Source organism: Lontra canadensis, unplaced genomic scaffold (assembly GCF_010015895.1).
Source record: "Lontra canadensis isolate GAN:19392208 unplaced genomic scaffold, GSC_riverotter_1.0 scaffold97, whole genome shotgun sequence".
Lineage (NCBI taxonomy): Eukaryota > Metazoa > Chordata > Mammalia > Carnivora > Mustelidae > Lontra > Lontra canadensis.
In genome coordinates, this window is record NW_022631091.1 from 300,819 (window position 1) to 372,907 (window position 72,089).

Below are 72,089 nucleotides of genomic sequence, written 5' to 3' on the forward strand. Positions count from 1 at the left end.
TATTGCCTCTTGTTCTTTTTTTTGTGGTGAGTTTTTCCGCCTTGTCATTTTGTCCAGATAAGAATATATGAAGGAGCAAATAAAATATTAAAAGGGTGGCAAAGACCCCAGGAAAATGTGCTTTAACCAAATCAGAAGAGACCCCAAATCATGGGAGGGAGAAAGGGGATAAAAAGAAGTTCAGAAAAAAAAAATTAAAAAAGGAAAACAAATAAAGAAAGAAATATAAAAAAGAAAAAAATATATATATATATTAGACTGGTGACTAGAACATGGTCACCCACTTAATTTTGGGAGTATTTTGGTCTCTTAGAAGAAACTACCTCCCAAAATTTTAAAGAATGAAAAACATATATAAGGGTAACCACAATGAAGGGATGGAATATGCCTATAAAGATGAAAAAAAAATTTTTCTTAAATTTCTAAAAAAGGAGTTGATAAAGTAAGTTGATTGGGAGAATAAAGAAAAAGAAAGTGGAGAGAATTTGCTCAGACTGGAGGCTAGAACAAGCCCGGAGCTAGATTTAGGGTATATTTTGATTAGAAGAAGTTGTACCCCAAATTTTTTAGAAGAAAAAGCCCTATGTGTATACAAAAAATAAAGTTAGATACAATGAATGATAAAATATGACTATAATAATGAAGGTCCAAAAAGATTATTTTTTTTATGAAAGGTATTGTTAAGATAAGCTAGTTAAAAAAAAAACGTTAAAAGAGGAAAGGGTAAAAGTTAAAAAAAATTAGCAGAAGAAAAAAATTAAAATAAAAAAAATTAATTAACTGCAAGACTAAAGAATCATGGGGAGAAAGCCATGAATTCCATGCTTTGCTTTCTCCTCCTCTGGAATTTCACTGTTCTCCTTGGTAATTGAACTTGGTCTTGGCTGGATGTTCCTGTTGATCTTCTGGGGGAGGGGCCTGTTGTAGTGATTCTCAAGTGTCTTTGCCTGAGGCAGAATTGCACTGCCCTTACCAGGGGCCAGGCTAAGTAATCTGTTCGGGTTCACTTTCGGGAGCTTTTGTTCCCTGAATGCTTTCTGTAGAGTTCTGGAGGACAGGAATGAAAATGGTGGCCTCCCAATCTCCAGCCCAGAGGAGCTGAGAGCTTGGGGCCCCACTTCTCAGCGTGCCCTCAGAGAAAAGAGCTCAATCACTCTTGTCTCCCTGGCCTCCAGCCGGGCTCCCAGCTCACCCAACATGTGACCAGTTCAAGGTAATCCCAACCTGAGAGCTCTGTCTCTGTAGCCGGTTTCCCTGCTCTAATACCTGTGAGCTCTGTGACACTCAGACACCCCTGATCCTTCTGTGACCCTGTGGGACCTGGGGCCACGCTGACCCCGCGTGGGCTTCACCCCGGTTTAGCCTCTGGAGCGATGTCCTGTGGTGGAGCAGACTTTTAAAAGTCCTGATTTTGTACTCTGTTGTTCTTCTACTTGCTGGGAGCCAGCCCCTCCCACCACAGTCTATCTTTCCATCTCTTTGGATTCACTTCTCCGCCAGTCCTACCTTTCAGAAAGTGGTTGATTTTCTGTTTCTAGAATTGTTGCTCTTCTTCTCTTTGATCTTCTGTTGGATTTGTAGGTGTTCACAATGGTTTGATAAGCTATCTAGCTGATCTCCTGCTACCTGATGTAATCTCAGTCTGCTACTTCGCCATCTTGACTCCTCCCCAATATCAAACTTTTGATGCCAGGACATCACCATCCCATTATGAGTAAAAGATAGAAAGAACAGTCTGGCCAGAGAGGGGGGTACAAATCCAGTGTGTAGCAGGTCTCAAAACATGTGGCAAAGAAAAACTACAGCAAATCTAAATGGCTAGATCCAATTGTCTGGAGTCTGAGTCAAGATGGCAGAGGAGTAGGAGACCTTAGTTTTGTCTGCTCTCAGGAATTCATCTAGATAGCTGTCAACTCATTCTGAACACTTGCAAATTCAACCAGAGATCTAAGAAAAGAATAGCTGCAACTCCACAAATGGAAAAGGGATGACTTTGTGCAAGGTGGTGAATCTGAGGTGATTTATGGGAAGATAGATAACAGAGGGAGAGAACCTCTGTCAGCCAGGTACTAGCAAGTGATAGAGCAGTGGAGCACAAAATCAGAACTTTTAGAAGTCTGCTCTGGTGAGGGATGTCACTCAGGTAGCTAAGCAGGGGAGTAAGATCCAAGCTGGGACAGTGTTGTCTCGTATCTCTCAGGGTTACAGAAAGACTGGGGGTGCCTGAGTGCAGCACAGCTCTCAGGTATCACAGCAGGGAAGCCAGTTGCAGGAGTGAGCCGAGGAGTGGGCTCCAGCTCAGGGTTGCCATAAACCATGATCCGTGGCACACTAGGGTCACTGCTTTTCACGCAGGGGCCCAACAACTGGGAAGACTCCTCTTCCTCCCTGGAAGGAGTGGCACAGGAGCTGCTGGAATCTTCTGGGTTTGGAGACTCCAAATGGGGCCATGTGCCAGAGATAGAAATGCTCGGTCACAGGCTGGGTGAGCTCAGGGCAGCAGCCAGAGACCAGGGAGACAGGAGTGGTTGACTGCTTTTCTCTGAGGGCTCACAGAGGAGTGGGGTCCTGAGCTTTCAGCTGTGGGGCTGGAGAATGGGAGGCCGCCATTTTTATTCTCATCCTCTAAAGCTGTGCAGAACGCCTTTAGGGAACAAAAGCCACAGAGAGTGACCCTAGAACAGATTACTTAGCCTGGACCCTGGCAGAGGTGGTGCAATTCTGCCTGGGGCAAAAACATTTGAGAATCAACCCAGTAGGCCCCTCCTTCAGAAGATCTGCAAGAACATCCAGCCAAGACCAAGTTCACTGACCACACAGAACTGCAAAACTCCAGTGCTAGGGGAAAATAGTATATAAAATTCATGCGTTCCCCCCCCCCCCGCCACTATTCTTTAGTCTTTTAACTTTATTTTTCCTCTTTCCTTTTCAAACAATTTCTAATTTTTTTTAAAGATTTTATTCATTTATTTGACAGACAGAGATCACAGGTAGGCAGGAGAAGCAGGTAGAGAGAGGAGGAAGCAGGCTCCCTGCCGAGCAGAGAGGCCAATGCAGGGCTTGATCCCAGGACCCCGGGATCATGACCTGAGCCAAAGGCAGAGGCCTAAACCCACTGAGCCACCCAGACACCCCCAATTTCTAATTTTATCAACTCTTTTTAAAAAATCTTTTTTAATTTTCATTTTTACAGTTACATTTTATAGTTTCATTGTATTTAATTTTATTTTTGTACATATATAAGTTTTTCTTTCTTTACAATTTTGGGATCTAGTTTTACAATAAACAGACCAAAATACACATAGGATCCAGTGCATTGCTCTATGCTGATCACCTCTCTGACTATATTCTCTCTTTAAAAAAAAATTTTTTTTTTTCCGTTTTGGATCTCTTCTTATTTGTTTTGTGTATATTTCTCTGGGGTTGTTGCTGCCATTTCACTATTTTATTCTTTTATTCATCTATTCTCTGGACAGAAAGATAAGGTGGAAAAACTCATCTCAAAAAGAGAGCAAGAGTACTGACAGTAGTGACTGCCAGTGACCTAATCAGTATGACTATAAGTAAGATGTTGGAACTGAAGTTCAGAATAATAATTACAAAAAAAATTATAAAGATAGTAGCTGGGCTTGAAAAAAGCATAGAAGACACTAGAGAACCCCTTTCTGGGGAAATAAAATAACTGAAATCTAATCAAGTCAAAATTTAAAAGGCTATCACTGAGATGCAAAAAAAAATGGAAGCTCTAACTGCTAGGTTAAATGAGACAGAAGAGAGAATTAGTGATATAGAAGACAAAACAATGGAGAATAAAGAAGATGAGAAAAAGAGAGGTAAACAGCTACTGGATCACAAAGGGAAAATGCCAGAGATAAGTAATACCATAGAGTAAAACAATATTAGAATTATTGGGATCCCAGAAAAAGAGGAAAGAGAGAGAGGAGCAGAAGGTATATAGGAGCAAATTTTAGCACAGAACTTTCCTAATCTGAGGAAGGAAGCAGGCATTCAAGTCTAGGAGGCACAGAGAACTCCCACTCAAAAATCAATAAAAATAAGTCAACAGAGAATAGTGAAATTTGCACATCTCAGAGACAAAGAGAAAATACTGAAAGAAGCTTAGAACAAGAGGTCTGTAACCTATAAGGGTAGAAACGTTAGATGCAGTAGACCTACCCAAAGAGACTTGGCAGGCCAGAGAGGACTGGCATGATATATTCAGGGTGCTAAATGAGAAAAATATGCAGCCAAGAATACTTTATCCAGCTAGGATGTCATTCAAAATAGGAGAATGATAAAGATCTTCCAGGACAAACAGAAACTAAAAGAATTTGTGATCATCAAACCAACCCAACAAGGAATATTAAAAGGGATCCTTTGAGCAAAGAGAGAGCCCAAAGTAACATAGACAAGAAAGGAGCAGAGACAATATACAGAAACAGTGACTGTACAGGTAATACAATGGCACTACATTTATATATTTCAATAGTTATTCTGAATGTAAATGGGCTAAATGCTCCAATCCAAAGACACAGGGTATCAATTGGATAAAAAAGCAAGACCCTTAGATATGCTGTCCGCAAGAGATTGATTTTACACCAAAGGACACCTCTAGATTTAAAGTGAGGAGGAGGAAAAGCTTTATCATGCTAATGGACATCAAAAGAAAGCTGGGGTGGAAATCCTTATATCAGACAAATTAGATTTTAAACCAAAGACTGTAATAAGAGACAAGAAAGGACACTATATCATAATTAAAGGGTCTATCCAACAATAAACCTGATAATTGTAAATATTTATTCCCCTAACATGGGAGCAGCTACTTATTTAAACCAATTAATAACAAAGTTAAAGAAACACATTGATAATAATAGGATAATAATAGGGGACTTTTCCATCCCCCTCACTGCAATGGACAGATCACCTAAACAGAAGATCAACAAGGAAACAAGGGCTTTGAATGACACACTAGACCAGATGGACTTAAAAGACATATTCAGAACATTCCACCCTAAAGCCACAGAATACACCTTCTTCTCAAGTGCATATGGAACATTCTCTAGAATAGATCACATACTGGGTCACAAATCAGGCCTCAACCAGTACCAAAAGACTGGGATAATTCCCTGCATATCTTTGGACCACAATGCTTTGAAACTGGAACTCAGTCACAAGAGGAAACTTGGAAAGAACTCAGTTCATGGAGGCTAAAGAGCATCTTACTAAACAATGAATGGGTCAACCCAGAAATTAAAGAAGAATTTAAAAAATTCATAGAAACAAATGAAAATGAAACACAACTGTCCAAAACCTTTGGGATGCAGAAAAGATGATCCTAAGAGGGAAGTATATAGCAATACCAAGACTTTCTGAAGAAACAAGAAAGCTCTCCAATACACAACCTAACCCTATACCTAAAGGAGCTGGAGAAAGAACAGCAAATAAAGCCTAAACCCAGCAGGAGACGAGATTCATAAAGATTAGAGCAGAAATCAATGAAATAGAAACCAAAGAGCAGTAGAACAGAACAATAAATCTAGGAGCTGGTCCTTTGAAAGGATTAATAAGATTGATAAATCCTTGGCCAGACTTATCAAAAAGAAAAGAGAAAGGACCCAAATAAATAAAATCATGAATGAAAGAGGAGAGATCACAACCAACACCAAGGAAATATATTAGTAGCAACTATATGTCAACAAATTAGGCAATTTAGAAAAAAATGGATGCATTCCTAAAGAGTATAAGTTACCAAAACTGAACCAGGAAGAAACAAAAAATCTGCACAGGCCCATAAGCATCAAGGAAACTGAAGCAGTAATCAAAAACCTCCCAACAAACAAGAGTCCAGGCTGGATGACTTCCCAGGGGAATTCTACCAAACATTTGAAGAATTAATATCTACTCTTCTGAAATTGTTTCAAAAGTTAGAAATGGAAGGAAAACTTCCAAACTCTTTCTATGAGGCCAGCATTACCTTGATCCCCAAATCAAAATCTCAACCAAAATGGAGAATTACAGACCAATATCCCTGATGAATATGGATGCAAAAATTTTCACTAAACTTCTAGCCAATAAGATCCAACAGTACATTAAAAGGATTACTCACCACAACCAACTGGGATTTATTCCTAGGCTGCAAGAGTGGTTCAACATCTGCAAATCAATCAATGTGATAGACTACATAAGTAAAAGAAAGGACCAGATGATCCTCTCAATATATGCAGAAAAAGCATTAAGCAAAGTACAGTGTCTTTTCTTGGTTAAAACTCTTCACAGTGTAAGGATAGAGGGAACGTACCTGAATATCATAAAAAGCCATACACGAAAACCCACAGCAAATATCATTCTTAATGGGGGGAAAACTGAGAGCTTTTCACCTAATGTCAGGAACATGGGAGGGATGTCCACTATCACCACTGCTGTTCAACATAGTACTAGAAGTCCTAGTCTCAGTAATCAGACAACAGAAAGAAATAAAAGGCATCTGAGTCAGCAAATAAGAATTCTCACACTTTGTAGATGAAATGATATTCTATGCGGAAAACCCAAAAGACTCCACTCCAAAATATCTGGAACTCATACAAGAATTCAGTAAAGTGGGAGGTTATAAAATCAACACACAGAAATCTGTTGCATTTCTATACACCAACAATGACACAGAAGAAAGAGAATTTAAGGAGTCCATTCCATTTACAATTGCACCCAAAGCCATGAGATACCTAGGAATAAACCTAACCAAAGATACAAAGGATCTGTACTCAGAAATCTACTCATGAAATACTCATGAAAGAAATTGAGGAAGACACAAAGAAATGGACAAAGATTCCATGCTCATGGATTAGAAGAACAAATATTATTAAAAGGTCTACCCTACCTAGAGTAGTATAGATTGTACATTCAATGCAATCCCTATCAAAATATCATCAACTTTTTTCAGAGTGGAACAAATAATCCTAAAATTTGTATGGAACCAGAAAAGGGCCCGAATAGTCAAAGGAATATTGAAAGGGAAAAACAAAGTTGGTAGCATCATAATTCTGGACTTCAAACTGTATTACAAAGCTGTAATCATCAAGACAGTATAGTAATGATACAAAAACAGACACATAGGTCAAGGGAACAGAATACAGAACCTAAAAATGGACCCTCAACTCTATTGGTCAGCTAATCTTGGACAAAGTAGGAAAGACTATCCAATAGAGAAAAGACAGTCTCTTCAACAAATGGTGTTGGGAAAATTGGACAGCCACATGCAGAAGAATGAAGCTGGACCATTTCATAATACCACACACAAAAATAGACTCAAAATGGATGAAAGACCTAATGTGAGACAGGAATCCATCAAAATCCTAGAGAAGAACATAGGCAGCAACCTCTGTGACTGTGGCCACAGCAACTTCTTGCTAGACATGTCTCCAAAGGCAAGGGAAACAAAGGCAAAAATGAGCTATTGGGACTTCATCAAGATAAAAAGCTTTTGCACAGCAAAGGAAACAGTCAACAAAACCAAAGACAACTGACAGAATGGGAGAAGATATTTGCAAGTGTCTTATCAGATAGAGGGCTAGTATCCAAAATCTACAAAGAACTTATCAAACTCAACACACAAGAACAAATAATCCTATCAAGAAATGGGCAGAAGACATGAACAGACATTTCTCCAAAGACATCCAAATGGCCAACAGACACATGAAAAAGTGCTGAACATCACATGGCATCAGGGAAATACAAATCAAAACCACAATGAGATACCACCTCACACCAGTCAGAACGGCTAAAATTAACAAGTCAAGAAATGACAGATGTTGGCCAGGATGCCGAGAAAGGGGAACCCTCCTACACTGTTGGTGGGACTACAGGCTGGTGCAACCACTCTGGAAAACTTTTTCCTCAAAAAGTTGAAAATAGAACTACGCTAAGACCCAGCAATTTCTCTAGTGAGTATTTACCCCAGAGATACAAATGCAGTGATTCAAAGTATCACCTACAGTCCAATGCCCACAATAACTAAACTATGGAAAGAGCTGAAATGTCCATGGAAAGATGAATGGATAAAGAAGATGTGGTATATATAGACAATGGAATACTACTTGCCATCAAAGAAAATGAAATTTGCTATTTGCAATGATGTGGATAGAACTAGAGAGTATTATGTTACTCAAAATGTGTCAATCAGAGAAATACAATTATCATATGATCACACTCATATTTGGAATTTAAGAAAAAAAAACAGAGGATCATAGGGGAAGAGTGGAAAAAATAAAATAAGACAAAATCAGAGAGGGAGACAAGCCATAAGAGACTTTAACCATAAAAAACAAACTGAGGGTTGCTGGAGGGGGTGGGTGGGTGGATGGGATAACTGGGTGATGAGCATTAAGGAGGGCACATGTTGTAATGAGCACTGGGTATTATATAAGACTAATAAGTCACTGACTTCTACCTATGAAACCAATAATACATTATATGTTAATTAATTGAATTTAAATTTTAAAAATTAAAAGAATAAATCCACTTGCCCATATCCAAAAACTTTGAAGAGTGACCCGCACATTCTGTGTGTGTGTGTGTGTGTGTGTGTGTGTTACAGGCAACTGTGATGATGACCTTTTCATGTATTAGCCCATGGGCCTTGTGCAGAATCCTCATGAATCATCAAGAAACACATTCCAGGAAACTATCTCATCTACTAATTCTGGTGGGAATAATGTAATAAACCTGGGAAAAAGAAATGAACAGCGAAAACATAGCCTAATATTTAAAAGATTCAGGAATTCAAGATAAAGTGACAATCTTGAGATAATGTAGCAAATATTTCCTTTTAGAAAAGGTCCCTTACCCCAAAGGAGAAAACTTTAAAAAACCTCCAATCCACGTTCTCTGCAAGTTTCTAGAAGACGAGGTCATGAAAAGGGATTTTTTTGTAAAGTAGGCTTTTACTTATTAGTATGGAAAAGTGGACTATCCCGAAAGGAAAATGGGTGAAAGACAAAAACAGTCATTCCATAATAAAGAGAAAATTGCCAATAAACAAGAAAACACATTTACCCTCACTACTGACAGAAATGTGGGTAAGACAGCCATGAGTTATCCTCTTTTGCTAGTCGGCTTTGCTAAGCTGTGTGTGTGGGCAATGCACACGTGTGTGTGAGAAGAAGGGAGAGGTCCATGTGTGACAAGGATATGGAAAAGCTATACTCTGGTAGTGTGTTGGTGGAATTAATTTGTAACACATTCTAAAGGACAATTTGAAGTATTTCAAATTTGAAGTATTTGAAGTATTTCCACAGCTACTGTGGAAAACCGTGGGTCCTCCAAAAATTAAACACAGAATTACCATAGGATCCAGTAATTTCACTTCTGGGTAAATATCCCAGAGAATTCAAAGCAGTGTCTTGAAGAGATATTTGCGCACTCACTTTCATGGCAGCATTATTCACAAACAGTATTTGGTTGGATATTGTTTAGTCAAAAGAGGAAACAACTCAAGAGTCTACTGGATGAATGGATACACAAAATGTGATATATTCATATAATGGAATAAAATTCAGCCTTAAAAAGGAAAGGAAATGATGACATTTGTGACAACATGGATAGACCTTGAGGACATAATGCTAAGTAAAATAAGCCAGTCACAAAAAGACACTCTGTGCACACACATGAGGTGCCTAGGGTTGTCAAATTTACGGAGACAAAGAGAAGGGTGGGCGCCAGGCAGTGGGGGGGGGGGGGAAGGAGAACGCGGAGTTCACATTTGGTTTGAGTTTCCATTTGGCAAGCTGGAAAGAATTCAGGAGATGGATGGTGGTGGTTAAACAGCAGTGGGAATGTACTCCATGCCTCTGAACTTAGAAATGGTGAAAATGGTAAGCATTTTGTGTATTTTACCGCAATTTAAGAAAACATGTCCAGTAAATACACCATGTGGACGTGACTTTTCTCCATGTAGGGCAGAAGAGTTCCAAGTGACCTGAGTGAGGGAAGGAGTTAGGTGGTCTTGCACATGTTTGACTCCTGTCTGGGTATTTTGCACTCACCCTTGATTTCAGCAGAAGTCCCTCTGGCTCCCAAATGAGGTCAGACCTCTCTGTGATCCTTGCGCCTCCCTCTGGGCTGCCTATGTTAATCACTTCTCTGTTCAAGATACCGGGCTAGGTGAGCGTGTTGGGTGACAATGTTGTACCCTGGGACTGTAACTCCTTGCTGAATGTTGTTTCTTCTGCTACAACCTGAACTCCATGACCTAAGAATAACATCTCCTGTTCCATGTGGAATCTCCATGCCCAGGACAGAACTTGCACACAGCAGACACTTAAAAAGTGTGAGTCAAATAAACACAATGGTGAATGCCAGTGAAATGTCTATTATTGTTTCACCCTGAAGATTTTAATACTTTTTTTCTTGTGCATCATGATTGACAGATGTTTTTCAAAAATTCCTGGAGACTATTGAAAGTAGCAGTCCTCACACCACAGGCTGTTAAAATTATTCATGGCAAATTCCATTTAGCCACCTTTGGTACTGCCAGAATCCTTAATGTGCATCTCTTATAGGTTCTGGTATTTTTAAGCACTGGCTTTGCTGTATTTCTTCTAGGCTTCCCAGGACCTAAATAAACAGCAAATGACTATTGATGTCCTTCCAGATGTTTTGTTTATAATAACCCTCTCCAAGGAGAGAAAAAGGCTCAAATCTTGGATTTCATGATAGCTAAAGGTAGTTAATTTAGATTCATCCCTAGAGAGTACTTATGAAGTCTGGGGTTCACCAAAGGTCTCTAAGTTAGGCAGAAATGATGTTTCTCCCTGTGTATTTCTTTCACTTTATTCTTATAGCTACTCCATCAGATCCCACTGGGATGACAGTTTACTCTCCCCCCACAGAGCAGCCCTGCAATGTATCAAGTATTTAAGGGAGTTTATCTTATTGTGGCTTTCATCCCACAGTCAGATGTCACAATATTTATTGGTTTAGTTCATCAAAGCAGGCCATTTAAAACTTTGTTGGCTAATGCTTGCTTTTATAATAGTTTCTAAGGTTAGGGAGAAACATTCTTATCCCCTCATTTAATCTTGCTGATGTGGTTAGGTTGCAACATATCCAAGTGATAGTTCCCTTCTATTATAAATACTATAAGCTTTGTTTTTTAAAAGCATGTCAAAAAATCAGATGTTATTCAAAGTAACATTTTCATGTAATTATTACCAGATTTTTATTGTCATCATCCGGTCTGAATGAATAAAAACAAATAGTCCATTTAATCTTACTGCTTTCAAACTTCTAAGGATTATTGGGTCAAATGAATTAACATTGTTTCCTAGCATGTCAAAAGAGCTTGAAATTTCAATGACCAAAGAAACCTTGAGGAGCCCCATGTGTTTCTGTTTCCAGATTGACATTAAGTTACTACAGTTTGTTTTTATAGAACAGGAACTGGTAAGGTCTTCCCTTGGCTACCATCTGGCTCGATTAGTAGCTAACTCATATTTTATCCTGGTTAGGAAAGTACATTTTCCTTAAAAAAATGGAATGGTAGCTAATTGCCATTATTACAGGATCAAATATGGTCAAGAAAGATTCACAGTTAGGTATAAGTACAGACAGCTACAAAGTATATAACTTGAGAAATAGTGCTTTAGGGATTTAAAACTCCACATGATGAATTATAACGGAAAGGTAAATTTTATAAGTGATAGAGATATTGAACTCAAAATGAAATCTTTTTCTTTTGCAATGCATTCTATTTTTCTGAGCATAAATAAGTAATGAACAAGAAGACTTCCACTTCGGACTGTTTGGACTAGAGAGTTAGAAAAGGAACCACAGAATAAACTTACGTAAGAAAAACGGAGATAAGCAGAAAAGCAGAAAATAATTAAATATAAAATGGAAATGAGGGGAAATGAACCATGAGAGACTATGGACTCTGAAAAACAACCTGAGGGTTTTGAAGGGGCGGGGGTTGGGAGGTTGGGGGAACCACGTGGTGGGTATTAGAGAGGGCACGTATTGCATGGGGCACTGGGTGTGGTGCAAAAACAATGAATACTGTTATGCTGAAAAGAAATTTAAAAAAAAGAGAGAGAAAAAATTCTGGAGGGAGAAAATTGCTTACCAAATCCCTTAAAAAAAAAAAAAAAGTAGAACAGGCAGACCCAAAACAAAATGCTCATCTTCTTTTCCTAACAACATGTTCATCCTTAATCTAAGTGGGTCATATGGAATAAAGTTCTAATAACAAACGTGGTGTTGCATTCCTATTAGGTCTACATAAAAGGAGACATATAAATTTAAAAAAATGGAAATAAAAACAAAGTAGAGGTCCACACTTATATATTTGTGTGTGTGTGTGTGAGAGAGAAAGAGAGAGAGAGAAACATAAAAACAAGGAAATGAGATAGACAAAATCTGGAATAGTTGTGGACAAAAGGGAGCCCTCACGCACTGTTGGTCGGAGTATAAATTGGTGAGGTCTCTGTGGAGGATAGAGTGGAGGTTTCCTTTAAAAGTTAAAAGGAGAACTACCAGGCTTTCCAGCAATTCCACTTCTAGATATTTATCTGAAGAAAACGAAAACACCAATTTAAAGAGATCTGTGCACCCGCTCTGTTCTTTGTAGCAGTGTTTACAACCACCATGGCACAGAGGCAACCTGTGTCCATTGATAGATGAGTGGATATAGAAGTTGTGGTTCACATACACACACGCACATGTGCACACACACACACACGCACACACACAGGGAAATCTTACTCAGCCATAAAAAGAATAAATCTTGTTATTTGTGACAACATAGAGGGTATTACACTAAGGGAAATCAGTCAGACAGAAAAAGACAAATACTGTACTTATAGTTACCTGTGGAATCTAAAAAACAAAACAAATGAGCAAACAAAACAAAAAAGAAACAGACTCAGATACAGAAAACAAAATATTGGTTACTAGAGTGGGGAGCGGTCAGGGTGGATGAAATCAGTGAAGGGGATTAAGAGGTACAAACAGTCAGTTATAAAATAAATAAATCAAGGGGATGTAACCTACAGCATAAGAAATATAGTCAATGATACTGTAATAACTTTGTGCAGTTATAAATGGTAATAATGAGACTTATTTGGGGACCATTTCATAATGTATAAAAAATGTTGAAACATTGTGATGTACACCTGAAACTAACCAGACATTAAATGTTAATTATACTTCAAAACAAGAAAAATCTCTCTCTTTTCTCTCTCTCTCTCCTTCACACACACACACACCCCAAACCTGGAATAGTTGTTGCCTTTGGTATGATGGAGGTGAACCAGGGAGTAATTAAGGAAGTAATTAAGGAAGGAAGGCTTTACAGATGACTCATATACCACATCTGTGCTTTTGTATGAATCAAATTTTGCCTAACAAATATATATATAATGTATTTATTTATTTGAGAGAGAGTGTGTGAGTGGCTGGGGAGGGACGGAGGAGAGAGAGAGAGAGGCAGAGAGAATCTCAAGCAGTTTCCCCACTGAGCAAGGAGCATGACGTGGGGCTCAATCTCACACCTGAGCTGAAATCAAGAGTTGGACGTTTAACCAACTGAGCCACCCAAGCTCCCCTTAACAAATATATTTTTTAAAAATACATGCATTACAGAAAATTGAGGAAATGCCAAAATTATGAAGTAGAAAATTAAAAATTACTCTTGCTTTCAATCACCACACTATTTCTCTTAACCATTTTGGGTGAAACTGCTTCAGACATGTCTTTTTTTTTCTTTCTGAAAGTACTTTTAATGTACTTGACGCTGTTTTTGTGAGTTAGGGTTATTTTGTGTATAAAAACTACCATATCACTCTCAAAGACACTGATGGTCTCAGGACCTCTAGAATTGCCCCTTGATATTTGCTCTCATGTGAAATCCGGCTGCTGAGGGTTTGATGAGTTTCTGGTTTGTTTTCTTTCGTATTGTTACAGGATAATTCTCCTTGCTATACTCACCTTAAATTCATCCCTTACCTTCAGGCCCCACATCAGATCAGTCTCTATGTTGTTTCTCTCCCTAAATCCCCTTCTCATCCACCCCCTTCTCATGGCCCATTGAGGGTCAGCCTGGGCTGCTCCTGACCTCCTGCTGCCTGTCCCGCCATTCACAGTTCTCTTCAGGACCACAATGGCAAGGGTCAAGGCCATGCACCTGATGCTCCCCCTAGCTTTCCCCCTCCTGCATATGCAGTACCTCAACCACACAGCACCTCCCAAACCTGCCACCGTCTCCACAGAGAACACTCTCCCTCCTCTGTATGGCAAAGCCTGCAGATTCCTAGAATTAGAGCTAGGTACCAACTCCCCAGGGAAAATTGTCCCCACTCAGCAAGCAGGACCCAGTGACTATGAGACCAGCGGCTTTCTTCCTGTCTGTTCCCAGGCTAGCTTTCCACACTGTGCTGTCATTGCTTCCTCCATGCCTGTGACAGCAAAACCCACATCCATCTTGTTCACCTTGTCCTGATGCCTAGCGTGATGCTGACATCATTAGTCAGTAGCCAGTATTTACTGAGTGGAGAAGGTCTAGCACACTCTGTTCTTTGGCTAGCGGTGTGGGAGAAATTGCACGCACACCCGTCTAGTGATGCAGCACCTACACGGTAGCTTGATGTGATCCAACTGTGGCCACTGTTACTTTGTGAGCTCCAGTGGCTCAGGGGCTGGGCTTTACTCTTCCTGGTGTCCCTGACCCTAGTAGTTCTGGCTGACGCAGATGTAGTCACTAATGATGACATTCCCCAAGTTTTCTGGGGGATGAGAGATGGCTTGGGAAATGTGCGCATGCAGGATATGAATATGGGCTTTTTCGGAATTCTTCTTTTTTCAAGATCTAAGATAATATCATTTCAGTATGGACAGAAAAATCTCAGTAAGAATGGCCGTCTACGAGAAGACCTTTGGACGGGTAAGTGGCGATGTCTGGAGCTGGCAGAGTTCTGGGTTACGACCATTGATGTGGGAGTCCTAGCTGGTGCCTGATGGTGGGAGCCAGGGTTGTTTAGGAGCCTCGGGGTACACAAGAACTTACATGATTGAAAGCCCGGGCACAGGGATGGAGAGGTTCCCAGAGCTCAGCCGGGTTGGTTTCCAGGACTGATGTTCTCTGCCCCCACACATCATTCAGTAGCAGAATCCTAAGATTCTGGGTCATAGAGTGCAGTTCTCCAGATGGGGGGCCAGGAGAGGAGACTGCTTAGTCAGTAGGTAGGGGAGAGGGGAGGAGAGGCAGCCCAAGGACAGGGGATCCTGAAGGTTTAGTCTCCGTTTTGCCAGGACTAGTCTTGATAGAAGGCAATCCTCCTGTGCTCTGCACTTGACGAAAAGCGTTCATGGTGTAGGATTTGTTGTGTTCTAGGCTTGGCAGGGATGGTATGAAATCATGCAGTCATATCATACACTGATTTTCATACATCAGTATCTTGCTCCACACCTTCCTGTCTTGAAGAAATTGTTGCTAGAGATGTCTAAATGTGGATGTGAGCCTCAGATCCATTTGTCTGATGACGTCAAGTAGAGTTGTTGCCACAAAGAGTCTTTGCCCAGTCACTTTTGATTCCAGAATTTAAAGGGGTCACTCAGGCTCACAGTTTCAGAGTTCTTGTTATAGATCTTATGCTAAGATTTACCAAAGAAAAGGGAAGCGTTTTATTCTTGGCATTTGCTCAGGGTAGTTCTCGGACATATCGTCTTACTCATTGAGACTTGTGTGAGAAAAATAAAGGTAATTTTATGTTTTTTTTAAAATATTAGCATGTGGGCTCAGGAAAAGCTGGAAACCGGCCTCTCTACTTAGCTGGCTCACAGGATTTTGCCTCCATGATGGTGGTTAATTTTGTGGGTCAGATTGACCGGGCCTTGGGATGCCCAAATTAAACATTATTTTTGAGTGTGTCTGCAAGGGTCTTTCTGGGTGACACTAGCATGTGAATCAGGGAACTCCGTAGACTGTCCCCTCCCCAGCATGGGTGAGCATCATCCAATCTGTCAATGGCCTGAAGAGAACAAAATGTGGAGGAAGGGAGCATTCCTCCTTTCCTTCATGCCGTCCTCTCTTTCCGCCTGCAGGAGCTCAGACATGTTGCCCGGGGAGGGACACCATCAGTTCCCCTGGTTCTCAGACCTGCAGGCTTGGACTGAATGAATGGCACTGGCTTTTCTGGGTCTCTTGTTTGCAAATAGATCGTGAGACTTCTCAGACTCTATAATGATGTGAGCCCATATTTCCTTTTATGTATAGATACAAACATACAAAATTGTACTGGTTTATCCTACATGCATACATCCTATTGGTTCTGTTCCTCTGCAGAACCCTGACTGATACATTTCTCTCTGTAAAACCATCTGACGAACCCTCAGCTCTGGCTAGGGGGCAACATTCTGGAATGTTCACCCATCTGCATCTACCAGCTGAGTTATAGGCTGATCAAGAGCCAGTTACATTTGTTCCTACCTCTGTTTTTTCTCATTGAACTTGCTATTATAATTACCTAATTTGATGACATTAAGTAACCTGATAAAACAGGAGTGTAAAAAATGAATTATATTTTTATTGTAATTTGATTAAAGTAAGTCAATGCTTTCCTGATACTCAATAAAAATGAGTCACTAAAAATGTCTAAATGTGAGCAAGTCAAATGTAAAAGTAAAAGTATAGTAAAACCCCTGGACTTTGCATTTTAGACCTAACATTTATCATCATTGGAGCCAATTGTTGGGTACTAAGTTATCAGTTCTTAGAAGATAAAGATTTTGAAGAGGTATGGGAGGAAGGACTACATTTGATAAAATGTTACAAGAAACTCACAAGTGACCTTTGAATAGTAGGAGTGTTAGTATGTTAAAAGTCTGTAATGGACGTTAAGGGAGTTACCAGACAGAGAGAGAAAAAGAAAAACACGTGAGCTTGCCCAGCAAGGATTGCAGTAGAGATTTTGTCCTTATCAGATGAACTTAATGGAACAAGTTACAGTTAAAGTGTGAATGGGAGAGCTGCCATTGTTGTTCCACACTGGGTTGTTGCTGTTTACATTACGTGTTGGAATGAATGTATGTTGAACCATACAGTCTTCATAAGCTTTTCAGCAGGTGTACGTTGAACACCTCTGTTCATGGTCAAGGCAGGATCAGAGGCCATGCATAGTGACAACTGATCTGTCTGTTTTCCTCTGTCTTTTTCCATGACTAGATCTACCCCCTCGTCTTGATTTATAAACAAAGCCTGGAAAACCTACAAAGAGAAGTGTTTTGTGGTTTATCTAGGAATAATACAGAAAATATTGCTGTTATTTTTGGTGAAGAAAATCAATTTTGTATAGTTTATTTCAACTTAAATAAAATGTGAACTTTCTTTAAAGTTCAAAAAAAAAAAATCCTGGACTTTGGATTCAGATTGTTTCAAAGTGTTCTGAGTGCTGGCTCAACTTTAAAGAAATCAGAATGCCAAATTATAAACAATGTGTTATAAGTGTGGTTTATGCAAGAAGAGCATGGGGAACTCCCATCAGGAGACCTACTTTTATTTATTTATTTATTTATTTATTTATTTTAAAAAGATTATTTATTTATTTGACAGAGAGAGAGAGAGAGAGATCACAAGTAGGCAGAGAGGCATGCAGAGAGAGAGAGAGAGAGGAGGAAGCAGCCTCCCTGCCTAGCAGAGAGCCCAATGTGGGACTCGATCCCAGGACCCTGAGATCATGACCTGAGCTGAAGGCAGAGGCTTAACACATGGAGCCACCCAGGTGCCCCAGGAGACCTACTTTTAAAGAAACACTATTCATTAAAGAAATATAAATATATTCTTTTTGATTTAGGCTAAATTAAATAAAATTTCTTTTTACTAAGTGGGCATTAGGTAATGGAGAGTCTACTAAGTGTATCTTGAATAATATGGATAGAGGGGTCTTCCAGCCCTCCATCTGCAAGTCACCTCTCAGAGTCTGCATGGCCAACCCCTTTCTTTTCTTGTGTGGGGGCCTGCTGGCATCACCATGCCCTGAGCACATCCAGAAGTCCCTGGTCCCAGAGGTGGCAGCCCAGCCCATCTCAGTGCTGTCAGGAGAAATCGACACAGAAGGCCATGTCCCCCAGAGGACTGAGCACAGCCCACACTCAAAGGTTCTCCATAAATGTGAGCAGTTCTTCCTTCCAAATCACTACCTTTCTATCTCCTTGCCTGTTTGCCTGCTTATAGAAAATGACGTTTAATTCCAGGCACACAGAAAGAGAAACTCACTCAGAGTCTAGAATATTAAGAGTATCGCCTTCTCTGTGCTCTTTTTTTTTTTTTTTTTATTACAATACTCCTTCTGGCTTCTAGAGGTGGAGTTCTATCCAGAGGTCACCAAATTTTCTCCATGAAGGGCTGGGTAGTCAATATTTTAAGATCTGTGGGCCAGAGAATATGAAACTATTCACTCTGTTGCTGTGATTATGAAACAGCTGTAGGCAGTCTAGAATGAATGGGCTTGGCTGTATGTTAATAAAACTTTACTTAGAAAACAAGCAGCAGTCTGGATTTGGCCTAGGGACGGTAGTTTGCTGAACCTAGTATCTATAGCAAGCATTCCGAACTGAATGAAAGATCAGGAAAATCTGGGAGACTGTATGCAGATTTTGGGTATGTATTTTTCTATACAGAGGAATCATAATTTTCTTCAGATTTCAAAAGCACTTTAATCAATAACTTTAAGAAACATTGCTCTAAAGAAATGGTCTCTTCTAAGCCCCCATGGCATTTAATTTTTAAAAATACTGTAATTTTCATGATCTGTTTTTGAAACTTTATTTTGAAAGAACTATAGAGTCAGAGAAAGTTGCAATGATCGTACAGAGAAGTCCTGGGTCCCCTTCACCTAGTTTCTCCCAGTGGTTACATCTTACATAATTACAGTATACTATTGAGACCAAGAAATTAATGTTGGTACAATATGTGAGTATAGCTCTCTGACATTTTATAACATGTGTAGACTTATGTAACCACTGCTGTAATCATTTTCCATCTCTGTAGATATTTTTCCTTTCATGAATGACCTTGTGAGATTGGCTTTTATCACTCTACATAATACCCCTGAGATCCATTCAAGTTGTGTGTCATTAATTTGTTCCTTTTTCTTACTGAATCGTATTCCTCAGTATGGATATACCATGGTTTGTTTAGCCATTCACTCACTGAGGAATGTTTTGGTTATTTCCAGATTTTGGCTATTTTACATAAAGCTGCCAAAATTGTGCATAAGATTTTGTATAGACATACATTCTTACCTCTAGGATAAACGGCCGGGTGTGCAATTGCTGGATCAAAGGGTAATTGCATATTTAACTTTTTAAGGAAGTGTCAAAGTGTTTTCCAGAGTTAATAATTTATTTTAAAAAATGGCATGAACATATGTCATGAACATGCGTAAGAAAACATAAAAATGTAAGAATTTATATCCAACAGAAATAAACCTTTCCTTGGGATGCCTGGGTGGCTCAGATGGTTAAGCATCTGCCTTAGGCTCAGGTCACAATCCCAGGGTTCTGGTATCAAGTCTCACATTGGACTTCTTGCTCAGCATGGAGCCTGCTTCTCCCTCTGCCTGCCACTTTCCATGCTTTATGCTCTGTCTCTGACAAATAAATAAATTCTTAAAAAAAAATCTCTCCTTATGCACTGTGCAGTCTGGGACTTCCTCTTCCTAGGTCAGTATTTCTGTATTATTATTCCAAGTGTCCTTCATTGTGGGGGTCTTTCCATAGAGTAGCTATCAATTGTTTTCAGTCCTTTTTAACTGATGAGTAGATATACCATAGTTTATTCGAGCATTCCTCATATTTAAAAACTGGTCATTTCCAATTTTGACTGCCATCAGGAAATGACGGAACAACTTTCTCTGAGATGCTTCTGTGTGCACACTTGTGTTTCTCAAAGACATACATTTCTGATATTATGGATGCTACCAAAGTGCCTTCTTAAAGGATGTATCAATCAATGTATAAGTGTCTTCATACCCACATCCACACTTGATATGGACTTTATTAATTTATATTAATTTTATTGATTCATCTGACTGCAGAATATTTTGTTGTTATTTGTATTTCCCTGGTTAACAACGAGGTTCCACATTTTTTCCTGATAACTTAATTAACCTTTTTATGTTACGTCTGTAAATAACTATTTGTACTCTTAAACAATTATTTTTTTCTCTTACTGTCTTTTTCTTATTGATTTTTTAGTAGCTCTTTATTTCTGTTGGATATTAACCTTTTGGAAATTTTATATATATATATATATATATATATATATATATATATATATAGTAACTATTTCTTCAAATCTGTCATTCGACTATTGAATTTGCTTTTGGGATGTGTGTGTGTGTGTGTGTGTGTGTGTGTGTGTTCATGTGATGTGTGTGAGTTACACAGCCAGCATCATTTAGTTTAGTCTTGTTTTGCATAGTCACATCAGTCAATCTTTTACTTTACGTCTCTTAGATCTTATTCTTGCCCAAGAAGTCCTTCTTATTTCAAATTATGGAAATACTCCTTTATATCTTTTCTAATGTTTCTGGTCTGAAAACTACTGGAACTAATGCCAGGTGTTTCACCTGGTACATTATACCTGGAATCTTAGATTAGAGCACCCATCTTTACAAATTGGACATGATTCAACATTATTTCATTCTCCTGGGGTTGGTATCACTACAATTCATTCTTAAATTTCTCCCGATTTCTGCCGATGTTACAAAATCTTGAAATTCTTTTTGTGTGTTTTAAGGTATCTCTTCCCCAAACTTCTTATTTCTTCTCTTGAGACATGCTGGAATCTACTCTAGGCATATTTGGGCACAATATGGTGGGTGGGCCTTAAGGTGTCTTGTCATCCCCTCTTAAGGTAACTGTGTAAGATGAGGTCGTTAAAACTCTTCAAATAAGGGAAAGTGTTTTTGTTTTACAGAAAGGAAGAGAAGCGCTGCTTCTTTTGGCCAAGGAAGTTCAGGGGACTTGGGGGCTCAAGATTTTCAGATTCATTTGTGTCCACTTACAGTTTCTATTTCATTTCTCAGGAGTCCACTCCTTCCCATCCATTCTGCAATTCACATTTCAGAGGCATGTCTAGGCTCTGAATTTAATCTGTGATATAATTCTTAACACATAAGTTCAAATTTTGAGACTGCTTTTCGGTGGTATCAGCCTTGCCTCTACAAAACTCAAGGTCTTGAAAGGCCATCATAAGGACCTCCCAATTTCTCTGGCAATGCCTCAACTTGACACTTGAAAGCCTAAAGTTTTTGTGTTCTGTTTTAAAATTTCTCCATTGGAGTCAGAAGCAATTGGCTCTATCCCAGAAATTCTGTGGCAACAGACTCCAGTGTGGTGATGAAATCCAGCAGTCCCTTGGCCTCCCAAAGTCTTGCTTTAAATAGGTTCTTCATTTCGGTCAGTCACAGCTTAAATTTAAGTAACTGTTTTGTGACTGAATGTCGTAGATAGATACTGTCAGTATCTCACTTTTCCTTGGCAATTATGGCATCAATGTATTCAATCCCAATCACATCATTTAACAAACTACAGATTTTCTTATTTGGATATCTATTTCCTGGGTGTGGTCCCAAATAGAATATTAATTTATGCTGAATCAAAAAAACAGAAACCACTGTAGGTATTTCAGAGAGAGACAATTTGATACAGGAACTCATTTACAAAATTGTTGAGCAAAAGAGAGAAAGCTATGCTAGAGAGAGAAGAGGGTGTATACATAAGACCGGGAAATAGCAATTACTTCTGGCTGGGGCCTGAGACCCTGTTCTTGCCTTGAAGTCAATGAGGCAATGATGTTCCTGCTGCTACTGCTGTTAAAACTGCCCCACTACCATCGAGCTGTGACCAGGAACCCACATTCCTTTGGTTCAGGTGGCCAGCAGGTGTTACTGCAGCTGCCCAAGACACCTTCATGATATGGAAGAAAGACCTCTCTTGCTCCTATCTTCCTATCTGGCCGATGCTACCCATTGGTAGAGCCTTATAAGAAGCCAGGTGGCAAAGGGCCAGGAATGTGTAGTTGTAACACCTAGTGTTACAGAAGAGAATTTAGGACAAGTATGCGCTCTATCTCAGGACAATACTGGGAGATGTGCTTCCTCAAAATGAGGGAGAAGACCAAGAATGAGGAAGACTTCTGACCTATGACACAGGGAATCCCACCCAAGAAAGAGGCACTGGGATTGCTCAGGAAGGTGGGGAAGGGAGAGCACAGGACAACAGCTGGGCAGTAAGCCTTAATATCAGCCAGGCTACCCTGGACCAGAAGGGCTGCAGGCTCCAAGTGTGTTTAGAAAGTGGGAGGGCTCCCTGGAAGACAGAGACGTGTTTGAATGCACTGAGAGATCTATTGTTTTATCAGAGAATTGGGGGGAAAGTGATGGTGCATATATAGAAAACAAGCAATAAAAACCAAGTCCCAAGAGAAATAAAATGCTGTGGAAGAGTAGAGGTGATCATTATATACTATGTGGCTCAGCTGTTAAAAATAATTACACAGCCATAACAATGTGAATGTCAACTTTTGATTGAATAAGAATGTGATAACACAGAGTTTGAAGAGAAGAGAGAAGTTGTGTGTTGGGATGAGGAGAAAGCTGAAGAAAGCTAAACTTTTGTATTTTATATAAAAAGGTCAATAGGTAATGTAATATTTAAACCTAAGAAGTCAAACACTGTCAATTTAAAGCTAGTTATTCAGCTATATAAAGATAAATCACAAGGGGAAAAAATCCAGCTAAAATAGTTGAAAATTATTCCAGAGGCATTGATAGAAGAAGAATGGAGTAAGGAACTTCTGTTTTTCATTATAGGCTTTGAAGTATTTAGCTTCTAAAAGCTTTTATTTACTACATTATCTTGGTAAGATATTAATATAATTTTTAAGACCACAAATTTAGAGCAATTTTTATCAGAGTGAAACATTACCGTGTTGGTTTAATAAGCCAACTTCAATGCTGCTCTTTGTCAAACTCTTGTCAAGATTTTTTGTAAAAAGCACACATTTGTACTCATTCAGTCTAAATAGAGGAGATTTAGTGATTACTCAGGTTGCATTTCTGATTCTTTCACTTTAGGTTCCTTTAAAGTGTAACCCAGATAATAATGAATGTATTTTAAAATTTTTCACACATGACACTGAAAGGCCAATTTAAAGTTCCTAATGTTCCAGACAACTTGATATTGTTTAACTGTATTATATGTTTAAGAAAACAGGGTCTCTCTGTTTCCACTTAATTGTTTTTCAGATCTTTTCTATTTTGTTTTCCAGGCCCACAATTCCCCTATGTGTTTTGGTTTGATACCATCGTGGAGAAAGGAAAAAAATAAAGGAATACAAAGATGAAAACAATTCCCAGCACCCCAATAGCACTGTCCTAGGAATGCTGGGAATGGAGTGAGCTGGTAGGGTTTGGTAGGATCTGATCCTATGGGAAGATTTTAATACAGTAGGACAACAAACTCTATTTGGCTACAGACCTAAGTTAGTAGGGTTCAAAGGGGAGTGAGGTTGAGTTCCATGGGCTCTGTGGTGCTTGGAGAAACATCTGTTCTGGACTTGCATCATCACAGCAAGGCCATGGCAAGAGTGGTCTCTCTTCTTAGCTTAAGGAAATGTCTAGTTTCTTGACTTGGAGATAAATCATCTTTTCTTTATTTTTTCTTGGTCTGCAGTAATAAAAAACACGGAGAGGGGATAAAGAAATTGTGAGGAAGCTGAAAACCAAAATAAAGAGGTAAGAAATAAATGGAACAACAAATGGATATAAACTTTGTCTAGGCACAGTATTGCAGTGTTCTGAGTGGTGATTCCTAAAAAGAAAATAGACAGAGCTTGGTGAATAACTTATGTGATGGAACAGTTCCAAAACGCTCTTCTGGGAATGGGACGGCCTATGTTCCTTATTTAAAGTGGTCACTTTTCTATGTAATAAAGGATGCGGATAATGACTACATTTAATCTTATATCAGTTAAAAATGATGATTGCAAAATCTAGACACTGTTGTCATCAGTCTTTGCAAATACAATTTTAGAAATTATTCTTACCAATGCTTATTTACTTTCCAACAGTTGGGCAAGTGAAAAATCAAATTGCAAATTTTCTCAGTCATCTTGTCTTTATGAATACCAGGAAGTTGCAGACACTCATTATAGAAATGCTGCTTTCTTCATCCTGCTGTTCCCTGTCATGCCCTTTGGACATGCTCTGCCTGATAATAGTATTAAAATCTGGAGTGGGTTTGCTCCCATGTTCCCCAGCTCCTCACAAAATTTTCCCCACCTGGGGGTGCTTCGTCCTGTCTCAGCTTCTGGGCCAGTCTGAGACAGGGAGTATAGCAGAAGCCCACCCAAATCCCCTGGCAATGCTGGGGTTCTCTCAGGCTCCAGATATAGGGGCCCAAGGAAGTTGGTGGTGCTCCCAGCGTCTCTATGTCCACAACAGTAACAACAAAAGCAGCAGCAGCAACAACAGAGACAATAAGTACAACAGGAAGACCAGCAACAACAGAAATAATGCCAGAAACAGGAACAGCAGCAGTAACAATAGTAACAACAGTGACAATAGCAGCAGCAATAGTAACAATGGCAACAACAGCAGCAACAATAGTAACCACAACAATAGGAAAAACAAGAGTAACAATAGTAATAATAATAACAGGAACCACGCCAGCAACAATAGTGACAACAACAGGAACCACAACAGCAGCAACAGTAACAACAGCAGCAGCAACAACATCAATGGTAACAATAGCAACAATAACAGCAACAATAGGAACAATGACAGCAGCAATAATAGTAACAACAGGAAAAACAGCAATGATAGTAACAACAGCAACAACAGGAATAATAGGAACAACAACAGCAGCAACAACACCAGCAGCAATAATAGTAACAACAGCAGCAACAATGGCAATAATAGCAACAACAGGAACAGCAGCAACAATAACAACAGCAACACCACCAGCAGCGACAGTAACAACAACAGCAACTCAACCAGCAGCAACAGTAACAAGAGCAACAACAGCAGCAGTCATAATAACAACAGTAACAACAGCAGTCATAGTAACAACACCAACAACAGCAACAGCAGCAGTCATAGCAACAACAGCAACAATAGCAGCAACAACAGCAACAATAGCAGCAGCAACCATAGTAACCACCACCACAACAACAGGAACAGCAGCAACAGGAACAGCAGCAGCAAGAACAGCAGCAGCAACAGTAATAATAATAGCAAAAACAGCAACAATAGCAACAGCAACAATAGTAACCACAGCAACAGCAGCAGGAGCAATGACTGTAACCACAGCAACAACAGGAGCAGCAGCAGCAGCAATAGTAACCATAGCAACAACCATAGCAGCAACAATAGTAACAAGAACAATAAAAACAGGAATGATGGCATCAATAATAGTAATAACAGGAACCATGGCAGCAACAATAGTGACAATAATAGGAACCACAGCAGCAGCAACAGTAACAATAGCAACAAAAACAGCAACAATAGGAACAAAGACAGTAACAACAACGGTAAACAGAGCAACAACAGGAACAACAGTAATGATAGTAACAACAATAACAACAAAAGGGATAATGGCAGCAGTAATAGTAATAACAGGAACCATGGCAGAAATAATAGTAACCATAGCAACAACAGCAGCAACAAAACCAGCACCAGCAACAGTAGTAACAACAGCAGCAACAACAGCAACACCACCAGCAGCAACAGTAACAACTGCAACAACAGCAGCCATAATAACAATAGCAACAACAGCAGTCATAGTAACAACAGCAACAAAAGCAACAATAGCAGCAGCAGCAGTCATAGTAACAGTAACAACAGCAGCAGTCATAACAACAACAATAGCAGCAACAACAGTGACAATAGCAGCAGCAACAGGAACAATGGCAGCAACAACCATAGTAACCACAGCAACAACAGGAATAGCAGCAGTAAGAACAGCAGCAGCAATAGTAACAATAATAACAACAACAGCAACAATAGCAACAGCAACAATAGTAACAACCATAGCAGCAACAATAGTAATAAGAACAACAACAATAGGAACAATGGCATCAATAATAGTAATAACAGGAACAACAGCAATGATAGCAGCAACAAAAGGAACAACTGCAGCAGTAGTAGCAGCAATAGTAACAACAGCAACAACAGGAGCAGCAACAATAGCAACAGCAACAGTAACAACAATAGCAACAACAGCAGCAGTCATAATAACAACAGCAACAACAGCACAAATCTTCATAAAAGTATCTGTAGATCACAGAGAAGATCTACACATAAAAGTATCTGTAGATCACACCAAGAGAAGGCATATAAACCAACAGCAGGAATAATCTTGGTGACATCTCCCAAACCAGATGAACCAGCCTGATGGGAAACCTCTTACAAGTAGATGTGTCTGTGTCTCTCACGGAGCCATGCTTCCCTATCTCAAAACCATTCAGAATATGTTTTAAACTTTGATTTCCACTCAGTCATCTAGGGACAAAATCACCTGTTTTACAAAGCAGCTGTGGAAACTTCCGTGAATAATAGAATGGCTATTGGACATTTCCAAAGAGCCAGGCACTTTCCATGCATGTATCTCATTACACAAATCCAATGAGTAGAAACTGTTGTCCCCATTTACAGATGAAGAAATCAAGGCTTGGAAGAGTTAAGGCCACATGATGGGAAATGTCAGGACCTGGCCTAACAGATTACAGCCCAGGCTCCTCCTCACAACACATTACCACCTTCCCAGCTTGGAGCTGCTACACAAGCCTGGAGAGCCCACGATTAGAGATGCTGTGGAAGGAGCTCAGCATTTAGCCCACAGCTATATGGGAAGCACCTGGTCTGTGCTGAGTCCTAGGGATACAACAGTAAATGCGGTACAGTCTGTGTCCAAAGGGAGGCTCATGTGCATGGGAAGGTTCACTGAGATAGAGATATGGGGGGCTGGGGGACGGTTGGTCTAGATCAAGGATCTCAAGCTCAAATGTCTGCATGCACCAGGCAGAAATAATAAATGTGCTAGGCACGAGATAGCAGGGAATGTGGCTCTGTGCCTCCTCCAGCAGGCATGCTCTTCCAAGCCTCCAGCCAACCCTGCAGCTCCTGCAAACTACCAGCAAGAGGAAATGCCTGCTCTGGGTTACCAAATCCTTGGAATTTTTTTCTTTAACAGATCCTGGAAATCCAGCTTATGTGGAATTTCCCACTTTAAAAATACCATGTGTGTCAAGCAAAGCCCTTGAGGCCCTGATGTCTTGTGGGTCACCAATGTGTGACCTCTGGCTGAGCTCAAAGGCCTTTTGTAATGTTGAGCTCCAAGTTCTAGGAAAAGCCTTAGACCACAGCTATTCTTTGCAGCCCCATCTGCATGGGCGCCGAGTGTGTTAAATGTGAACATTGTGTAGAATGGATAAAATTCAGTTCAGTTCATGGTCCCAGCAAGCCAGAACTGGAATACAATTAAAATGAGTAAAAACATCTAAGCATACTGTGGGCAGTGTGTCCTATGTTTCTCTTCATTAGACTTTCTTAAGTTTAATTTTTGAATAGGTTCCCATGGTCCAAAATTCGAAAAGTAGAAAAAGGTATGCACTGGAAATCCCTCCCACCTGTGTTCTACAGCCACTGAACCCACAGACAGCCAACATTCTGGTTCTTGCATATTCTTCCAAAGACACAGGTAAAGATACAGGTAAATATATTTATCAAGTAGTTGCCATACACAGCATGGAGGCCAATGTGGGGCTTGAATTCAGGACCCCAAGATCAAGATCTGAACTGAGATCCAGTCGGATGCTTAATGGACTGAGCCACCCAGGTGTCCCCCTTTTTTAAATTAGCAATGTATCTTAGGGGACTTTCCTTATCAGTGTGTATAAAGCTGCCTTCTTCTTTTAATGGCTGTATAGTATTTTACTGAATGACATACCATAATTTATATAGCTGGACTCCTAATCAATGTGCATTTAGGTTGTTTCCAATCTTTTGTTACATAAAAAAATTGTCTTAAATAGTAATCTTGTACATATGTCATTTTGTACATGTAAATTCCCGGAAGTGTGGAATTGCTCAGTAAAAAGGAACACACAGGGGCACCTGGGTGGCTCAGTCGGTTAAGCATCTGCCTTTGGTTCAGGTCATGATCCTGGGGTCCTGGGATCCAGCCTTGCATCAGGCTCCCTGCTCAGTAGGGGGTTTGCTTCTCCCTCTCCCTCTGCAGCTCTCTCTGCTTGTGCTCTTTCTCGCTCTCTCTCTCAAATAAATAAATAAAAATCTTAAAATAATAAATACACATTTTTTATACTTTTGTCATATTGCCATCATAGAGATCTCAACTGTGTATTTCCACAGGCAATGTAGGACACTGTTTCCTTACATTCTTCCCCAAAACAATGTTACCAAGTGGTTTGGTCTTCAACAATCTAAGTAGTGAGGAGTGGTGTTCATTCATATTTCTCTCGTTATGTAGGAAGTGAGCATATTTTCGTATCTTTAAGAGCTGCTTTTATTTTCCTTTCACTGAATTATATGTTCAAAGCCTTAACCCATTTTTTCTTCTGTGTGGTTCTCTTATGGATTTGTTAGAGCTTCTTATATGTTAAGAAAATTAGTCCCTTATAGAGGAGTAAATATTTTCTCCACATTTGTTATTATTATTATTATTATTATTTTTTAGCTTCTGTTAGTTTTTCAATGCAGAATTCTTTGTTTTTATAAAAACAAACTTATAGATCTTTAAAAAAATTAGTCCTGGATTTTTTTTTTCTGTACTTACAGAGAGACCTTCCTCACTATGAAAGCACGAGTATTTTTCTATGGTATGTTCATTATTTTACTGTTTCTTTGTGTTTTCCAGTCTTTGATCTCATGTGACTTGATCTCAATGGATGGTATGAGGTATAAATTTAACCTCAGATTTTTTTTCCAACTGGCTACAGAGTTGGCCCAGATGTGTATGGAGAAATTTGAGCTCCCTACCTCTGCATGTTTTCAGCTTCGTCAATAGTCTCAGGCAAAGCCTTCCCTTTGGTCTCTGGGAGCAGCAACACCAGTCCCCCAGCAACCAAGCCAATCACCGCTGGAAGCCAAACAAACGCAAATCACATTAAGAACTAAAACATGCAGGCTTTATAATAGGAACTTCTTTAAAAAATTTTGCATGTGTGATTTTCTATACTTACATATTTCTTTTTTATCTCTGACTGTCCTATAAATATTTTGCTGATTCTAAACTCTGCTGGATTATAATTCCTTATAGGGAGATGGAATACTCAACATTTCGAGTCAAGGTTATTCTAGGCTAGAGAACATTGCCATAATATTAAGATACATTGGAGTTAGAAAATAACTCAGAAAAAAAAAATCAACTCTAAGGAAAGGAAGAACATAACCCTGCCAATATAAAGCACTTAGAAATGAGAATTAGTCAGAAACTTGGAGCACGACGAGAACCCAGAAGTCGTGAATCACATATCACTGCATCATGGCTTTTAAAAAGCATAGCCAGGCCTATACTTTCAGTTCTGATTCCTTTTGTTCCTTTTTCCTTTGTCAGCAGCTGTAATGTTTTTGCACATGCTGGGGAGTCATAGTAAACATTCGAGTGTTTATGTGTCTTTAAATTCCCATTAACATTTTGGGATTTTAAGGTTATGTTTTATGTTTTGTGGTAACAGAATGCAGGAAGTAGATGTGGAGCTTTCACTGGTTTTGGAGTTTCAAAAAAATGCACACTGGCCTCTGTTTTTACGTCTTTACAGAATGACAAGAATCGAAGGCACGGAGAGGAGAGAGGTTTAGGACTCTGGCGGAGCTCCGGGTGTCGGCATCCAGTTCTGAGCCCCCACTCACTGGTCTCAGAGCCCTGGGAAATTTGGCACCAGGCTCGTGGCCATAAAGTGGGTTGATACTCCCACCTCACACGCTTGTACTGAGACTGAAATACACTCCTGCTTGTTACATGGCAGACCTTGTCAGAGAGTTATGAATGAAGTAGCCACCTTCAGAGTTTCTCCAAACATGTAAAGATTCACTTGGTTGTTGTAACTTGTGCAAATTTTACACGTATTTGCTGGTTTTGATTCTCTGCAGTGAGTGAATTAGGAAGAGAATATATAATAGATTAATCAAATGATCATCTCTTTAGCTTTTTATATTTGCAAAGATAAGCCTCATTAACCAGGGTATTTCTTTTTTTAAAAATTAATTTAATTTTATTTTTTCAGTGTTCCAAGATTCATTGTTTATGTACCATACCAGTGCTCCATGCAATATGTGCCCTCCTTAATACCCACCACCAGGTTCTCTCCCACCTCCCTCCCTTCCAAAACCCTCAGTTTGTTTCTCAGAGTCCACAGTCTCTCATGGTTCGTCTCCCCCTCCGATTTCCCCCAACTCACTTCTCTCCTTCTCCTAGTGTTCCCCATGTTATTCCTAATGCTCTACAAGTAAGTGAAACCATATGATAACCGACTCTCTCTGCTTGACTTATTTCACTCAGCATAATCTCCTCCAGTCCCATCCATGTTGATACAAAAGTTGGGTATTCATCCTTTCTGATGGAGGCATAATACTCCATTGTATATATGGACCACATCTTCTTTATCCATTCGCCTGCTGAAGGGCAACTTGACTCTTTCCACAGTTTGGCGATTGTGGCCATTGCTGCTATAGACATTCTTTTCACTCTATCTGTATCTTTGGGGTAAATACCCAGTGGTGCAATTGCAGGATCATAGGGCAGCTCTATTTTTAATTTTTTGAGGAATCTCCACACCGTTTTCCAAAGTGGCTGTACCAACTTGCTTTCCCACCAACAGTGTAAGAGAGTTCCCCTTTCTCCACATCCTCTCCAACACTGTTGTTTACTGTCCTGTTAATTTTGGCCATTCTAACTTGTATAAGGTGGTATCTCAGTGTGGTTTTGATTTGAATATCCTTGATGGCTAATGATGATAAACATTTTTTCATATGTCTGTTAGCCATTTGTATGTCTTTTCTGGAGAAGTGTCTGTTTGTGTCTTCTGCTCATTTTTTGATGTGATTATCTGTTTTTTGAGTGTTGAGTTTGAGGAGTTTTTTTTTTTTTATAGATCTTGGATATCAGCCCTTTGTCTGTGCTGTCACTTGTGAATATCTTCTCCCATTCCATGGGTGGCCTCTTCGTTTTGTTGACTGTTTCCTTTGCTGTGCAGAAGCTTTTGATTTTGATGAAGTCCCCAAAGTTCATTTTTGCTTTTGTTTCCTTTGCCTTTGGAGACATATCTTGAAAGAAGTTGCTGTGGCTGATGTCGAAGAGGTTACTGCCTATGTTCTCCTCCAGGATTTTGATAGATTCCTCCCTCACATTGAGGTCTTTTATTCATTTCGAGTTTATCTTTGTGTATGGTGTGAGAGAATGGTTGAGTTTTATTCTTCTATACATAGCTGTCCAATTTCCCAGCACCATTTATTGAAGAGACTGTCTTTTTTCCATTGGATATTTTTTCTTGCTTTGTTGAAGATTATTTTACCATAGAGTTGCAGTCCATACCTGGGCTCTCTATTCTGTTCCACTGGTCTATGTGCCTGTTTTTGTGCCAGTACCATGCTCTCTTGGTGATCACAGCTTTGTAGTAAAGCTTGAAATCAGGCAACATGATGCTCCCAGCTTTGTTTTTCTTATCAACATTTTTCCCAGTGCTCTTTAAACTGTTCATTTCTTGATTTTCAGGCTCTAGATAATTGCTTCTGGTTATTTCAAGACCACAGTCAGTACGCCATTATTGTATGCCAAAGAATGGAAAAGGAGTAAACATGGAAGAGTATTTGTCTTGTTCCTTGCTAGCTGCTCAGATTGGTGAGAAAAGAAGACAGAACTACAAGCATTGATAAAAGTGGAAGTCGACTTTGAGTTTATTTGAAAGGGTGAAATAGAGTTAAAATCCTTGATCTTTTCCAGGGGAAGGTGAATGCCAAGGGAGGTTCCACAGAGGCTCATCTAGGTCTGGACTTGGCATTGCATTGTTAAATGGTCCTTGGAGAAACATGAACTCTGTTCTCCACAAATATTTTACTGACCTGTAGGTCACTCACTGCTCACCTAAGGGAGTGGCCAAGATTGAGGCGCTTCCACCTTCCTCCTTGGAAGGAAGGCATCCAGAAAGTGTTGTGGTATTTTTCCAAGATGGAAAGAAGGCTCTGCACAGATCCATCAGCCAGTGTTGGGAGAGGAAGGTGGCCAGGGTCATGCTTATGCCAGGATAAAGAGCTTGTGTTCTGTCAACTTTGGCCATCTTACTGTTATTAAGTCTCAGCCGAGAGGAATTCACTGGGTCTGTTTTGAGGGTGAGTTTTATCAGCAGTGTGGAACATTTATTTGCTTTCACATCTACAGCAGTGGAAAATTTCTCCCTCACACATCCCTTGAGAAGAGGAATGAGCAGAGGTATTTGTGTGTGACCAATGCATGGCATTAGGAGAAAAGCCATCTGGAAGTGCCCCTGGTGTGCAGAGCGTCTTGTCTTCCCTCCCCCCAAATTAAGTGAGGGTTGAGGAAAACTGTTCATGTCTGTTTAGACCCACTTCCAGTGGGTCCAAAAGAAGGCTGAGCTGGGTGTGTTGAGGCCTTCTGGCTAGCTCAAGGAGGTGAATGCTGTGTGCATGACTCTGGACACCCCTTTGCACCCCTCTGTGTGGCACACAGGGAAGATCGGTCCCATTGTCCACAGCTATGGGGAAAAGAATGGACATGAGCAAATGGGAGTGTCCATGATTCCCAGACACCTTCCGCAGTCTGTAGATGTCATGTTCAACATTGGCCTCTGCATGTTAATTGCTGATAGTTAGGTTTGTCCCTGTCACCGTCCATGCTGCAGGCTGGACAGTGAGGGGAGAGGGAGGACTCCACACTGGTACATTCCTTCAGGGTTGGAGGAAAGGGCTGTGCCAATCCTCCTTAAATCTAATTGCCCAAGGGATTTGAGGAAGGGGCACCCAACACCAACAGAGGTGTGCAGTGATGCTGATACATTTCCTTAATTGTGGTCTTTCAAAACCCCCTGGGTTTTAACCACTTTTTGTTGAAGTAATGAAGTGAAAAGTTTTGTATTTTCCCATGTTTGGCCATAAAGGAGGCAGAAAAAGTGAGCTCTGTGACAAAGAGACTCAAGCAGGGGTTGAAATCGGTGAGGAGAGAGTTAAGGGTGTTCTTCAGGCAAACAGTTTTCCACCTCACTCCTTCTTGAACTTTGTATTGCTGAGGCTGGGAGTCCTAGTGGTTCCCATGCTTGAGTCTTAGTAGGCACCAATAGTATTACCTATGCTATTACTAACACTGAGAGAAGTACTAATTATTATAACTGGCATTCAGTAGTTGTCAGGAGGCGTTATACCTATTTTGAGATGGAACAATGGAGGTCCCTAGAAAAATAGGTTTTCATTTAAAGATATGTCTGAGGATTTCTCACCAAAAACCACCAGCGGGAGCTCGTGCCAGACATCAGTGAGCCGGTAGACCAGGAACGGTGTGACGATGCCACCGATGTCACACATGGAGGAACAGACAAGGACACCCAGATTCCTGAAATACGGGGAGCTGATTTAATTTCCAGCTTCTACCATAGAGTACTTATTCCCACTCCACCCCCAAATAAATCCTCCCCAAATCGCTAGTGTCTGTGAACTGAAAAAATGGTGTTCACCTTGTTTTCAACACACATAAATGGTGCATGATTCATAATTCCACTCATATTCTGTTGTACTTGTTTTATATTAGCCTTTTTTGAAGATTTTTAATGGGGGGAGCATTTTTCACTTTTTACTTTGGTCATCTGTCTTCCCTGCACTGTTCTATGGTCCTGTTCATACTGTTTTATTTCTTTTCTTTTTTTCCTTTTTTTCAAAAAAATTATTTATTTGAGAAAGAGTGAGTTAGAGAGACAGAATGAGCTGGAGAGAGTGAGGGCCCAAGGGAGAGGGAGAAGCAAACCCCCTGCTGAGCAGGGAACGGGATATGGGGCTCAATCCCAGGACCCTGGGCTCATGACCTGAGGCAAAGGCAGATGGTTAACCTACTGTGCCACCCAGGTGCCCCTTGTTTGTGCTGTTTCTGATCACTATTGCCCATGGCCATTTGGTAATCCCTCTCTTAAAACCAGTATCTTCTGTTCTCACTACACAGTGACTGTATTTGACCCTACCCTGTAACTGTGAGATGTGGTCTGGCTACTGCCTTTAAATGTTCTTACCCTCTCTCGCCCTGTGGTTTGGTTTGGTTTTTGGTTTTTCTTGCCCTGTGTTTTGAAAAGGAAGGTGCCATCTGCTGGAACTCGTAGTTCTAGCCCATAAGCCAACACCCCACCCATCTTCTTCATGTTGAGGAAAATGTGCTCACCTGATGAACGTGGGGTAAAGCTCTGCGTTGACCAGGCAAACCATTTCGAAGGCCATTGTAATCCCCATTCTACCCAAACACGCAACTGTAACTCTTAGCCAATGGAGATCTGAAGGGCAAAATTACACCAATTACACACACTGTACACAATCCCTGGTCTGCAAACAGTGCTCTGGATGGGAGAGTCCACATTGCAGAATGGGATGAGAATGCAATATTCTTCTTCTCTAAACTCAAGACTTTTGAGCAAAATTTCCCATCTCTGTTAGTTGTAACCTTGGACAAGATTCTAACACTCTCTTTAGACCTCAGTCATTAATGACAACTGGATTATACCAGTATACAAAGCTGGGCCAACTCTAATTTATACAGGCCATCCCCCCAAAACAGCAAAATGTGGGCATATTTTAAATAAATGCTAATAACTACAGTGTTGAAAGAAAGCTCCACGTTGCCAATAGGATTCTGTTGTACAAGTTTTTGCTTCTCCTAATTGAGAAAGCATTTGAAAAGGGAAGAAAGGAACTGAATAATTGTGCATTGGTTACATTTCCCTAAACTTTCTTATTTGTCCTGCAGGATGGTGCAGGGAGCTCAAGGGGAGTTACCTAAATAGTATCTGGGAAATGCGGGTATAAGACTTTAAGCCTGGGCCTGCTCTACCACAAAGCCTATGTTCTCTGTTCTGGGCCAGATCAATGGCCTACGGCATGTGTCCTCTTAGTCTCTTGTTATAGCACATTAGAGAACAATCGTGATTACATTACAGCAGGCAACTGTTAGGTACAATTGTTCTTCAAGACAGGGTGACCATATGAGTTTGCTCAGGAAGGTCCCAGATACTGTGTTCATTCTTTCCAAATTGACTTGGATGATAAATTATATCATCTTACTATCAGAAGGTTGTGACATCCCCTCTTCTTGGGGCCTTGGAAGACAAGACGTCAGCATGGCTTGACACTTACCATTAGGGATGAAAACCGAGGCAAGACAGGCTACCCCAGCCACCATATTTGATGCAGCCCATGGATACCGACGACCTATACGATCAATGGTGAGGATGATGATGAGGGCGGCTGGGAATTCCACCAAGGCAGAGTAGAAGAAGTCCAAGTAGATATTGCTCCCCGCAAGGCCCATGTGCATGATGAGGCCTTGGTAGAGAATAGAGCTTGTGAACCTGAGCAAAGAGGAGAAGCTCAGGTCAAGCCAAGCTCCAGAAGCAAGTCATCAAAAAGGAGAGGCTTCTGGAAAAAGAAGAGTTGATCGTGGATCACCTTTCTGTGTCATCTTCTTATTGCTCTTCCCTTCATTCTACTGCTTTTACATGATCTGGCCCACCACAGTGGCTGACTAGGTCCCCAGAACTGGGACAGGAGAAGCAATTAGGATAACATTCCCTGGCCAAATTGAAAAGTAAGAAGACATGTCTTTCTAAAGTGACTTAGTTGGTAAAACTGTCTCAGGTTATTAGTGGTTGTTAATTATTTCTTTCTTTGTGGTCTTCTAATGGAATTGGGATCAACGGGATGGACTACTTAATTCAAATTTTAGGAAGTCAGAGACCCAAACAGGGTACCAAATCCCCAAATGGGTACAACCTCCCTTCTTGCTGATTTCTCCTCTAACACAATACATAGCATTTTGATGGTGTTTTTTGGTTGTGTTTTGTTGACTGGAAGCGTTCATTATCTATAATGACAAATAAGAGGATGCTGGGCAAGAGTCACAACTATTCAGAAAAGGAAAGAAGGTACGAAGCCAAATTTCCTGGCTGTATTTTAAAGGTAGTATTGATAAGGTTGCTAAATGACTTCCTAAGGAGCCTTGCTTCTGTCTATGGTTCCAAATCTTCTTGTAGCCAGCATGAGCCCTGGGACACACTAAAAGGAAAGCGAGTTGCACTGAGGAAGGCTTGGTGCCGAGTGAAGGGCTCACAGCTCTAGGAAGAGCCTGCAGATAGCGGAAATGATCACGCATCACCACTGGACTGTAGAGCTCGTGGATTATTCCTCGTGGTTTTTTTCTCCTTCGTAAGTTTGCTTCTTTCTCCAATAGACAAGAAAGGGAAAAGACCCTTTCCTTGCTAGTCCTGTGCAATAAGGAGAGATCTATACTCATTATAGGTATAGAACCAGTAGTTCTCAGGTTGGGCTCTATATCAGACTCCCCTGGAGAATGTCAAAATATTGGTGCCTAGACCTTTCCCTTGACCAATTCAATCAGTATTTTCTGGGGCCAGGGTGGGGGTTCTGGCATTGGTATTTTATAATCTCTCAGGAGATTCTAAGGCAATGCCAAAGTTGAGAACATACTTACCTATGCTTTGAGACTGTAAACTGATTTCAAACACCTATCTCAAAAAGTGGTATCAGAAAAACGTGGCTATAAATGAGATCCCTTGCTGTCCACTATCCATACTTGTACTGGATCTAGGCTGTGTGACAGTGCTCTCTTTGTTCCTCCCCTAATGTGGATGACAGGGATTTAAAATTAAAAAAAAAAAAAGAAAGAAAGAAAGTAGAGGGATTTTAAAGTAAAAAGTTTTCCTTACCAGTTGTACATCAAGATCAAAGTATGTTTCCTTATCTGAGGGGTTCTGACCAAGTCAAGAAATGAAGGATTCAGCTTCTCGTCAACTTCCTCATCAGGTCTGAGGCTCTAGGATAAAAACAGCAGGAACAGCTTTGTGTGGTGAAAGACGGTGTCCCTGGGTAAGACAAGGAATCATGATGGTACCTGCCTGACACCTGCTGAGGGTTTCTAATGAGCCTTTCACACTTACTAGCTCATTTAACCTTGGCTATCCTAGAAGTTCATTTCCATCTTTTTTACCCCCTTCCAGAGAAGGGGAAGCTAGGCTAGGGGGAGTTAGGTCACTCATGCGCGTATGTCCAGCGGCACTGGTCAAGCACAAGGGGGCAGAACGAAGCCCAGCACAGGGGTCCTGAGGGCTGATGGCACCGGGCATGCTCTTTGTTGGGCCAGGAGGCTCTGCTCTGGGACCTTGGCACTAAAAGCAGCTCTGTATCACCTAGAGCTTGTTAGAATGAAAGACCCGGGGCACCTGTCCAGACAGGCTGAACCACTCTGCATTTCTGCAAGGTCCCTAGGGGCATCTTGTGCACAGATATTAATTAAAGTTTGAGAAGCCCTGTGCTGTAAGAAAACAGTAGGTGGTGGAGTTGAGATTCAATCTCCAGGGTTTGGGAAGGAAACCTTTGCGAAAACCACTCTTTCCTACAGCAACATGGGTGTGGGGCGGGGGGCGCTCTGCAAGCCTGAGGAGCGAGGGCAAGAACGTTCAGCAGACTCACGACACTCACGTGAATGAACTCTGCACGTTGGCCAGACAGTGATTCACGCGTTCTTTAGTCCCTGACAGATTTCTGAAAGGATCTAAAACTTAAGAATGAGGGCTATGCTGGTCATCCAGGGTAAAGAGGATCTGCCCAACCACCCAGAAACTGAGGAGGAAGTTAAAAAAAAAGGGGGGCTTCGAGTCCCCAAATGTTCACTCTAAAGTCATGAAAATCATAAATGCTTACAGGTAACCTATCTTAGCTCCTGGCACAGAGACGATTACTCTTCTTTGATGGGGTTTTCTAATCAGCTTGATTTTTACTTTCCCAGCCCCTGTTGGATCAAAAGGCTTCAGCTAAAGACGATGAGGTCTTCCAAAGGCAAAACCACGAAACGTGGAGAAAATGGACGGACACCCCCGTGATATGTTTTATTTCAGAAGGCAGGAGACTGCTCAGAACATTCTGGGGCAAGTTTCTATCAAAAATATTTAAAATTCCAAGAAATGATTTCTGTCTGAAGACTCTTCCCTCCTGGAAAGAGCCCCCTCCCTGAGCATGCCAATGAGCACCCGAGGAAGGAAGACATGGGGTACCTGGTACCAGTGACCCACAGCCTTGGGCTGCACACAGTAGAAGCTTCTCATTTGCCTTTAAGTGATTTTTGGTTTCCTTTTAGTTTTATGTTTTTGATTGATTTAGAATTTTTGACCAGGAACCATGAAGCCTAGTACAACAGAACTACCCTGTTGCATATGGTGAGCCCCTTCTGTGACTCCCCACTGAGAATGCATGGCTTTCTCAGACCCTCCTGTCACTGTTCCTTGATCTGAGAGTTCAGCTGCTTGCTCACCTGAAGGGAGGCAGGCAGAGGTTTTCCATTTTTCTTTGCGATGTACTTCATGACCCTCATGGCTTTAGCACTTTTGTTCTGGGCGATCAGCCACCTTGGAGACTCAGGGATGCACCTAAGGTTTAGCACAAGTGTTATCAGTGCTGTTCAGTATGGGATGTGGGGGTCTTCCTGAGTCCCTGTCCCTGTGAGAGATCTTACACAGTGAGGTTCAGTTGGGTCTACAAAGGAGATAAAATTGTGTGGGAGCTGCCCAGCAAAGGAGAGCAACAAATGAGAAAGCAGCCTACTGGATGAGAGAAAATATTTATAAATCATATATCAGGTAAGGAGTAAATATTCAAAATATACCAAGAACTCATACAACTCAATAGCAATAAAAAAATCTGATTTAAAAATGGGCAGAGGAGGGGCACCTGGGTGGCTCAGTGGGTTAGGCTGCTGCCTTCGGCTCAGGTCGTGATCCTGGGGTCCTGGGATCGAGTCCCATATTGGGCTCCTTGCTCGGCAAAGAGCCTGCTTCTCTCTCCGCCTCTGCCTGCCTCTCTGACTACTTGTGCATTCTCTCTCTCTTTCTGACAAATAAACAAATAAATAAAATCTTTTTAAAAAAATGGGTAGAGGATCCTAATACACATTTTTCCAAAGAAGACATTCAGATGGCCAACAGGTGCATGAGGCGATGCTCATCACTCATCACCAGGGAAATACAAACTGAAACCACAATGAGATGTTACTTCACATCTCTTAGAACGGCTAGAATAAAAAAGACGAGAAATAACAAAAGCTGACAGGTGTGGGGAAAGGGAAACACTTACACACCACTGGTGGGAATGCAAACTGGGACAGCTACTGGGGGAAACAGTGTGGAGGGTCCTCAAAATATTAAAAATAGAGTTACCATGTGATCCAGCCATTCCACTTCTGGGCATCTATTAGAAGGACATGGAACTACTTAATTCAAAAAGGTATACACACCCCTGTGTTTCTTGCAGCATTATTTATAAGAACCAAGTCATGGAAACAACCTAAGGGTATATATATATGTGTGTGTATACAAACACACACACACACACACATATATATAATGGAATATTATTCATCCATATAAAAGAACGATGTCTTACCATCTGTGACAACATGGGTGGGCCTATAGGGTATTTTGTTAAGTGTGTAAGTCAGAGAAAGACAAATACTGTAAGATCTCACTTATACACTGAACCTAAAGCAAACAAAGTTCACAGATACAGGGAACAAATTAGTGGTTGTTAGGGGAGGAGGTGGACAAAATGGGTGAAGGGGTCAAAAGGCACAAACTTCCAGTTACAAAATAAATAAGTCCTAAGGATATAATGTATAGCATGGCAACTATAGTTAATAACACAATATTGCATGGGGTGCTTGGGTGCCTCAGTCAGTTGGGCATCTGCTTTTAACTCAGGTCATGATCCCGGAGTCCTGGGATTAAGCCCCACATCAGGCTCCCTACTCAGCGGGGAGGGGTTGTAGTATGTGGGTTTTTCCATCTTCACCTGCTGACTTCTACTCAGCCTTGTACAGGAACCTTGCAGGTCCCCTCTTCAGAGAGTTCCCAGTGGGACTCTGCAAAGCAGAAGTCAACTGAATATCCACCCAGCCCTGTGCTAGAGGGAGGAGAAGTAGGTTGGCTTGGCTAGAGCTTGGAAAGTGCTGAGAGGTGACAGCTGGGGGGCAGGGGTACAGGTGGAAGGGTGCAGTTCCGTTCTGGGGGAAAGCAAGTATTTGCTTTATATCTATTATTCTGAGAGCTGATTTCTCAAAGGAAGGAGGTAAGAGTTTGAGGCAAGCTGGTGGACCTGGCCAGACAGGGAATCCCTGTAGCTCCTTGAGCAGGATGCTAGCCGTTTGGATCTGTGTTTGGAGAGCACTCTTGGAACAGCTGCTCTGAGAGATGGGGCTTAAGGGAACTCGGGATGGAAGTTTGTGGGAGTGCAGTGGAGACAGGAATCAATACAACTGATTAAGACTTGACATTAGGAATGGAACTGTGGTGAGCTCAGCCACAATCAGTTCACAGCTCACAGAGCGCATCCTTTCTGTTGTAACACCATAGCGTAAATTTCCTAGATCGCATTTGGTGCACAGGTTCAGCCCAGTCGCCCACAGCTCAGGAAGCAGAGTCCGTTCAGCCCTTTGTTGCAGGAGTCGAAGGGCCAAGAGGGTGAAAGACTTGGGAACCAGGTCAGAGAAGACAGGAACCATAAATGGCCAACCCACAGGGGAAAAGTCTGGGTGGAATCTTAGAGGCATATCCAGAGAGTTCAAGAACTACCTGGGAGAATAGAAATGACTTTTTTTGAAGCTCTAAGTGAAGAATTTGTAGCTCTGGGTACATTTTCTGGGAATGTAACTTCTGGCTCAAAAAGAAGTCTCTGGAACATGAGCTTTGGGTTCTACAGTAAAGTGGCTTGCTTGAAGATGAAGTAGGAGTTAGCCATAATAGTGCCCAAGCAGAGGGTGAATAATCATCTGCTGGGGGCGTGGCTATGGGCCTCTGGCCCTGGACAGGAAACTGAGCCAGAGGGACCCTAATGTTACCTGCCCTCTGATAGCTGACAGCCTACTGGGACAGACAGACAAGTCTCTCAATGTCAAGTGAACAGTGGATTCCCAAAAAGCAGTAAGACATGAGGGTTACAGAGATGTGTGTGAATGTCACTGGGCAAGGGACAGGAGCCCCACCTGGGCAGCCTGATTAAGGCCAGCCTTCAAGAAGTCCCTCCTCTGGTGACTGCCACACCCCTTCTGCCCCCATATCTCCTCCCTTCTCATCATGGTAACCCCCCCCGCCTGCCTTCTACTGTCTTGGCTCCTCAGCAAGGCTTTCAGGATTTGGCGTTTTCTCGTGATCTACCCCATTCCCTTCTTCTCCTGACTCTGCTCACTTTCTCTGAGTGATTGCCTCCATCCTGTAGCTACAACAAAGACGGGAATTTTACTTGAATTCCTGATCCTTAAGTTCAACCGTGCCTGGCTACGCGCATGTTCATATCTTTTCCATATCTCCAATCTGGCATATCCCAAGTTTGCCTCGTCATCCCACTTTCCAAACCCACTCCTCCTCCTGTGTTCCTCATCTCTGAATGGTGCCCCAAGCACATACAGACACACAAACCTCTGCTCCACCCACAAGGCACCTCCTCCCTCTAAATCTTCACATTCAGTCTCCACCAAGCTCTGTCACTGCTACCTGATGAAACATATTACAGTTTCCTTCACTCACCTTAATTCAGGTCCTGTCCTCTTTTACAAGGATTATGGCAATAGTCCCTTACCTAATCTCTTTATCCCCACTCTTCCCTGCAAACACCTGTTTTCTACTCTACATCGCCGGTGATCTTTTAATAATGTGGTTGCATCATGGAGGTTGCAGACTTGTAAGTAAATTAAATTTGATTCTATTGAGTAAATATGGTAAGAAGGAAGGCTCCAGAGGTGGTCAGAACTTAGATAATGGGTGTGTCTTTTCTGTTGTGCTAAAGCATCAGGGAAATAAAACTGTTGAAAGACTTTGAGGGCAGGAGAGGAACATGGTGGATCTGGATTTTGGAAATGCAGCATGAAACATGGATTGGAGGATGGAAGAGCAAATGTCTAAGATACCAGAAAGAGTCCATTGCAGGGTGGCTTCAGAGCCATAAATGAGGAAGAATGGATATGGGAGGGGGGTAAGTGTTGGTCTCAGAGTTTGACCAGCTTTTGGAGGAGACAGGCTTCCTGGAAGAGTTGAGGTACTTAATTCTTGACAAGACGATTATGGGAAGAACAGGTGGATACATCCAGAAAGTAGTTTGTTGCAAGGGAGAGGGATTTGCTTGATAACCCAGCATCCATCTTTCTTTATTTCAGGTAACCTCGCATTAGGAATTTCTGATAGTTTCTGCTGTTTCCACTGCTTCCATGGTCCCTCAGCAGGGGTGACAAATGTATTTCATATGCCTTGATGACTCTGATTGGCATGGTCTGTCTGGGGTGCCATATTGGTCTGATCTGGGATTGGGACTGGGATTGATTGGCGATGTCTACCTTGGGCAGAGATGTAGAGAAGTGGTGACACAGTGCCACACTCCATCTTCTCTTACACTAAAGTCTCCCCTGGGACAGAATAAGAATACTAATATTGTCAATCTCTGCCAAGGGCACCACAGTCACTAGAAGTTAATTGAAACACCACATAAATTGGGACACCTTGGTGGCTCAGTCGGTTAAGTGTCCGACTCTTTTTTTTTTTTTTTTTTTTTTTTTTTTTTAGATTTTATTTATTTATTTGACAGACAGAGATCACAAGTAGGCAGAGAAGCAGGCAGAGAGAGAGGAGGAAGCAGGCTTCCCGCTGAGCAGAGAGCCCGATGCGGGGCTCGATCCCGGGACTCCGGGATCATGACCTGAGCCGAAAGCAGAGGCTTTAACCCACTGAGCCACCCAGGCGCCCCGTGTCCGACTCTTGATTTTGGCTCAGGTAGTGACCTCAGGGTCATGAAATCTAGCCCTGCATTGGGCTCTGAGCCCAGTGAGAAGTCTGAGATTCTCTCTCTCCCTCCCATTCTGCCCCTTCCCTACCCCATGTGCACTCTTTCTCTCTCAAAAGTGAATAAGTAAATCTTCAAAAAAATAAAATAAGCACCACATAAATAATGTGAAAAGATTCAGATCTAAAACTCTTAAGCTCAAAGTAAAAGGACATTCAATTTCCAGAGAGGGAGACCCATTGGCGTTTGTGGTTTTGTTATTGTTTTTTTTTTTTTTTTTTTAATCCCTGAAACATGGACCTGGGCTTTTCATGAAAGGAAAGAGTGAAGGACACCTTGGAATTTGGAAGGATGGTGTGCATTAAGGGAGGCAGCCTTCTCAGTAAATGAAATAGTTCAAGTTATTTCCTTTTTTTGTTCCAAGTGCGCTTACCAGTAATAGAGCACAAAGCAGATGTTGGGCAGAGTAACAGTGAGCTGCAGCCACCTCCAGTGCGGAAGCACGTAAGCCACACCAGTCAGCACCAGGAGCCCGACGGTGAAGGCCACTTGGTAAACAATGCCCACTGTTCTCCGATAGCTCAGCCCGACAAATTCTGTAACTGCAGAGAGAGCCCAGATGGTCAATGCAAGTCAGTATGGCAATGAGTTGGCTGTCCAGCCTTGGGGAGACTAGCATGCCAACAAAAAAGAGACCAAATTCTAGAATTTTTTAAAACAACTTTCCAAAAATTTAAATGTTCTTTGGGTTCTATTATTGCTGTCACATCAATTAATATAAGATCTTGTAATTCCACATTGGGTGGGGTGAGAGGACTGCCAGTGTGAGCAAAATGTTTGATTTAGAGAATAATTTCAAGGGCAAATGCAACTGGATTTTGGATATGTGCAAAAAAATTTTCTGAAGAAATCCAAAGTTGGTTTTTTTTTTTTTTTGAATTGTCTTTGCCTTTTTTAAAAAAGTAATCCAGTTGTTTTTATTTGCAAAAGTTTGATCTAGAATAAGAAGGTAATGGTAGTTTAAGACCTGAATAAATGATCCAACATTGACTTGAGACTCTAGATGGTTTTAATGTAGGTGAACATCTCAATATAACTCATTTTCTTATATGAGTTAAATATTCTCTGGACAATCGTGATCATGTGTGTAAATGGCTTGGAAGCCTGGTGGTGGGTTTAGTGGGTTTCCATACTGATAAGTTAGCTGGTACTGGCTTGCAAGAACTGATTTTTAAATTTCCAGGAATTTTGCAAGTTTGTTATTAAGTCCATTTGTATTTTAAAGTGGGTTATGGTGGGAGTATTTACAATTTCGAAATCAGACAACACCAAAAATCAGGGGTTTTATTTTCCAAAAGCCAGTTATCAGTACCCCACTGCAGGTGGTAAAATAATCAGCTTTCTCCCATTCCATGACTGCACATTGACAGATGTGTGAAGTCCACAGTACATGGATTTACGGGATAGTCATTTCTATATCACAAACATATTAGAATTTAAATTCCAGGAATTCCATGAGCCACAGACCTTTGGGTTTAAACGTTCAGTAATCATGTTAAAGACTTCAACTATTTATAAATCATATAGAAATGCACCTGAAAAATATTTTTATATAATACTGCAAATGATCAAAAAGTATTTAAAACAGAGTTAAACAAAAGTCTGTAAGAGCTCAATAAGTAGAAATATCTTGAAGTGGTTGGAGTCACGGACAGGGTCTGAGGGTTGTGGGGCAGAAGGTCAAACAGCAAGTTGTACCTCAAGGACATTCAGAAGGACTGGAGGGGAAATTAATGGGCAGAAGGCTGAAATTTATACAATTAATTTATACATATTTCCACACATCATGTGTTCTAAAAACCAAATTATTGATTGAATAACTGTACATTAATTTCTCTGCTGCCCTCATGTAGATTAGATGCCTACCAGGACAGCTCATAATAGCCTCCAGCATCCTCCTTCTGCATCTCACAGAGTTCCCTGGATTACCTTTACCAGGTACAATTTTAAGCACACATATTCTAGCTCTCATGGATAATAAAGCCTTTATGATGGTGATGATTTCAATTTCAAAGCATCCATTTCCTTTCATATGGATGCTATTTGAATGTTACCAAGGGAAAGATAGAGTTCATTCCCAAGATCTAATTAGGATGCTAATTTTTCTTAATACCGCTTTAACGATGCTAAACTGTTAGGATTCAAATGTTCTCCTATACTCCATGGAGCTCCCACATAACTCTGGCTACAGTAAGTGGTTCCTGGACAGACAAGTGGCTGGGGAACTTAGATTCCCCACAGAGCTCATATTCTCCCTTATGGTGCATATAGTTTGAGGTAAGAGTGACTTCCTAGAATCCGTTTATGCAAAGCAATAAAGTCCCTTGTAAATCTGACGTAACTCTCACAGAGAATTTTCTTTATGTTCAGGCACACTAGGCTAGATTTTCTCTCTGTGTAACACCCCAGGGTACAGAAAACCTTTTCCTAAGAAGTTGTATTAGATTCTGGGTGGTATGATGTTTATACTCATTTCTGCCTTCATTGCTTTCTTTAGAGGAAGAATGCAGAATGAGTTGACTGAAAAGATTTTAGAAATCCTCTGATACAGAAAAAAAGAAAATCTCTCAACATTTTTTTGAGGCGGGGTCCATTTTTTGGCACAGCCCCCTCCCGTCTCCTGAGCGTTTTGACAGCAATGAGGTTTTGTTCCAACAGCCACAGCCACAAGCAAGTCTTACTCAGGATGTAGCCTATTAACCAGCCTGCCTTGCTGACCAGCCCTTGGATCAAACGGAAAATTAACACCCATGTATAGTTTGGGGAAACGGCCATGAGAACTCCAGATGCAGCATTTATGAGGATCGTGACCAAGAGGCAGAGCTTGCGGCCAAACCTGCAAGGGAGAGAAAGAGAGAACACAGAATTAGATTAGATTCGTGAAGATTGTAGAAAGTGGCATGGAAGCTATGGAAATCTTAAGGGGTGGTTAGCTCTGAATTACGCAAACCCAGGAGGCTCGGACTGGTGCCCACCAAGAGAATCACTGACTTCAGGTCAGTTCGCTTCAATACTTTTCCCAGGGCACTCTGTGAAAATTCTATTCACAACGAGCCCCATTCACCCCAGGGCTAGCGAAACTTCTCAGTCCCACACTGTGGAGGGTATTCAGGCAGGGAGTGATTATTCCAGGCCACCCAGTGCTGAATGCCCTAAGGGTCCGTCTGGGTCTTCCATCATCATAGCCGCTGGGCCTTTGCACTAACAGTCTCAACCAACTGCCCACCCAAGAGAAGTTTTTACTTGAGGAAAAAGAAAATTCGGTGGTTAATGTAATCCCCCATCCATTCTCAACACTACTTTTGGACTTTGTGGTATTTGCCCATCTCCATGGAAAAGGTCTCTGGTGTTTAGCTGTGAGGTGGGAGTTGGGGGTCTTTGTAATGAAGTACCCCACCAGGTAGCTTCCACCACACCTTCAGTCAGAGGGACTTGGGTTTCATCAGCTGAGGGACCTGGAGAGTGTACCAGGACACAGAGAAGGGGAAAACTTAGAGATCTGGTTGAATCTTGGCTTTACTACTTACTATGACATCGGCTGATTACTCAACCTTTCATTTCCTCATCTGGTAAAGACCTATCTGACTCAGCTGACAAGAGGATTAAGTGAGATACTACATGTAAAGAACTAGACACTTGGTCTCCCCCATTTCCTGCCTTCTATCTGTAAAGCAGGGTCTCTGAAACTTGACTTGGGACAACTTGTTCATATCGTCATCATGTCCACCTTGTTTTGTTCCAATTGACCTAATTGGCCATTAATGGATATTTCAAAGATTCTTCATAGAAACCAGTGTTTTATTTAATCCTTGCTTATCTACTTCAAACTGAAGAGTCACATTTTATGTCATTTGCTTTGTGCATTTGATGGTGGATGAACATTTTTTACTAGTTGCTCTGCTTGGAGGTAGCTTTGTTCTAGTGACCATTTCAATATTAACTGACTATGTGAATATAATCCACAACATCATTAACAATTATTTGAGATGTGAATGTTTTAAATCTGAAATTTAGAGATCACGCAGTCTCATGAGTAATTAATGTAAATTGATAAACTTTTAAGACCCGTTTTGGCCATTCATTTCTTAATTTTCAGTTTATGGTTCCTTACTATAAACATCTGCCTCGTTGGCCTTTTTTTTTTTTTTTTAAGAGAGAGAGAGAGAGCAAGCAGAGAGAGGAGCAGAGGGAGAGACACAAGCAGACTCTGCACTGAGCATAGAGCCCAACATGGGTCTCAATCTCACAACCCTGAGATCATGACCTGAGTTGAAACCAGGAGTTAGAGCTTAACTCATTGAGTCACCTAGGCACCCCTGCCTCCTTGGCCTTCAATTTAGACTTCCCAAGTCACATTTCTCATCTTCTCCCACCAGACCCCTTCCTTTACCCTTTAGGAGTTTATAAACATTTGCTCAGGGGTTAGCTCTCTAGCTTCCAAAGTTGACTTGGGCATACAATACTTGTCATGCTCCTGTAGATGAATAAAATCCTGTGGCTGATAAGAGAGTATATTTACCATCGCAAACTCAGAGCATGGAAACCTTCAGAAAATAAAATCTATGATGCAAAATAACTTCAGTGGGGGACATGTTCCAAATAAGGACATACTGTTATTACAAAAATATGGAATGGCTGGAAGAAGAGTTGGAGATCTGGGATTGCATTTTGAGACTTTTTCTCCCCACAGCAGAACCACATAAGTGATTAAATGAAAAACAAAGAGATAAAACAGGGGAGAGGGGTGGATTCCAGTACTGCTGGCTTCATAAGTCTATTAGCTACTTGCTACTCAGCATGGCCCAGGGCTTATCAGCATCACCGGGGAGTGGCTCAACACAGGCTTTGGACTCATTCTAGACCCACTGGATCAGAATCTGAGTTCTAACAAGATCTGAGGGGTTTATATGCACACTTAGATTGGGAAGAACCACTTTCATTTCACTGAATTTCCTCATTTGCAAATTGGGGATAAGAATATTATTTTTAAAAGGCTGTGAGTGGTGCAAAAACAATGAATCTTAGAACACTGAAAAAAAATAAAATTAAGTTAAAAGTAAGTAAATAAATAAAAAATAAAAGGCTGTTAGGATCCTAAGTAACACAGAACACATCAGGATGCCTAGTATAGTGCCTGGCACATAGTCGGTGGTGGAGAGCTTATTTTGGAAGATTTCAGATAGTTGGGTAAGTTTGATGATGACCCTCTGGGACTCTGATTATGCTCTGATCTAGTTCCATCATGAAATATAGACAGAGGGTGCTGGATCTTGAGAGCTGATTATTAGGCTTTCAGAAAACTTGACAGCTAATTGTTAAACAGAATCATTATTAAAAATCCGATCATGCACTTATATTAAAAACATGTGTAATAAATATGCAAAAACATTGCTTCCTAATTATTTTACCATGTTTGAACATAATCTATACTCATGAGATTATTTACCTCTGTCTGTTGTATCTGTACAGTGGAAATACTATAAAATGGTGCATATTTCTAGCCAAGTCTGTGTTCAGTGACCTCAATTTGGTAGCTAGAAATTACCATGGTGGGATTATATACACCATGGAAATCAGCAAGTGCTATACATCAGGGCTTTATCCCTCAGGAGGCCAGGCATTAAACTTTTACAGGTATGCCACTAAATACAGAACATATAATTACTGATCAGTGGAGTAACAAATCTGGAATTGCGAGAGATTACTTTTTTGTGTCAGGTGATACTACAAAAAATTCCTTAGGAAGTTTGAATGATGACATCAATGAGATATATTATAAAAGGTTTATTTTCAAATTCTCTACCACATTCCCATTCTTTCTCCCTTCAGTCTATTTACAAACTGACCTTCAGAAAGTTGACATGGTGTAAACCTCAGTGTCCTTATTTACAACCTTTTCATAATATCCTTCTGGTTTTCTTCTTAAAGCTACCTTAATCACTGTTCATATGTTTTGAAACATCATAAAAGACAATCTGTTTTGTTTAATATTAGTTTAATCTGTAGCATAAAATGAGCTTCCATGAGATTCTTACACCCTTGTATAAAATCTGAATATTGGAGGGAGGTGGGGTTATGGACATTGGGGAGGGTATGTGCTATGGTGAGTGCTGTGAAGTGTGTAAACCTGGCGATTCACAGACCTGTACCCCTGGGCTAAAAATACATTATATGTTAATAAAAAAATCTGAATATTGTCCAGAAATAGGCATTAAGTATGCAAAAGATAACTTGATCTTTCTTTTTCTCCCTCTGGCTGTTGTCTTATTGCCCACTCTCACATGCATACCCAAGCAGAAGAGAAAAGAAGAGGCAACAACCACCCAAACTTCAGACAATTTAAGAAAAAGAAATGGAGTTTTGGACATCGTTTTTTGGGGAAGGATAATGAGTCATCAGCTTTGCATAGGATATTTCAACAATAGGAACAAAATAATGAGGTCATCCAAGAGGGTGGATAATTGACTGAGGTTTGTAAATCAGGAATGCACTGTCAGTGGGGAATTATAACCGGTCTCCTACTCCTTGAGTGGGATGAGAATAATTAACTCATTTATTTAACCAGCTGTGAGGCTCAGTCACTTATTTGCTCACTTCCATCCTGGCAGCTGAGTGTTAGTATCTCCGCCTTGCAGGGAACGAGGGAGAGGAGAGGGGGTGAGGAGCCAACGTGCCAGACAGAAACTGCGGAGCAAGGCAGACTCTGGACTGCCCCTTGCCGGCAGCTCTCCTAACTCGTAACAGAGTCATCTCCAAACCACAGACCTCACTTGTGCGGCAATAAAAATAAAAACCAAGACCTTCCCCTTTACCTCACAAGCCTCCCACACAAAGTCCCAGGAAGAACCCTTGAAGGCAGGCTAAGCAGACAGTTAAAGAAGTAAAGAAGTGTCATGTAGGACGTGAAGATGGAATTGCCCTATGGCCCAGTGGCCTCAATGGCCTTCTGCTGCCACGGAGGTGGTAGGGGGGTGGTGAGGTAGGCAGGTTGTGAAACTGCAGATGCTCCTGGGAGAGGATAGATTAAGCTATTGCTATTAGTCTTTAACTCAGTTGCAAGTTTTCCTCCAGCCTGAAAATACAGCAGAGTCAAAGAAAATATTCGATTTACATTTAATATAATGCTCATAGGTTTGGGTTTATTTGCATCACAGATATAGTTGGGGAGAGCAACAAACATAAAGTGTATTTGCCATTTATTTCAGAATTAAATGTATATTTATATTTTGTAATAAATGAAAATTTATCTTGTAATAAATATAAATGTATTAAATAAATTAGACTATATACATTTATTCTATAGTTCTATATAACAATCTCCTGGGTGACTGGTTATTAAAGAAAATGATACTGTCCAAACAGTTGAGCACGGTGCCTGGCACATGGACAACACCCGCTAAATAGTATTATGAGTGCTAAAGTATCAACTACAAAGCAAATTTTTCTGTTCTTTTCCCTTTTCTTCAAAATATCTAATTGACCATCAACCTGGTAAAGATGCCTGTTATAAGGAACTTTCAGCGCAGTGAATCTGGGATTACAAAGTGATGGATAAGTAAGACATAAAGGCACAAATGGATTCACATGACTCACTGAAAACTAACTCCCTGAAGACACAGAACATCTAAGAGGACCATTTGCTATATGTTCTACACAGAGAGGTCTTTCCTCATCTTTCTTCAGGGACACTGACGTTGTGGATGTAGATATTTACATCTGTCAGTGCAGATGGACCCAGTTTCCCTTTCACCAGATTGTGTCTGGGTTCCACACCTATAATTACATCTGGAGTCTGGGCCCCAGTTCAGGACTCCTGCAATGCCAAGGGCCAGGCAGGGACACCCACAGGGAGAGTCTATATTGGCTCTGGGAATGGAAGCAGCAGGCAGAGGAGAGAGAGCTCAGGGACCCCACAGGCTCACAGACGGGGGCGATGATGATGAGGCCAATGAACTGGGAATCACAAAAAGGATCGAGTCATCGATGACTTTTCCTTCCGACCCTAGGACTCTGGATAGCCCACAAAGAAAAACTGATGCCTAAGATAGAAATGGTCCTCTACGGCCCCAGAGAACTAGAAAATATTCGCATCGGTTGTGCTGATGGAAGCAGGAGAAGAAATTGCAAATTGTCAAGATGGCTGACACGAGGCCAGGAAACTGCAATCTTCGTGCTTGGGGAAAGGATACTATTCAAGCAGGGGCAGGTGAATGCAAGTGCTTCCCAGACCAGAGGACGACTCAAAATTCCACCACATTCGCAGGGCACCTACCTGTCTGCGAGGTAGCCGATACCCACAGAACCGATAAAAAATCCTACATTCACAGCTGACTGAAACAGGTCCAGCATCCAGGAATTGGCACACACTAGGTTAAACTGCAGAGGGTTGAAAGGTTTTCTGGGTCAGCAGAGAAAACAAAGTCCTGTTGGATACAACTCAGCCCCGGGAACTCACTGAGTATTCCTGCTGCATGGCATGGCAGAAAGCCAAGAACTCTTCTCTTGCTTATATAAATTTTCTTCAGACAAATCTGAAGATTTGTCCCACAATTTATCTAGCATTCCCTCTGGACGTGCGTCGTTAAGCCAAATTCTGTTGGCTAAATCAGCTGAAACAAGGTGAATACTCCACTTTCCCTTTCTTTTTAAAAAAGATTTTATTTATTTATTTGAGAGAGAGAAGAGGGGAGGGGCAGAGGGACAAGCAGGATCCCCACTGAGCAGGGAGCCCGATGCAAGCTCCCTCCCAGGACCCCGGGCTGAAGGCAGAGGCTTAACCGACTGAGCCACCCAGGTGCCCCACACCTTCCCTTTCTAACTTTAATACCCAGAAGCAAATGGGTGTGTAAAGAGGATATAGATACTGCCCGGAGGAAGCTGGACTGTTCAGCTTCTCTTCGCTGTCTCTTTAATGGCAGGGGAAGCAGAAGCGTCTTCTCAGGCTCTTATATTTGCTCTCATTTGGAACAAGAGGCAATGTTGAAGGAAGAACAGGTGCTGGGCAGGAAGTGGGGGGATCCGATTTCTAGAGCAAACTGCTAGCTCGCACTCCATGGCCTTGGGCAGAATTTTTCTCTGTTTTGGGCCTCAGCTTCCTCGTCTCTGCATGAAGGGATGAGATTAAGCCCTGCTGTACAGCCTCTTTAAATTGTACGGTGTTCTATCTCTGACCCAGGCCTATGGTTTCATGTAACTGTTGGACCGCTGAAGAGAAGCTTCTCTACCTAAGAGTCTGTTCAGACAGAGCGTCTTCTCATTACCCAAGCGCTCCTTTTAAATTAAGCCAGGTAGCTGGCTTTCTCTGGATTTTTAGAATAATTGTACCCTCCCATTTTGTCTCCAAGAAAAGCAGGCCCCCATTTTTTTGGCTGTTTTCTCTATATTTATCAAAATGAGGCTTCATAATGAGATGCTAATGTCAACTGGAGTTTTTAATAAAGGAATTAGTGCCTTAGCAAAAGCTCCAGCCCTGGATGGTTTTATGCAAATGTTTTGAGCAAATCAAAGAGAGCAAAACAGCCATCAAGGGAAGAACATCTCCTGTCTCAGTGAGGCAACGTTCAGGTGAGTTCCATGAGCGCTCACCTGTCCATCTGTTGTACAGCTGCCAGAACGGGGGGCTTCCAGAAACAAAAGAGGAGGCTTGACAATTTTCCTTTCCCTGGAATCATTTCCAGGAATTCTGCTTGCTTTTGCTTGTTTCTTATCCCTGGAACTTGCATGCTCTGGAATCATTATTGTCAGAATTTGATGAAATTTAACTACCTCACCTATATGCCAGGCAAATAAGAGGCTGCATGTTTTTGTTGGAAATTAGGATTTTATAAGATCCTCTGAGTCCAAAGAGCATGTCCAGACATTGTAAGAACCAGGTCCTACCAGCCTCTTCCTTAAGAAAATCTACTCTGTTGGCTTTTTCCTAATGCAAACCTTCCTCTCGCTTACCTCCGTCACGATGGACGAGCCGGGCGTGTCGTACACCCAGCCGTGCTGACAGGGCCTCAGCGGCAGGTGACTCCTATTGGCGGCCAGGCTGGCCAGCGGGTCCACGCAGCTGAGGCCGCTCTGGTTCCAGTCGACCTCGTAGCCATGGCACTGGTTGGGGAAGGCCTCGCCGGCGGCCCCCGGGCCGGGCACCGTGTAGTTCAGTTCCTCCGCCAGGCTCCAGCCGCATCGCTGGCTCAGCTCGGCCACCCCGGGGCTCAGGCAGCGGTGATCTGGGGTGAAAGCCAGGAAGACGATGCCCACGTAGATGGGGGTGAAGGCTGCAGAGAGTAGAGCTAAGAGGAAAAATGTCTGTTTCTGGAAGAAGTTAAATTCCCCGATGTGCTCTAGAATGTCATCCACAGTTGGCATTATTACTGGAGACAGGAGAAGCCCTGATGCTTTTCCCTGGGCTGCTACGAGTGTCCCGATCCAGGCTGCGGCCAGCTCAGCACAAGAGTCAAATGGTGGGAGGGAGCTGACTTTAGAAAGTGACCAGCCTTTGATCCAGACCTTTCCTTGCTCAGGCTAATTTCCAACCATGCCCTCCTCCGGGGGACGTGCGTCCTGCTGCTCTCCCGAAACGCCCCGAGCAAGCAACAGGGCCAGATGTTGTGTTCGTTGTAACATCACTCTTGGCAAATTTGTGTTACCTCATACCTGCACCACAAACAATCCCTCCTCTGTATCACTTGGGGAGAAATCAGAGAACGCTCACGTATCGCAGACCTGTTAATCTTTCCCTAGTCAACTCAGTGTCCGGGAAATTAATATATTCGTATTTCACCCACACAGCCAACCTTTTCTCTAAGGTGCTTCAGAGAACGGACACGCATTTGCCTAGTGTAATGTGAATCATGGTCTTGGGTCAGAGCTCTTGTCTGCAAAGCGGTTTGCAAATTCTACCCTGGGCCTCATTCTACAAACAACAGCGAGTACACTAGGGATCCCATGCTGTGGCTGCCTGTTTTGATTTTTTTCCCCCAGATTTTATAATTCTGCTTATTTAAAGATTTTAAAGAATGCCGATCTGGCATTCTTGCTTTTCAACCCTGAGGTGTCCGTCCCCTGACCCACTGGTGAGGAAGGAAGAAAATGTTCACTGCACGTGCCGGTCAAGTGCAAAAGCCGGCCAGAGTATCTTCATTCTTCTTTGGTCCTAGATATTTCTGTCTGTGGTTTAGAATGGGGTTGGGTGCATCCAGACACAAAACAAGCAGCCCATTTTTCCTGGTGTGCAAAAGGATCCTTACTCTAGCGGGAAGCTGCCCCAGAGAGAAGGAGATCTGTTAACAGATCTTCAATTTAGAATACCAGAAATTTAATCCAGTTTTCTTTCTTCCTTTCTTCTGTCAAACAGTCGGTGGGTATGATAGCCTGGGTCTAAAAATAGTGGTTCCTGAGGATCCTCTTCCTTGCTGCAGCTTTGAGCGTCTTGGTTTTCTTGAAAAAGCAAGAAGCAGGTGCCTGTTGGGCCCCTGTCAACATCTGTTGCACCTTCATTGGCTCACAAGGGCGTTCAGCTGAGTGACATCAGGCCGGGAGGATCACTACCTCTGCTGGCCCTAGTTTGCCACTGGCTAAGTGAGTAGGTTAAACTCTGCAGATCCAAGGGTTTGGGGGAGTATATTTCTGGCACAAAAGGTATAACGACAAAGCTCATCAGCAATTATATCCACTGATTATTCAGTAGAAAACAGAACAAAACCAATAAGAATGGATGACATTTCTGGTTGTATCGTGACTATCCAAGGTCAGGGGTAGGCTGCAGAGAATAGGGATCTCATCTTCAGGAAACACCAGACTTCTAGAAAGCTGTGGCTCATTCTGTGGCCATTGCAGGTGCCATTGCAGGTGCTCATTCTGTGGCCATTGCAAGCATTTATGCAAGATGAGGCTCGTGGCTTCACGTGGCCGTGAATCTGAAACACATTCCAGTCTATGCCTGAGGAGCTCGCTAGATGCAGAGATACTTTTCAAATAAAAATAGAAAATCGTTGATAGAATAAAGGGAAGATAACGAAATAGTACCAACTAGCAAAAAGATAAGACAATGTTAAACAAGAAAAGTACATGTTTAACTTTTGCTTCCAGGGAAAATGGAGTAGGTGCACTTTTCTTTATTCTTCCCACCCAGTACAACAAAAATCCCTGGATACTGTTCATGAACCAGTGGTAAGAGTTGCAACAGTAGAAAGAAGGCCGACTGGTTATGGACCTCTAGGCCCAAAGACTCGGTGGTGAGTTTCCTCCCTGGGTTTTCTTTCTGCTTCCCATAAACTGACTGGGTGCTGGAGAAGCTGGCAAGCCAGGAATACCAATGGGCATGAACATCAAGAGCCCAGGTAAAGCCTGCTCTCTCTAGATTCCCAGGAATAGGTTACAGATTTTTTTATGATCACTGTGGGCATCTCATCTCTCTTTTAAGTGTTTGGTCATTCTTTTGTTAACTTCAAATCATGTTTATCTCCTATATGTCTCTTAAAATCACCTTAAAAGAATGTCAGAACTCCATGCAACACAATATTGCATTAAAAGTTGCTATCTGCAACCCTGCAGTGTGATCTAATCATCTGAACAAAGATGCTGAACACCATGAATGTTAATCCCCTAGCTAGGAAGAATCAGCAGGGACCAGTTACCACCTAGACCAACCTCTGTCAAATGTATGGATCCCTCAGTAAGGTCTTCAACACACATAGCCATTTGAACTTGAAGGCTGCCAGCTTCATTGTCCCAACATTTCTATCTAATGGGGAAGTTCCATCTTAGATAACACTGGTGCCCGTCCATGTACAATCTCTACCTGTTGGACCTAGTTGTCCCCTCCAGGATGACCAGAACCAGGACCCCTTCCTCTTTGATGCCCATCACATGATAGAGGTCTGTACCATTGCAGTGGCTGACATGAAGAGATTGAGGTGGTCTGTGGTTTCTCCTAGGAGTCAAACATGGCCAGCCGTGGCTTTGGTCTTAGCACCACAACCTCCACCTCCAGCCTCTTCTCTGACCCCAGGGAACTGATGATGGAAACCAGAGCTGGACTTAATGAGCACCACTGCCTGTGGCTGCGAGCATGGTATGGAAGAGGGGGAAGAGGGAGCTCCATCTCTGGAGCATGTGTCCTGCGCCACACCGTCTTTGAGGTGCTGTGTTCACGTGACGTCTCTCCTGTAATCTGAAGAACATCCCTGGGTGCTGATGTGAATGCTCCTTTTTCACAGTCAAGGACATTGGGGATCAGAGCGGAATAGGAACTTCCTCAGTGTCAGCTAGCCAGTTAAGGAGGAGTCAGACTCTGATGCTGGGGTGCTCCCTTCCTCTGCCTCCCCTCATTCACCAGAAATGCTGATAGAGTAGAGTGAGCTCTTAAAAAGCGACCAAGGTCATGACACTTGACTCCAATCCCAGGAACCCAGAGGTGATCCTGACTGCCACTTACTAGCACATTTTACAAATACCCACACCCTGGATTTGACTCATTGACATGATCCATTTCAAGACACCAGATCTTCATGCTGTGAGCAAGAAGGCACTAGGTGAGAGGCAAAAATGAGTGTAGTTTGCCAAGGAGAAAGGATATTGAAATTCACTATGAATTACTTACAGTAATCAATCAGATAAGGAGAAGGTAAAAGCTCATATCCCTTACAGCAATCGTTTGCCTGCCATCAACAATTTTCCATGGACTACAAACATAGGGGCAAAGCCCACAGCATGGCTACTGTAACATCCATCCTTGGCAGGTGACAGACTAGACTCCTCAGCAAAGCCATAAACAGTTGAACAACTAGATGAGAGAAACTACAGAATGAGGGTATGGGGGTGGTGTAAGATACAACTAACTCAGAGTTACAATTTGAATCTGGTCTCTTATGCACTATCACTTCCATTTGTGGTGGGGGGAGGTGGGGAGTTGGTGCTATACTTATAAGTATGATAAGGGGCTAATCTGATCCTGTGGTGACTGATCATCTAATCCACATAATCTGATGATTATTGTAATTAATACCATAAGTATTTCTCAATCTTTTATCAGGTTCCTTTGCAATGTAAATAAATATTGTCCCCAGGCTGCTATCTTCTGGAGGCATGGAGGAAGGCTGCTTGTGTCTACACTAACTTTCTCAGCTCTCCCCACTAGAGGACAAGAACTGGTTCAGGTGTTCAGTTAAACTCTTACCCAACAGCAAGCCAGGATCCTTGGAAGTTGACAGGGCAGAAGCTAGTGACCCATTAGCAAGGGATAGGGGGTTTCTTTGGTCCCATGCTATGCAGGATGGCTTTGACACTAGATATAGTGAAAAAGCAGGATGTGGTCTTGGGTCACCTCTGCCCCTTGGGTATGTTGATGTCTACCTGAAACAAGGATGGCTAAAGAAAGATTGTCTCACAGTGATGTGTGTTGTGTGCTCTCTGTGGTTCACGGGGATAATGACAGGAGGCCAGCTGGGGCCAGGAGGGGCAAGTCCATGTAGCCTGGACTGTGGTCCAGCCTTGCCCTAGAGCATCCATGTCATCTGAGCAGTCTCCTAATTTGTAAACTAGTGACTGTACCCACATCAGAGAGCTGATGAGAAGGAACACACAGGGCTACCCAGCACAGTGGCTCACAATGGTCCATAGTCACTTATGAGACCTCCTCCCAACTCTGTTCTACCCCCTTCTCCCTTATTTCTCTCCTCCTTGTGCCCTACCTCATTTTGTACTTGCTGGGGTCTTCTGCAGTTCCCTGCTGCCCATCACTGCCAGCTGGTTAGGGATAGGGCCTTGTGGCTAAGCATAGTGGCAAAAGATCTGCCTTGACCCAGAATATCCAGGTGGAAAGGACCTCAGAGGACATCAGAACAGCACTGTGCTTACATTCCTCATAGACATCTGTTCCAAATAGTTCCATGCAAATGCTTCCTATGTTAGGTGAGCCTGGTCCATTATGGGATATTACAGATTGGTGGAAAGATCTTCCTCATATTGTATCAGAGCTTGTCTTCCAGAATCTTCCACACACTTGGACATTATGCTCCCTTTTGAGGTCAGGTAAGTTAGTTAAAACTCTCCGACACAGAACTTCAGAGATTTGAAGATGATTTTCTTTGACCTTGGCCTCTTCTGTCTTCTGGAGTAGGTCACCCCATTCCCACAGAGCAGGTGTTCAATTCTCCCCACCTGCAGAGACAGCCCTGAAGTGCACTATAGCTCCTTTCTTCCCTTAATGAATTGCCTCTGGGACCCTGCACACAACTCCATTGGTGGCCACTTACTGTGATCCACAGCCAGGTGGTTACTTTCCAAGCAGGGATGGGGCCAAGGCCAGAAGAGGAGGTCACTCCTCAATCAGCCCACTGTAGCGACCTTCCTGCTGAGGCTGGCTGTAGGAGGGTTGGTGGGAATTCCCTTTGGGCTTCCTTCATCAATGACGTCTTTCATTTTGTTTACCTTTATTGGTTCTCTTCCTTACAAAATGAGGACCTTGTGCTTATTTCTTTGAAGCACGGAAGTCAGAGTCAGATGGGCATAAGGTCAGGAGGCCTTGCCAGGCGGGCGCCTTCCTCCTGTTGCACCTTCTCTCTCCTCGCGCATGCTTGGCGTCCATGCCCACGTTAGTAGCTGTGGGAGTCACAAAAGGCCTGGACCCTGTGCTTCGAAATACAAGACACATGCTTGACACTGAACCGCAAAGGCAACTGGGCAGATTTTGCAGAATTAATTTGGAAAGACACGGGGAAACTCTTTTTTTTTAAATTAACATATAATGTATTATTCGCCCAAGGGGTACAGGTCTGTGAATCATCAGGCTTACACACTTCACAGCACTCACCATGGCCCTTACCCTCCCCAATGTCCATCATCTAGCCAACTCATCCCTCCCACCCCCCTCCCACTCCAGCAACCCTCAGTTTGTTTCCTGAGATGAAGAGTCTCTTAGGGTTAAAACACCCAGACAGTTAAGTACTCAGTTTCCTTCCTCACAGACAACACTTGTCTTTAAAGATTGTTTTGTTTCTTATGTAAAATTAAATGCAGAGTGTTGGTTTGGCCTTAGGCTCCTAAGTCAGGCTGAACATGCAGCTTCACGCTTGGGCCTTCAGGATTCAGAGCTCTTTGATCTGGCAGCTCAGGACCCTCACACAGTTTTGTTTGCCAAAGCAAACACCCGATTAATATCTAAATGCAATTAAAACTTTCATGGGTGTTTAACCTCTCCAAAATCCAGGAAAGAGTGAACTGGGCTGGACTGCTTTCTTCAAAGAGAGAGTGAATCCAGTTGAGATATTCATTTCCATAATTCTGAGGATAACAGCATTTGTAACCTCTCAGTTGCTTATGATGTGGGAATTTGGACACAGATGTGCGTGCCAGAGTCAAAGGGCATACCTAACACTAATTTCCATTAATCCCAAACTGAGTAAAACAAACAAACAAGCAGCACCTCTCAGACCCATCTTTTAATTCAGAGCAGACCCATAAGCTTTGACGCAGTTGCCTGAGGTCAAAGAAATCTGGTTAGAGAGGACGATATAATCAGTTAAGGTGAGGCATACTGGTGGTGCCAATATGATTGATGTTGTCCTGAGAAGAGGAGTCCTAGGGAGAAGACCACCTGGAGACAGAGGCAGAGACTGGGTGCTGCTGTTGCCAGCTGCCACCAGAAGCTAGAAATGGCAAGAAGAATTTTCTCTTAGAGACAGCATGGCCCTGCTGACACCTTGATTTCAGACTTCTCATCTTCAGGGCTGCAAGGGAATACATTTCCGTTGGTTGAAGCCACCCAGTTTGTGGTACTTTATTACATCAGCCCCAGCAAACTCATACAGCTAGCAAACGGGGGGAATGGCATCCATATGGCAGTTATTCTTGGTCTAGTTCATGTACATGAGGACCTGATGGGTTTCTCAGAAGTCTTCTGTACCCTCACACTTACACTATCTCTGTTTCCAGTGATGGAGCCCAAACTCTTCCCTCCTTGGCTTGCACCACTGCGCCCCTCTTGGTTAAAGAATGGAAAGAGACAAGTGGTAACCAGTGGCCCTAGACTGACACAGATGACATATACATCAGGGGACTTCCTGGGTTACACCCTCCATTGTCCTCCAGCCACCTGCAGGCCTGCTCTGCCCCACTGTCCTCAGTCTTTCTCCTTTACCATCTTCCACCTGACTCCCCCCATACCCAGAGAGTGGAAATGCCCTCCTTCTTCCATTGTACCCAAATAAGTCCTGATGATAAGTTTGGATTTTGTTTTAAGGGAAGGACTTCCAGTGTAGAGTGGAGTGTGGACCATTCTGACATGTCTACTCCATACTCATCGAAGTATCTAATCTCATAGAATTAGGTTATGAGTAAGAAAGCACAATAATATTTGGGAGAGGCAACATGTCTTATTAGAAGGTGTTGAATGAAACCACAAAAGACTTGAGAATAAGAAAAAGAAAAGCCATAGGATCCATTGACATTTCTTGAAGAACTTACATAATTTGTGTGTGTGTGTGTGTGTGTGTGTGTGTGTGTGTGTTTAAGATTATATTTATTTATTTCAGGTACAGGGGAACACGGAGGGAAAGTGAGAGGAAGAATCAGATTCCCCACTGATCAGAGAGCTCGATCCCAGGACCCTGAGATAATGACCTGAGCTGAAGGCAGACACTTAACCAACTGAACCACCCAGGTGCCCCAAGAACTTACATAATTTGGTGTCAGCATTGGGAAGTTAGTCATACTCATTTTCATCTTCCCTGAACTATTCATCTAACTATTTCATAATGGTAGATTTTGAAAGCAGAAAAGGTTTTATCAAAGCACTTCTACTCTCCATCATTTCCCAAGGTTTAGTCACAACGTTTAAAACACTTTTCTGTGTATTTTTCACTCTGCTATTCAGAATTCTTGCTAATTTTGCAAACTTGAATTCACAGAATTCTCCAACATAAAAAAATTCTACCAATTCATAGATCTAATATGATGACTTTATTGTAAAATTAGTGAGAGAAATTTTGCAAAATATATTATCTTTACTTGAGGTCCTGTAGCTAACCCAAGGGTCATACAGTAAGGGGTCAGTAAGTGTTTATTGACTGATTAACTGAATAAAATCCCGAAGTCCAGAGAGCTTGAACACAACGTCACCAGTTGGACAGCCTGTACTAACATGGGACTTTAACTTCATTTATTTATTTGGGAGAGAGACCTAGAGAGAGAAGGTAACATGTCTATTTAAACCATTGTTATTTTTGACCCATATTATCTTGCCACTTATCACTTAGAAAATTCCAAATGTCTTAGTTACTCATTTATCACATCAATACCAATTCAGCAGCCCATAGTCTGAATGGCCATTTGAGAAAAAATTTAAATCGGGTATCAGATTAATTCATTATAAAAGTTTGGTTAATAGGATCAAATTCCACAGGGTTTTTGAAGTGATAGAAATGATTTGCTGATGTCCAAATTAGGGTTATGAAAGTCAGTACCCAACGTTGGAGCCAAAGGAGCCCAGTGAGCATTGTGTGGTACGAAGGTATATGTACTGGACAAGAAAAGAATCTGACCTTTGTCCCAGATAGGCTATAACTCACCCAGTTATTTAATGGGTCTCAATTTCCTCATCCATAAATAGAAGAGAATGAACCAAATCTCTAGGGATCTTATAAACACTATAATTTAAGGACTTTGTGATTTGCTAGTGGTAAATCCAATCTTTTATGTTGCACACAGATGAAGAGCCTTATAATGCTTACTTTGCTATAGATCTACCGGCATGGCCTAAGTATATCTGAATATTTCCCTCTTTCTCTCAAACTTTCACTTTAACATAGGCAGAACCAACCTGCTTTGGGCAAGGTGTATGGATCAACAGCTACTCACATCCTCTTCATTTCCTTGGATTATCATTCTCACTAATTAAGAGAAAAAAAATATCAAGCATATCACCGATATAATTCCTTCTTCCAGAAACTCTTCACTTTTGTTTTTTTTTTAGAAAGATAAATTCAAGTAGAAGGCTAGGAAAAAATCTATGGACTTCCAGTTGCAACAAGAGAGGAAGGAAAGTGATTGAAGTGTTTTGTTTGTATTTGAGATTCCCTCAAGACCAGGTCTCAGAGTTTAGGTTTCTTTGATTCAGGAATAGAAAGAGCAGAGAGCCTAAGGCCATAGTTTTCATAGGATTGGAAGAAAATTAGGGGACCAGAAAGCCAAATTCATTTACCCAGAGCAAGCAAGAAAGGAACACGATGTGAAGTGTCTAATTGAAATTTTTAAAAATTTTTAATTTTACCTTTCTTCATATTAATGGGTAAAGTAATTAATTCTTTAAAGAATTAATTTATTCTAAAAGCTAAAATTAACAAGTGTGAAAATGAACAAAAAACACCCAAATGAGAAGAAGCAAAGGTTATTGATTCAGCGCTTGCTTGTAGCAAGGGAGTCAGCTACCATCACTTCTGATTTGGTTCAAAGGCAGGAGGGTGGGAAGGCATCTTAGGGAAGAAAGGAATGGCTTCAGGCATGCACTGAGGAAGGCTGCTCTATCTCTCACAAACTAGTCATTTTTTAGGATAAGCTTTAGCTGTTCTATGCAAAGAAACCAAACCAGCATTGGCTAGGAAGACAGAACCATGTGATGGGGTTGTGGTCACAGAAAATAACATGGTGTCATGTTTGGGGGTGTGGTCTTCAGACCTCCTCAGAAAAAGCATCAAGAAAAATACAGATCTCAGAGTAGAGAGAATTTGCATAGAAGCAACTTTCTTCTAGTCTCTCCCAAACTTTAGGTCTCTGAGATTGTAATAATGCAATCAGGAATCAAATTCTCCTGTTTCACTGAAGAAAAACAGCCTTATCAATGTGAGGGGAGAAGTCTGGGAGGGGTCCAGATTCCAGAAAACTCTCTACCTTTTTTCCCTTCAAATATTACTTCTTTTTTGTCCCCCTTTAAATATTATTTCCATTCCATCTCTTAACTGGAGTCTTTTCATAAATAAGTTGGAGTTTTTCATTCTTTCCTTCATTTAAAAAAAGTTTTTGTTTATTTTTTCCATCTTATTTCTCTGTATTAAAGTCTGTTATGTTCTCAGATATATTTTCCTCTGATTAGTTTCCTCTTCTGCTGTGTTTATTCTACAGTTTCACTTGTTTAGGGAATTTTATTTTAAGCTGAATTTCTGTTTGGTACCTTTTCAATTTCCTTGTTCTTTTTTTTTTAAAGATTTTATTTATTTATTTGACAGACAGAGATCACAAGTAGGCAGAGAGGCAGGCAGAGAGAGGGAAGAGGAAGCAGGCTCCCCACTGAGCAGAGAGCCCAATGTGGGGCTCTATCCCAGGACCCTGAGATCATGACCTGAGCTGAAGGCAGAGGCTTTAACCCATTGAGCCACACATGCACCCCTCCTTGTTCTTTTTAATGTAATTTTGCATTCTTGCACTTGCTATATATATATACCTATTCAAAATTTTAAAACATATGCATTTAAAAATATTTTCCCCTTATCTTTGTGTTTCTAGGGGTGAATTATCTCCCATTTTTAGATTTATTTTGGGAACTCAGTTTCAGCTGCTCATCACATACAGGGCTTAAGTCCACAACTTGCACTCTTCTTAGGCAGTAAATTCCAGTGCCAAGGGGTTTATGGTACCCCATGGGTTCAACTCATGTTGAAACTCAAGAGCCACCTCTTCGATTAAGCATTCCTTGGTGACTCAGGCCTCTAGGGATATCGTTCCCTTGCTTTTGAGCTTGGCTCCCTACCCAACAATCCCATCCAACATTTCTCTGTGAGAGGAGCAGTGAGATCCACTAAGTCTGCCGTACTGACCACTATCAACTAGTATTTATGGTGTGTCTGCTGTATACCTACCATAGGTGCAGACGGTGAGAAATAACAAAGCACAGCCTTCTTCCTCAGGACAAGCAGAGTCCAGAGAGCCAGACAGACAAGTGAAAATTTTACAATAAATACAAGAAGTCTAATGCTGCAAATATCTTGGGGTGGACCTGGGAGGGGGATATCTGACTCGGGCTTTAGGGGAAGGGGAAGGGTCAACAAAGAAAATGCATATTTTTCTAAACAAAGGCTCTATTGGAAAAGATGAATGTGTATGACATTTGGTAGGGAAAACATTTTCAGCTTTATTTTATTTTAGAATCTGTGTGTGGGCCCAACACCCACAATCCCAGACGGAAGGTCTTACCTCCCTGGATCCCACAGTCTGGATATTCACAAGCTTCCTGTTTCTTTCAGCACCGAGGATATTATTTGATGACTCATTCATTTGGCAAATATCATCCCAACAACTATTAAGGTAACTTCCCAAAGGATTAATTTTGCTGCTGGGATATAGGTTGTATCCTGGAAGACTGAATCATTGCCAACTGTCACTAAATATTTATTAGGAGGATGTTCCCAATGACTATGAAGCTTTATTCTGTTGTTGCTGTTAAACATCAAAAAAGCACTTATTATGCACACATTTTTTGGTAACATGTGAAATTTAACATTTTTATTGAAGATAAATAATTTGTGACAATTTAAAAATAAGGGATCTGCAATGGAAGAAATATGTTGAGCTGTCTCTAGAACCAGAGGATGTTAGTGCTGGATATTACTTTGCTGAAAATCTGCTCCAATCTGGTTGAAACCAGGGTTTCTCAACCTAGCAGCATTTCTGGTCTCTTACCTACTAGATGATCTCTGTGCTACCCACACCCTAAGTCATGACAAATGTTCCAGACACTGCTGTATGTCTCCAGTCCCTAGAAGCTCATTTTTTTTTTTTTTAATTTTAGAGGTTAGAAATGGAGACCCAGCGAGGGTAAGTGATGAGTCTTAGATTTTGCAGCTAGTTGGAAACAGACCCTGGGAGAGGCAGCCTGGTCTTCCACTGCCTCTCCTCCAGCTGTTTGCACAGAAATTGCAACAAGAACTACCATCGAATATATTGTTAACCAAGCCTTCCCGTCTGAACCCAAAAAAAACCATTATTTTGGGTTCAGACCCCCAAAATAATGTCACTTCTACTGAAAAACTCAGGCTTGGAAAGTTTGTACTATTTGAGTTATCTCCGATTCACTTAAGAACTAGGATTTTTGTGAAATTTCAATGATCCTCATTGAGTTGATTCTAAGTAACCAGAGTGTTCCTTCCAAGGTCACATAGAAAATATCTCTTCCCTACTCCTTCACTTGAGAAAAAACAAATGCCCTGAGCCCGTCTCCTAGGATTTTTGTATACCTGATCATTTTCCATGGGACTGGTGGTTGGGGGACTGTATGCTCGCCAAATGGTAAATAAATCCGTACCCAGCTTCTGTTCATCTGATACATGGTTGTAATAAATACAGAGTTAGAGTTTGTTTCATGAAAACACCGCGTTTTAACTGAGGTCTTTTCTTCTGGTCAGTACATTCAGAGGCCTAGGGGGGAAAAACCCCTCAAATTCACACTTTGAAGCCCTGAGGTCCTGTCATTTGCTTCTTAGTCAGCGTGTTGACAAATAAGGAAGGAAGACAGCAAAGGGTGAATGAAAGCCGACTCCAGAATGTTCTTCCTTATCCTTAGAGATCGTACCTCTGTGAACCAGCCTTCCCTGTTTAGTGAGAAGCTTACTCGCTTCTAGGTTGCTTGGGGTCACTTGGCAGGGCTGGCTTGGATTCTGACACTGCAGAGTTGTTGTCATCGACTCCAGAGGCTTGTGGCTGGAAAAGACCAGCAGTGACGTTCTAGCTCTGCTCCAATTTATGTCAGTGTGCCAGTGACAAAATTCACAACTTTTCCTCAGCGCTGGCGGGTATCCGTCTGACAGGGCAAACACTCAGGGACAGCCAGTGCCAGTAGCCACAGCAGGTGCTTCTTGCCCTTAGCTGAAATGGCCTACAGCTCCGGGAGACAGCTCAGGAATGCTGCTGACGCCATCCAGGGCTCAGCACCCTTACCTGCTTACACTGCAACTCTGCCTGTCCGTAAGAGGAATTGTGTTTCCATATTGTGAGACGTCTTCATTGCACCAGATGATGAATTCTGTGCTGGCTTTGTGCAGAACCCAGAAATATCCATAGTCAAATTGAAGTCTGGTGGTGGAAACACGACCTGGTCAATGCTGCATGGTCAGCAGAGCCAGAGGCCCTACAGAGCACCCATCCCCTTCCCCTGAATTACTACATTCTCGGTGCTGTTCCCAGAACCAGGTTGTGTTTGAGGTCTATCTCCTGGTCTCTCTTCAGGCATAGCCCGATCTCTGATGCAGTAATGCGGCACCGTGGGAGAGCAGAAGGATCACTAATGGAGACTAAAGGTCTGGATTCCATTCACGCTCTGACAGTTTTTATGAGCTTGGGTAAGAAGCTCAGTTGCTGGGGGCCGTGTTTCCTCTCCACCGTCTGGAACTGTGGCTTCTCACTGCTTTGGAAAGTCGAGTGCGCTAGCTCACACAGCTTCCCCGTAAGAATCTGGCCCCGTAAGAATCTGGCCAACAGTTAATGTCACTTCCTTGGCTTCCGAAAATGTGGTTCGTTCAGACACTCCAGTTCTTAAGATTGTAATTTCACTGCTTTATTTTATGTCCACTCAGGGTCACATCACATCTTTCGTGAAGAGCCAGTGCTGTTGTTCCTAGCCCTGCGCCACAGAACCTTTTCATTTGGACATGATATATGTATGTTTGTATGTTTGTGTAGGTATGTTAGTAATGTAGAAACGTGGAGATCCTTGGTAATAAAATCTTCATTGTGAACCAAGATTTAGAAAATGTAAAGATTTGGGCAAAATGATATATTTTCAGGAGGCCTGTGAGCAGGAGTCCTGTCCTGATTTTTGTGAACGAGGAGTGAGGACAATGAGGCCCTTACTGGTAATCTCTTTGATACTCTGGAATTCTCCCTGCATATCCATTGTGATGATGTGTCTTGGCTTGGAGAGCACCTGATCACATGTCACTGAGGTCACTTAAAAATATGGGGCAGCTGGTCTCTGACCCATGGAAATTTTTGCAATGACTGAAGTGTGCTGTGTGTTCCGTATCCAGGATGCTAGCAAGTGGCCGCCAGTAGCTATTGACCTTTGAGATGTGACAAATGCAATTGAGGTACTGGACTTTAAATTTTACTTAATTTTAACTAATTTAAATTTAAAGCTATACAGACATGACCATACTGGATATCTCTAATATTTTTACTGTTTTCTATTTCATTGATCCGTTGTTCTTGTTCTGAGTTGTAGTATTTCCTTTTGTGGCTTACTTTGGGGTTAGTCTGCTCTATTTTTTCTAGTTTCTTAGGATGAGATCTGAGGTTGTTGGTTTGGGAACTTTAGTCCTTTCAAATATAAGCATTTAGTGTTATAAATTTCCCTCTAAGCACAGCGTTGGTGTTATTCCACAGAATTGGTCTGTGATGTTTCCATTTCATAAAGTTCAAAATAGTTTCTAATTTTCCTTTTGACTTCCTTCCTGATTCATGGGTTATTTGGAGAGATCTTATTTAATTTCCAAGTATTTGAGGATTTTTTCAGTGGTCTTTCTGTTACTGATTTCCAATTTAATTTCACTGCGGTTGAAGAACATACTTTGTGTGACTTGAATGCTTTTAAACTTATTGAGATATATTTTATGGCCCAGAATAGGACTGTCTTGGTAAATGTTTGGTACATCCTTGACAGGAACGTGTATCCCATGATTTTTGGTTACTGTATTCCATAAATGTCAACTAGGTTAACTTGGTTGTTAGAGTTTTCATGTCTCATATATTCTTTACTTTCTGACTGCTTGTTTAATCAGTTATTGAGAGAGTGGTATTTAAATCTCCGACTATAATTATAGATTTGTCCATTTCTCCTTCTATGTATACCAGGTTTTGCTTCATGTTTTTTGAAGTTCTGTTGTCAGATATATAAACTTTTAGGATTGTTATAGCCTCTTGATAGATTAATCCTTTATCATATTGAAATAACATTTTCATCTATGGTAATACTATTTGCTCTATATAAACTTATTTTGTTTGATGTTAGTATCCACTCTAGCTTTCTTTTGACACTGTTAGCAAGTCATACTCTTTTCCACCCCTTTTCTTTTCACCTACTGTTTCTTTATATATAAAGTGTACTTCTTGGAAGAGCATTTAGTTGGATGCTGCTGTATTTATGCACTCTGACAGCATGTGCCTTTTAAAACTCTTTTAACTGAGCTCTTTAATCGTTTACATTTAATGTGATTACTTCGTTGCTAGATTTAAGTCTATCATCTTTCTCTTTATCTCATCTTTTTGTTATTTTCCTTATGTTCTTTTTTCCTTTGGATTATTTATTATTTTTCAATTTAATATATCTTGTTGACTTCTTAGCTAAAACTTCTTGTTTTGCTATGTTAGTGATTGTTTTAGAGTTTACCATCTACATACTTCAAGAGATATTTTGTGACTCCCATTTAAGCAAGTTGATACAGTACTATATACAGAACTCTATTTTCCTTTTCCTGCTTTCATGGTATTATTGACATACATTTTGACTTAAACCCTACAAACACAAAATTCACATTTTTTTTTGTTTTTGTTGCTATTAAAATGCTAAAAATATCTTTTGTTTTAAAAGTTGAAAATTTAAGATTTAAATTATTTTTGCCTAAAAAGTCAGCTATCTTTTAGAATGATTCTTTTTAAGTAATCTCTATGCTTAACATGGGGTTCAAACTCACCACCCCAATCACCCCCAAAATTAGCTATCTTTTAAAGAGATTTAAATAATAAGAAAAAAATCTGACATACTTACCAATGCTATAGCATTTATGGTGCCTCTCATTTTTTTGTGTGTAAATCAGTAGTTCTCAACTGGATGTGATTCTCAATTGGGTGTAATTTTGCCCATTGGGGACATTCAGCAATGTCTGGATAAAGAATTTTCCAGCCCCAAATGTCACCAGTGCCGAGCTTGAAAAAACACTAGTATGAATCCGTATTTTTGTTGTTTCACTTTCCTTTAGCCTGAAAGGCTTCCTTTAACATTTCTTATAATGTGGATCTGCTGGTGAGGAATTCTTTCAACTTGTTTAGAGTTTGGTTTTTTATTTTGCCTTTGTTTTTGAAAAGTACTGAGTGTAGAATTTTAGATTAAGGTTTTTTTTTTTTCCTTTTTTCTTTTAGTACTCTGAAGATATTGTTCCACTATCTTCTTCTTTACATTGTTTCCAAAAAGAAATCTGCTGTCATCCTCATCTTTGCTACTGATTGTGTCTTTTTCCTTTGGCTGCTCTCCAGATTTTATCAGCGGTTTGTGCAGTTTGAATATGAACTGACTTTGTGTGATCTTTAAATATTTCTCATTCTCAGGATTAGATAAGCATCTTGAATCTGTGAATTTACACTGTTCACCAAATTAGGAAATTTTTCATCTAATACTCTTTGAAATAGTTTTTCTGTTATCTGCCTCTATACTCTTCTTTAGGAACTCTAAAGATATGTATATTAGGTTATTCAAAATTGTCCATAGTTCAGTGATTTTATAATTTTTTAAAGTTCTTTTTTTCATTGCATTTTATTTTAGCGTGTGTTGCTATGTTTTCGAAGTCACTTACCTTTTTCTTTTGCAATGTCTGTCTAATCAGCTGCTAATCACATCCAGTATATTTTTCATTTAATAATTTGTAGTTTTCATCTCTAGAAGTTTGATTTGGGTTTACTTAACTTCTTGAACATCTAGAATGCAGTTATATGTAGTACTGTTTTGTGTCCTTGTCTGCTAATTCTAACATTTAATCAGTTCTTGGTTGGTTTGGACTGATGGGATTTTCTCCTCATTATAAATACCTTCCTACTTCTTTGTTTGTTTGGTGAATTTTACTTTGGTGCTGAATATCTTTGTCTATCTGTAAACATTTTTAAGCTTTGTTTTGGGAATGCAGTTAAATCACTTGGAAAAAGTTTGATCCTTTTGGATCTTGCTTTTAAGAATTTAGTTGGAACAGAGTAGCATTCAGTCTTAGGCTAATTACTCCACACTACTGATAAAAGACTACTTTGAGTAGCCTTTCCAATAACCATTAATTATGAGGCTTCTAGTCTTGTTGTGGGGCAGGCACTTTTTCTGGCCCTGTGGGAGTGCTTGGCACTTTTCCCTCAAACTCCTTCAGACAGTTCTTTCTCCCACCTCAGAGTTTCCCCATGTGCATAAGCCTATAAGTACTCTGCTGTATTCTTGAAGGGTTCCCTCCACAGATCTCAAGAATTCTCTCTCCCTGCAGCTCTCTCTTCTCTGGCACTTTATTCTGCAAACTCAATACACCCTGGTCTCTTACATTTTCAGCTCTGTTTAGTCAGTAGAGCTGTGTTTACCCAGGGAGTCCGCTGGGTACCACCTGAATTCCCCATCCCTGCACTGTGGCCTGCAGACTCTCATGGCAGTGAGCTAGGGTGATCATAGGGCCCACCTTTTCTATTTTCCATCTCTCAGGATCACTCTCCTTCATTGTCTGATGTCCAGTGCCTTGAAAACTGCTGCTTGATATATTTCATTTGATTGTTTCAGGAAGCAACCTGGTCTCTGTTACTTCGTCTTTGTCAGAAGCAGAAGATACAAACAAACTAGTTTTATTTCCTTCTAACAAAGATGTATGCATGTAGTTATGATTTTACATTGTACATGTTTTTAAAAATTGACACTAGTTTTTTTACTGGAACTGAGCAGATGGAAATTCATGGGGTTTGTCTGCTAGGTAAATCACACCTGCCAGGTACTGAATTCATTAGAGACTTCTGTATCTGCCTGTTGTTGGTTTGCATTCAGAAACTTCTTTTCCTATGAAGGGAATTATTCTCTTCTCAATGAAATTCTCCTTTGTTCCTATTAACTACCCACTTGAAATTTACTTAAGTTCACTCTTCAAAATTTCACAAGTAAGTGAAACCATATGATAATTGACTCTCTCTGCTTGACTTATTTCACTCAGCAGAATCTCCTCCAATCCCATCCATGTTGACACAAAAGTTGGGTATTCATCCCTTCTGATGGAGGCGTAATATTCCATTGTATATATGGACCATATCTTCTTCATAAGGAATAACATGGAGGACATTGGGAGATGGGGAGGAGAAGTGATTTGGAGGAAATCAGAGGGGAAGACGAACCATGAGCGTCAGTAGAATCTGACAATCTGAGGGTTTTGGAGGGGAGGGGATTGGGGTTTGGGTGAGCCTGGTGGTGGATATTAAGGAGGGCATGTATTGCATGAAGCACTTGGTGCAGCACATAAACAATGAATTTTGGAACACTGGAAAAAAAAATAAAAATAAAAAACCATTGTCACAACAACAAAGAAAAATTACAAAAAAAAGAAATAAATTTCTGTTGTTTATTAAAAAAATAAAATAAAATTTCAGTTTTTGATCTCTTGAGAATTTTATGAACTGACTTCTCCTAAAGGGACCAGAGCACACTTTTAGTTTTAAAAATCTAAGCCTAAAGTAGTACAACTTCTCTAAATATGCTTACCGTGATAAAATCCTCAAGCATGGAAATGTCTAGATATTTTACATAGATATTCAGTAAGTAAATGGTTCACATGTAAATGGTGGGATTTCCATGGAAGGTGTTCCTGTGTCTCCAGGGGGTACATGGGCGCAGTGATCTTGGAAGCAGAAATAGGAGCAAGACAGACCATACCAACACAAAAATAATCTGTTCTCTGCAGGAATGGAAACCAAGGCAAAGCCAGCACATTTTAGGGAGTTGCAGATTTATGCCAATGATTTTTTCCCAGCTTATTTTTGGCCTTTTTATTTTAAGGATTTTTAACTTACAAAGGTAATTAAAATTTAAATAGATATTTTTATTTTATTTCTTCCAGTGTTTTTGTGTCTTGACATTCTTTGATTAGGAGTGTGTGATAAGAAAACAGTATTTTATTTTCCAAAATGTCAAGAAATGTTCCCAGCACTCTTACTTTAAAAATACTCATCTCT

At 41.2% G+C, this 72,089-nt stretch overlaps 1 protein-coding gene across 1 annotated transcript; it reads right to left on the reverse strand.

Moving 5' to 3' along the window:
• Window positions 1-22,496: 22,496 nt before the first annotated feature.
• SLC22A2 (solute carrier family 22 member 2) lies at window positions 22,497-53,815 on the reverse strand. The gene is made up of 11 exons (XM_032837215.1): window positions 53,112-53,815; window positions 51,439-51,542; window positions 45,848-46,002; window positions 43,540-43,708; window positions 38,599-38,713; window positions 36,998-37,104; window positions 35,409-35,623; window positions 34,444-34,552; window positions 33,518-33,630; window positions 29,049-29,148; window positions 22,497-23,718 (listed from the first exon to the last, which is right to left on the reverse strand). Exons 1-11 carry the CDS (start codon window positions 53,520-53,522, stop codon window positions 23,652-23,654), a joined length of 1,665 nt encoding a protein of 554 aa, XP_032693106.1. The 5' UTR covers window positions 53,523-53,815; the 3' UTR covers window positions 22,497-23,651.
• Window positions 53,816-72,089: the final 18,274 nt, after the last annotated feature.

What these genes read in the sequence shown, in the direction of transcription:
- SLC22A2 (XM_032837215.1), bottom strand. Translation starts at nt 53,522, where the DNA reads ATGCCAACTGTGGATGACATTCTAGAGCACATCGGGGAATTTAACTTC. An exon ending in GCTCGTCCATCGTGACGGAG is followed by an intron (nt 51,543 to 53,111) that starts GTAAGCGAGAGG and finishes AACCCTCTGCAG; the next exon opens with TTTAACCTAGTGTGTGCCAA. An exon ending in CTCGGTTTTCATCCCTAATG is followed by an intron (nt 34,553 to 35,408) that starts GTAAGTGTCAAG and finishes TTTGCCCTTCAG; the next exon opens with ATCTCCATTGGCTAAGAGTT.